The sequence below is a fragment of the Rosa chinensis genome, chromosome 5 (assembly GCF_002994745.2).
Source record: "Rosa chinensis cultivar Old Blush chromosome 5, RchiOBHm-V2, whole genome shotgun sequence".
Lineage (NCBI taxonomy): Eukaryota > Viridiplantae > Streptophyta > Magnoliopsida > Rosales > Rosaceae > Rosa > Rosa chinensis.
Genome location: NC_037092.1, coordinates 84,416,257 through 84,488,345, shown reverse-complemented (window position 1 = coordinate 84,488,345; position 72,089 = coordinate 84,416,257). Strand labels below are relative to the sequence as shown.

The window sequence follows — 72,089 nt, the reverse complement described above, 5'->3', positions numbered from 1 at the left end:
ATAAGTTGAAACTTTCTAGATACATTTTGAACATCCTAAGGAAATTTTTTTATGAAGAGAGTAAGAGCTACTTCAGAGTGTAAGGTCTTCAAAAGATCGGTCCAATTTTCTGACTAAAAGATGAAAAAAGTCAAAACCGGACCTATACAGATTCCTGCAGCATTTCAGGGCAAACCACTGTAAAATAAGCTCTGAAATTTTACCAAAATGATCTACACTTATCAAGGAACATTTGATATGCAGAACTCAAAGTCTAATTCTGAAGTTTCAGTGGAGATTCAATTAAAGGAAACCTCAGAGACGTATCCTAGTCAAAACATGGCAGTTTGGCCTAGAACTTTCTTTAGGCGGATATCTTGTGCATTTTTGGAAGGTCTATGATGCTGAAATTATTAAGGAAAGCCCTTGAAGAATCCTACAAGATTATGGTAAGATTAGTCAATCTTATTATCCTTTGGATAATAGGCATCCATATGCACCTTCTCTCCTTTGGTTGTCACATTGACTTTGGTGACCCAAAACCACTCCAACACTCTTTATTTTCATGTTTCCCATGCATAATAAAGAGAGCAGCTGCTCCTCTCTTCTTCTAAGTCATCTTTTCTACTCTACACTCTCATAGCTCATCACTACTTCCCTCTTTTCACTCCATCTCTTCCATACCCCTTTCCCTTGTTTTTAGGATCTATTACCACTCTCATACTCCACTTTCATGCTTCTTACAATGCTTGAGCTGCTTCCTTTTGCTTCCATTCATCATTTTACTCCTCTCTCTCTTCTCTATATAAGCATCTCTTCTCACAAGGAAGATGCATCACCCATTCCACCCCATTACATTTTCTTTTTCTCTTCATCTCCTTCATAAAACGTCCATATCCACATACTAAAATCCAAATCCATATCATCCATACCACTCTATCTCCTTCATCACCACCACTATTTCTTATCTTCTACCTCCATTAACACCACCACTACTACATCATTTCTCCACTCTATTTTCTATCATCATTTTCTTCATCTACTCCACTTATTCACACAATACATAATACAAGTTTCACTGTCTTTAATCATCAAATCTTCAAGAGCAAGAAGGAGAGGGAATCACCACCACCACCATCACCATCACCACCTAGACGTGAGCTTGGGGACCATCGATCCGACACACCACTAAGCCAACTCTATCCCTTTTACTCTAGATTATATTTTGGTGTTTAATTTGATTATGAAGTTAGTATATGTACGTAATTATGGGTAAGTAGTACTTTGTTGGGGGTTAGGGTTGAAAGCCCTAGCCAATCTTATATGAATTGATGTTTTAATTTATATTTGAAGTTATTTGTGATTTTCATCTTCATATGCTAATTCAAGAAGTGAATGCATTCATTCAAACCTTACTACTTTGGATGTGTTGTGCTTGTCATCTTATGAAAAAAATGTTTAGGGAGTAGTTAACCTTGAGCATTGATAGCATGATAGCATCCTCTATGTGCATATGAAGGTTGTGAGTTAAAATCACCTAGATCTAGCATTGGTTTGCTTGCATGATTATCTAAATTCAAAGTTTTATGCATCTAGACACAATGAATTGAGACTTAACCGGCACTACTAGAAAAACATGATTTAAGGACATTGAAACAGTGTCCTTAAATACACACAAGGACTCTTTAAACTATCCGGGGGTCATTGTAAGTCTTTTACAAGAACACTGAAACAGTGTCCTCTTTTCTTTTCTGGGACAAATAAACAATGTCCTCAAAAGTGAAAAATAAGTGTCCTAGAATCCATTAGAGGACACAAAAAATGTGTTCTCATATCAATAGAAATGTGTCCTCTTTTCCCTACTAGGACACTTAAACAATGTCCTCAAAGATGCAAAATAAGTGTCCTTGTATCCATTAGAGGATACATAAAATGTTTTCTCATATCTTAAAAATGTGTCCTCTTTTCCATATTAGGACACATTTCTTGTGTCCTCAAAACAAAATGGAAGTGTCATCCTCTGCTTATAAGGACACATAAACCGTGTCCTTAAAAGTTGAAAAGTATACAAAAAAAAAATATCAAAGCATCTTAAAACCGCCAAAAAGATTATATTACTCACCAAAATACATTAATATACATACAAAATAAGTTTGAAGTGACTACAAAATGAACTTGAAAAAATAACTAATGAATACTAATCTTTTGATTGGAAATCAACCATGAATAAATCCACCACTGCATTAACTCCACTGATTTGTCCTTGCCAAATAATATCCTAAATAAACAACCCAGAAAACATACAATTAGATGACTGCTAGAATGTGTTCATGTACCTAGCAACCGTATAATATTATCAAAGAACACAAGAATCCACAAGTTATTCCTTACAATTAAGAATTGGGAACACATAAGTAAACGACAGTTACTTCTTTAGATAAAGAATTGGGAAAGCAAAATTAATAACAATAGGTTATAATCAACTGTAGATTATAATGACAAAACTAGGGATAAATGGGTTTACCTTGAATGATAAGTAACGTAGTGTTACAGGGAGGAATCGGGTTATCTCTGAAACAACAATAGAGCAGAAAACAAAACAAAGAATCAAAAGAGCAAGCAATCAAGAAACCAGCATCAACGAAACAAACATAAAAACAAAGATATAGTCATATAGTTACATGAAGTGTGACTATTTCAAGAAGCTCAATGAATACTCCACTAATCTGATCTGATTGGATATCAACCATGAATAAATGCAGCACTGCTTTAATTCCACTGATTTCTCCTTGCCAAATAATATCCTAAATAACATACAATGAGATAACTGCTAGAATGTGTTATGTAACTAGCAGCCATATAATATTATCAAAGAGTAAAAAAGAGTCCTTAAGTTATTCTTTACGATTAAGAATTGAGAACACAGAAGTAAATGGTGGTACACTTTTACATAGAGAAATGGGAAAGCATAAATGATAACAATATGTTATAATGTTAAATTTCTAGTCAAGTGTAGATTGTGAGGAATGGGTTTACATTGAATAATGAGTAATGTAGTGTTATGTAGATACCTCTACTAGCATGACTAGTTTGCTATCTCACCAAGCATAAGTAACACCCTCTTTGGGACACCCACGAGCCATGGTGAGGTCCAACCGCTACTTGCATCTTGTAGCACTATGTTCAAGCTACGCTATGGTATCCGGAAATGGCTAATCCGTCGCCGGGAAGCCACCTTCCCGGCCTTGCCAAGTTGCCTCCATAATAGGCCTTTCTAAACTAGAATAGTGATTTTAGTCATCCCACATCTAAGAAAATGTAAAGGAGAAGCATTCCTTCACCTATAAAAGGAATGCTCCTCCCACTTAAACATCCATCCCATTACATCTTTTGTAATCCCCTTGGGCCGCAAGGCTCAACACATTAGTGTAACATTCAAGTGGACGTAGTTTCCCGCTAAGGTGGGAGACGAACCACTATACATCTCGTGTCACACTCTCTCTCTCTCTCTAAAACTAACTAGAGATCCCTCGGATCACTAACGTTAACATTGGCGCTGTCTGTGGGAAGCCAACACAGAGGCTTCGTCACTTACAACTGAGTTAAGTCATCTTAACATATCCTTCGTGGCAACTTGTGCCATTGGCCAAGTCAACGCCCAACAATGGTCAACGACCATCTCAAAAAAAAAAAAAAAAAATTGGTGCAAATCTTCTCTGGACACCTAGAAAATTGCTCTGGACACCTGGAGGCATTTCAGTCATCATCAGCGTCCCCGTTGAACTGTGTACCGCTGAGCTGTACACCGCTCCTCCACTAGCTGTTGTCATCAGCAACCTCCGCCAGGTTTACCGCCGCCAAACGGCAACCAACAGCAACAAAAACCAAGCTTTACCGATTGCGGCAACCGCTTCCTCCGTTAAACATAATCAGCGGCAGAAGCTCCGCCAGCCTTCCGCCGGCAAAAAGCTCCGCTAGCCAACCTCTGCTCCACTCTAGCAACCGGCAACAGCCTCCCTAGCACTACCGCTGACCCAAGCAAAATCCCCGCTGAACTGTACACCGCTGGCTAGGAGCTCCGTTCCGCTACCACTGCTGCTGGAAGTGCACCGCCGAGCTGCACCGCTGGAAGTTCTCTGCCGAACTTCACCGTCGAGCTCCGCTGAACTTCACCGCAGGGATACACCGCTGAAAGCCACCGAGCACCTCCGCTGGCCAATCACCGCTGAGCAGCACCTCCCTATGCACCATGTCGCTAGCTGCCATCAGCGGCACCGCTAGCTGCCATCAGCGGCACCGCTAGCTGCCACCAACGCCAAGTCTTGCACCGCCAAGCCCCTTGGCCACCACCGCCAGCCAAGGCTTCACCAAGGCTCCGCTCTGCCGAGCACCACCTCTGCTGGCCAAAGCTACCGCCGGAAAATTTCCTCCACTAAGCTTCATCAGAGGCAAATTTCTTCCACTAACCACCTCCGCAGGCAAAAGCTCCGCCAGCCACAACATCTTTCACCGCTCGACAGCCTCCGCTGACCACGGCTCCTTTGAGCTTGAGCCACCGCCGATCATAACCTCTTCTGTCCACCATGGCCACCACCCTCGGTCATCCATCTGCTCGATCATTCTGATGATCTGATCGCAGCTGTGCTTTCAGCTGGTGGCCGAGCAGATAAGCTTTCTCCAGCCTTGCCTCCCTGTCGTCTGCGCTCAGTTGGTACTTGGTAGCAAACATATAAGTCACCCTCCAACCTTTACTCTCATTCTGTAAAGTCAAAGCACGTTTCATGTCTATATCACTGGCTCCCAAGCACTTAAGCATGCCTCCAGGTGACACAGCCGCTAAACTTGTCAGGCTAGTACAAATATCACGTGCATCCCCGCCTCATATATATATTAATTATAGTTATGAAGGCCACTTGCATATGAAGTAGAGACGCAACACATGCTATCTACTGACCATTTCAGAATCAAGCACATGCTATGTCTTAATTAAGTGGTAGAATTACTACGCCACATATATCAATACTTTATGCATACCTTTTTATGCATTATTTGCACCACGTATCAATAAAACATGATACAACTTGCATGTACACACTTAATTGAAGTCTAGTTTTTGTTGGCTTTCCACTTACATGCCTTGATTTTCCACCAAGTCGTATAGTTTGTTTTACAAACAACTTGGGCCGCCTATTTGTTCATTTAGTTGCTGCCTTGCGGTGTATGTGACATGCCATGCTAGATATGCCATGCTTCCTATATCGATCTCAAACGATCTCTAAGCATGTTTACAACAAATACAAAATGTTATTAGCAACTTTACTACAAGTACATGCTATACACATATGCCATACTTCTATTTTAATTGCAACTCAATTAAATAAGTATGGGTCACTCAAACAAAATTTTATTACTTGCTCTATTTGTTTGTCATGTTTCATACAAGTACAAACTTTACGAGTCTGTGGTCATCGCCAGGCGGTAAGGCAATGACTCATAATGACAATGACCGCTACGCGACATTGCAGTCAAGTTTCTCCTCCGAGAAATAGTAAAGGGACTAGTTAACACAGCCCACGGCAGCCATTGATCCGGCAGTTAACCCCGACGCTTGGGTACCTAAGATTGGGCTCGCTACCTAACACCCTCTGCTCCGTGCAGCTCCCCCTCAACAAACAATTTACCGACCATCCGGAGGTCCGTCGTGGCTGGGGAGTGGGGGACTCCCTGGCGGGCCTAGCAGGGGCCCACCCGAAAGGGCAAAAGCGTTCGCTCCAACCAATTCTAAATGGACGACACACTCGCACTAATTATGCTTGATATACGGCACAAAGCTACGCTTTGGTATCAACCCGCAAGAACACCCTCCTTGATTGGGGACTTCGGGGACTTGTACATACAGCCCAACATAATTAGCAACGGTCACGCTCATGCCTCAAGGCATCACCTTCGAGCTACCCGTTAAAGCCTCAGCGGCATCCTCGAGCTCTCACGCTCTCGCCGCAGCGGTACCGCCGAGCTGTCGTACTCTCGGCTCAGCGGCATCCTCGAGCTCTCACTCTCTCGCTGTAGCGGTACCGCCGAGCTGTCGTACTCTCGGCTCAGCGGCATCCACGAGCTCTCACGCTCTCGCCGCAGCGGTACCGCCGAGCTGTTGTACTCTTGGCTCAGCGGCATCCATGAGCTTTCACGCTCTCGCAGCAGCGGTACCGCCGAGCTGTCATGCTCTCGCCCCTGAGGCATCCCCGAGCTTCTCGCTCACGCCTTCGCGGCACCCCCGAGCTTCCCGCTCACGATCTTCTGCTCATGCCTTTCTGGAACCCCGAGCTTCCGCTCACGAGCTTACCACTCATGAGCTTTCCGCTCACGCCTTCGCGGTACCATTGAGCTTCCGCTCACGCCTTCGCGGCACCCACGACCTTCCTGCTCACGAGCTTCTACTCATGCCTTCCCGGCACTACGAGCTTCCGCTCACGAGCTTACCACTCATGAGCTTTTCGCTCATGCCTTTGCGGCACCCTTGAGCTTCCGCTCACGAGCTTTCCACTCACGAGCTTACCGCTCACTCCTTCGCGGCACCCACGAGCTTCCGCTCACGAGCTACGCCCTCGCGGCACCCACGAGTTTCTGCTCACGAGCTTACCGCTCACGCCTTCGCGGCACCCACGAGCTTCCGCTCACGAGCTTACCACTCATGAGTTTTCCTCTCACGCCTTCGCGGCACCCCCGAGCTTCCTCTCATGCCTTCCCGGCAACCCCGAGCTTCCGTTCATGCCTTCCCAGCACCCTCGAGCTTACCGCTCATGCCTTCCCGGCACCCCCGAGCTTTCGCTCATGCCTTCCCGGCACCCCCGAGCTTCCAGCTCCTGCCTTCCCCGCAACCCACGAGCTTCCGCTCATGCCTTCCCCGCAACCCACGAGCTTCCGCTCATGCCTTCCCGGCAACCCCGAGCTTACCGCTCATGCCTTCCCGGCACCTCCGAGCTTACCGCTCATGCCTTCCTGGCACCCCCGAGCTTCCGCTCATGCCTTCCCGGCACCACCGAGCTTCCCGCTCATGCCTTCCCGACACCACCGAGCTTCCCGCTCATGCCTTCCTGGCACCCCCGAGCTTACCGCTCATGCCTTCCCGGCACCCCCGAGCTTCTGCTCATGCCTTCCCGACACCCCCGAGCTTCCCCCTCATGCCTTCCCGGCACCCCCGAGATTGCCGCTCATGCCTTCCCGGTAATCCTCGAGCTTTACACTCATGTCTACTCGACACACTACACGTTAATGGAACATTGAATTCTTCTACCATTTGTCGCTTGCGACAAATTGAATTCTTTTCGCGTTCCATTAATACGAGCGACAACCAAACAAGCACAACCGTACGCGTGGTCATCGTTCATGAGTTACAAATGCATACCTTCGCAGCGCTGATGCAACTTGCATCTCGCGACCATAACCCCGTCAAACTCGACCTCGTTCGTCTCCTTGCCCGCGTCACGCATTTATCATATGCAATTCATTTGCTCACACGACCATATGCGCACTATTACTTTCATATATGCCAACGCATATCAATGCAACTCATATTTGTTGCCCAATGCAACGAGCATTCTACATATGCCTGTTTTTTGTCTTTGTTCTGCAGGTTAACGAGTCCCTTCTTGCTTACGGAGTTCGGGGACTTGCAGGGGCTCCGTGCCGCCTGGTTACTTATGCTTGATGACTTCATGATTATAACTCCCCAACCAAGAAGCTCCTCTTACTTGGGGACTTCGGGGACTTGTAGATACCTCTACTAGCATGACTAGTTTGCTATCTCACCAAGCATAAGTAACACCCTCTTTGGGACACCCACAAGCTATGGTGAGGTCCAACCGCTACTTGCATCTTGTAGCACTATATTCAAGCTACGCTACGGTATCCGGAAATGGCTAATCCGTCGCCGGGAAGCCACCTTCCCGGCCTTGCCAAGTTGCCTCCATAATAGGCCTTTCTAAACTAGAATAGTGATTTTAGTCATCCCACATCTAAGAAAATGTAAAGGAGAAGCATTCCTTCACCTATAAAAGGAATGCTCCTCCCACTTAAACATCCATCCCATTACATCTTTTGTAATCCCCTTGGGCCGCAAGGCTCAACACACTAGTGTAACATTCAAGTGGACGTAGTTTCCCGCTAAGGCGGGAGACGAACCACTATACATTTCGTGTCACACTCTCTCTCTCTCTCGAAAACTAACTAGAGATCCCCCGGATCACTAATGTTAACATGTTACAAGAAGGAATAGGTTCACCTCTGAAACAACAATAGAGCAAGAACAATAACACAGAAAACTCAAAAGAGCAACAGAATCAAGAAACCAGCATTAATAAAACAAACATATTAAGGTTCTGTTATATACCTAGTAGCCAAAACTAAAACCATCTGCTATTCACTTAGATCTGTGAGGTAGTAAATCAAAGCCTGAAACTGTATATTAGGAGTCTGCAGAAAAAACAGAAAAGCAAAGCAGCCAATAAAAATAAAAAATAAAATAAAATAAAATAAAACTTTTAACGACGAGATGGCTAACCTGTTTCAGAAAAACATGCAACTGCGGGTGGGAATCTGGATTTATGGTAACCTCAAATAGCGGTATAAAGATATTGTCAAGAATGTTCTGAAATGATATGACTATCCCCATTTCCTTGTATATATTGTACAGCCGTGGCAACTAAAAGAAGACAAAAATTGCATAATAAGAATTCAAGATTTTTACAGAATCCTAAACCCTAAATCTAACATTGTTACTAGAACTCCCAAATTCATACGACCTATTTCTGAAAGGTATTCTTGCATTTGCATGTATCAACCATACAACATTCTCACTATACAATTCATTGTTCACTATCCAACTAGCCATTTGGTCCCACTCACTTTGCTTCCTACCATATATTGATATTCTGTACTCAGCCATCTGCAGTACAAAAACAGAGCATCAGGCAAGGAGCCAATCTGGATCGACATGCAGAGAAATAAGAAAGACAAAAAAACAAGAAGGAATGGAGAGGGAATAGTCATTTGTTCCATATCAATGAACAGTCAGAGAGGCAAGGAACTTCATCCAGATATCTAAATTATTATAAACACTAGCATTTACATCCAACAGATTGGGAAATTAAAGTATATATGAATTAATTAATATTTGGAGCGTTAATCCACACTAGTAGTCTAGCATTCTTCATAATTGATGATTAAAAAAAAAAAAATCCCTATATACAATGTTTCGAGCCCTGCTTGTCCCTTCCCCCTCTTCTAGTTCAATCAGAATCCCTAAAACAAATCTTTCAAATACTTCCCGCACGCATCGTGATAATAAAAATGCTCTATATATTCTATTAGTAAAGATTTAACGTCGGTCTCAAAATGAAAATTTTTTGCCTCTCTGCTTTTAAGATAGCGCAGAAGGTTTTTTAAAGCCACTATGTTAACATTTCTCTAAGCTTATCATGTAGCTTATACGTCGTGTTATCATAGATAACCATGATAATTTATTCTATCTTGGAATGAGATATATTAGGAAGAAAACCCAAAACTATGAATGAAATCAAAAGTTAACATCTCAAATGCAACATGTACTGAAGTGACTCAGAATTGATATGCTATTAGGTTCAAGTATATTGCATATTTCAAGTAACCATATACACGTAACAACTCAGATGTGTCTTTAGTATAAGTTATAAGAAAAATTGGAAAAGATAACAACATTATCTTCACATAGCAAAAGTAGATAGAAAGTTATTACTCTAGGTGACTTTGCCATATCACTGGAAGACAGTGCTAACTTTAGAGTGAATAGATTAGAAACATTGTATAATCATATCCTTGTTGTTGACAGAACTAAAATCAAGAACAAATCAAGCCCACTTCATCTAAGTGACTTAACCATACTTATCACTCGAAGAGTGTGCTAACTTTAGAGTGAATATATAAGGAACATATTGCATACCCTTGATCAATGATCACATCAAAGCATTGAACTATAGAAGTATGAGATCCATGTGCTCTAATTCCTCCCTTTTGTCAACATTTTTTCTGCAAATATGTATGAATATATAGCAAAAGGTCAAAAAATAAATAATTATCTAAAGTATAAAGAGCTAGAGGCAAGAGTTATGAACAACTCTACCTCAAGAGAAGGGCAATACATCAAAGAATCCCTGAAGTAGAGTTGCTAAAATGAGTTCATTTTCATCGTCACCTCTAGCCACAAAGAAGTGAAGTTCCTGCACAAACTTATATATAATGTTGCACTCGAACATGATTACCTCCACTGCATAAGATACAATATAGTAAATTATGAAGACTGCAAATCTGGTGTTATAACATGACTTTCTGTAGCATATCAAAAAGAAAAAGAAAAAATCACTGGAGTGGCACTGTATGTACTTTAATAATACCATTGTTACATATCTTCTATCCTTCCATTTGTCTTTAGAGTCTTAGTAAACACAGATTTTTGAAATGCTAGCTTTGCAACATTTGTTGGCCAGTCATCAGAGTAATAGTGGATGACCACACACATCCTTTCAGAGTCTCGAAGAAAAATGTTCTTCACAAATGGGCTTGAATCCAAAATGAAATAAAAATCTTATCAAAATAGTACGTGTATAGATCACTCCAAAGTAATCTTATACGCAGTTATCCTAATGGATCCATTCAATACAAAACATAAGTTCTGTTCAAATGGTATCAAGCTTCTATTCATCAATGCAGTCCAAATTCATACACGAATGCAAGGTCTAAAGATTCTTAGGCGATCCTTATCAGAATTGACAACATCACTGTATCCTTGGATCTTAAATTTTGATTGAACACTGCTCACCATTTGTAAGGTGCCAAATTGATTCAAAATCAGCATAATTTCTTATACACATTAGTTGGTGACTTCATGTATCAACTATCAAGCTTGTAAAATACTTAAAAGATATGAAACTGGGGAAGCACAAAAGAAATATAAAACTCAAACTGAATCGTTTTGCTCCTAATCAAAGATATAAAATACATTCTTGAACTTGGAGTCTGACATTTCAATGCTCAAACCAAGCGAACTCATAATCTCAATGAATAATTATCAATTACATCTTTCCTATGGTGGCGCGAGAGGTGCGACCCAGAAAAATAGGCGGCTCATCTTTTTGAGTCTTCCATCAAGAAACTAAGCAGGGAGAAATATGATGAATACAAAAATTTTAGGCTACGTTACTCATACAACTTCAATCTCAATCAATCCCCATCCTTAATTTGGCCTCAGCAAGCACCTTCCTTTTCATGTGAGGCTCCTCTTGATCTAAAATACCAAATCATCATAATTAATTAAAGCATGTAGATACAGAAAATTAGAAGGGGCTAAATGAGTGAAGAAAACCTGAGTATGTTTTAATGAAAAAAAGTAGCAAAGCAAGAAAGCACCTGATATTTATTGGCAGAAAGATCAGAAAACACTTGTTTTGTCAGCTCATCAAGGAAACGACCTATTCAATAGAAGATAATCATGAAAATGCCTCTAAGATGACAGAAATAACATCTCAAAAGCCATGGCTTGAGAATCCAATACTTCACTATGAAAAGAGCAAGTAAGCCAATAAACAATTATACCTTGGATAAGATTATCCTGCATAAGGAAAATCTCCCTGAGCCTACTTTGACCACAGGGGCTGTACTTCAGATTGAACTTACAGGTTCATTTACAGCGAATAAAACACAACTTGAAAGGTTGCATCTTTACACAATGCTAACAACAAAGCAAGCTCCAATCAACCAATTTACGCACAAAGCTTCATACTTCAAGTTGAAAAAAAAAAAAAAAACTTGCATAATTATACCCTGTTCTTTGCAAAATTATACCCCAACGACATCGAAATCTTCCACGCAAAAGGGGCACAAAACCTTAACCTTTATCTCATCATCTCTTTATGTTTCCTCTTGTCCGAATAGATCTGCAATCACCCACAAAAACTCATCAGCACCTATCAAACCCAAATTCAAAAACTCCAATTTAGTAAAAGAAAGAAGAAGAAAAAAAGCGAAACGGATCAAGATTGGTACTGCCTCGCGTTTGAGGACGAGAAGAGATTGCTCTACGAATCAGAGTCCATTCCAATGAAATTACAAAAAAAATTAGGTCAAATTGAAACCCTAGATATACAGAGATAGATTAAAGACGAGAGATATATAGAGAGAGATAAAGGCGAGTTTGAGTATTAGAAGAAGCGCCCAAGATATTACGTGAGAGAGAGAACACAACAGAGACTCTCCACCTGAGCTTTGCGGCGCCCAGAATCTGTCAACCCAGAGTATGTCTCATACCGAGTAACCTCACTACGAATTGAGCCCTTATTAAGAGTCGCCGCCTCCTCCGCCGAGTCAAATCAGATTGAATCTATTTTCAGCTCCAGTTTCTTTTTCTTTTTTTTCTTTTGACTACTAAGAACTGGAAGTAGAGTGAATGAAACATATTTCTCTATTTGGGGAGGGTTTCAATTGAAGAGGGAAATCGAAAATTGGGAGAGGAGGGAAGTGAAATTTGTGGAGGGAAGTGAAAACAGGGACTAAAGCTACAGCGTGCCGTGTTTTTGTTATTTCAATGGGATTTTAGTTTTTTAATTGGTCCAATACTAGGACACAGCATACCTTAAACCGGGTGTCATTGAAAGACTCTCCGCCCACTAAAAACTTTAAATTTAACACTGTGTGTCCTTAAAAACCTTCAAGAACTCCACATAAATTATGAGTCCTTATTTGGTGTCCTTATATCCGTTTTTTCTAGTAGTGCGGTAATAAGATTTGTTCTTAGATAGTTAATTCTAGACTTATCTGGTTGGAATTGATAACATTAAAGGAGTTTAAGCCTTTGTAATCTTATCCGGATGCAAAGAGGGTAATTAGAAAATTGGAATAGCATCACTTGTATTTAAACTTCAATACTTACAAGGTACGTTAGTGGTAGAAAATCTAACTCCTAACTTCATCAATTATATTATTAGTTTAGTTTAGAGTAGTCTAGTTTACATTTGAGCATTTATTTTAAGTTCACCACTCTATCCAACAAACAATTTCACTACCACCACAATGCACATACTCACCATGAGCCTAGATTTCCTTGAGAATTTAGGTTTGTAATTGTACATTTGCATATTCTAGCTCTCCTTACGTTAACACCCTAGTTAGTGAAAGGAAGTCAATCCTCGTGAGTTCGACAACCTTTCTTAAATCCCTATACTATTACTTGTACCTCTTATACTTGAGGGTGACTATTTGGCTAACAATCAACCATATTAATCAACATCATCAATTTTATACCCAATTTTTCAGAGCCATTACAACACATTATACACTAAATTGTTAAAGTTCATGTACCACAGAGCGAAGGACAAAAATATTGTACTACAGTTACGACTGTCACCAACCTAGCAATAAAAATCCTAAACCCGAAATTCATTTAAGTCCAAAAACCCCAAAACTGCTGGGATTTTAAATTCCTCACCAACTCAGCCCCAATGCTTAACCCCAATTCATTTTTCATCATCAACCACTTCAATCTCGACTGTAAATAGAAACAAAAATAGAAAATTGCAAATAATGACTAGAAAAAAAAAACATAAATCCCTAATTCTAGACGAAAACCCTTGAAAGTCATAAACAAGTGATATTTTCTTGGCCAAATTGCAATCTATTCTATTCCAAACTAGTCAAGGGAAAGGAGAAAGATAACCTTTTAGAAAGGGGTACCATTTTACCTGAATAAAAGGGTCGCTCCCCTGCCACACAAAAATATCTCCACATTTGGGCCATAGTTTGGAATCTTATGGAGAATCAAATCGCATTTCTCTGATATATTAGTAATTAAAGAATCTCTGAGTGAAGATTGAATTTAGTTTATATATATATATATATATATATATATATATATATAGAGAGAGAGAGAGAGAGAGAGAGAGAGAGAGAGAGAGAGAGAGAGAGAGAGAGAGAGAGAGAGAGAGAGAGGCAGTTTTGTGATTCCAAATTGGGGATAACGGGATAGGGTTAAGGGAGGGTTAAAGACAACAGATGAATGAACGATAGTACCCTTGTAAATTTGAATTTAGGAATCCTCCGTAACAGAGCTAATGGCTCTAGATATGAAAATTGTGTCAGGGGTCAGAATTTTAGGTATCGTTATGGTATTTCTGAAACTTGAGTTACAAAAATTTAGAATGGATAAAAAGTAGAAGTACTATACGGATAATTTTCCAAAAAAAAAAAAAAAATACAAAAGGGTCTCTGTTTAAGTTTTGGCCATTTTAAAGTCCTTTACTGATAACAAAAAGGGCTTTGATAGGAATTTCACTTGTTGGGGTTATTAAGCATAGGTTTGTTGAGAGAAAGTTGCCTTCTTGCCCGTTCTTCGTTGCTGAGAAAACGACTCTCGTTTCCATCACTCTCCGCCAGCATAGCAAAATCTACTCCGGTCAGGTATCCATTTTACTATTACTATTACTATTTTTAAATTAATCTTTACTGTTCTTTCGTTTTTACGTGTTCTTCATTCTATTTTTAAATTACTCTTGCTGTTTTTGTTTTTACCTGTTCCTCATTCTCAACTTCATATTCTTGAAAGACAACTACTTTTGAGCTTCTTGTTTATTGGGTGCTGATTTCTCTTGGTTAGGAATGGTTCTAGTTTTTGTATCACACTAAACTCTGCAGAAATTTAAATTAAATTAAATTTAAATTTTATATATTAACAGAATACAAGTCTGAGTGATTTGCTTCTGAAACGAGAGGAAATTTGTGGGTTTGATTTTGCGTTGGACTCTGTTTCAAATAGTGTACTTCAACAAAAGAAAGATAAGAACTAGGAATGGTTTATTACTGGGAATGGTTTTTATGTTGATATAAACAGAATATAGAAATTAAGTAATTTGCTTCTGAAATGAGAGGAATTGGTGGGTTCATTTGTGCCTTTTTTTGTTTCTGGAGCTGGGACCATAAACCAGTTATTGGGGTTTATGGACTAGAGACCATCACCCCACATGTGTGCTGTAAAGATGTGACACTCCCTATCGAGTTTCATAGAATTTGACATTCATGTGATCAGTTTTTCCAAAATTGACTCGAATGTTCCACGCATTTTGTCTGTAATGTAGACCTGCTCATTTGGTTGAAAAGTATGGTTCATGCATGTGTACTCTTGGACCAGAACTTATTTCTGTTTATAACATTGATAGGTTTGATCAGTTTTACTAGCATGCAAAATTCTTGAACTAAAAATGCAGACCCTTGGATGATTGGTTGATTTGGTTCAACATGTAAGCCTGCCCTGCCCTGTCAAAACTAGTATTTCCATTTTCAGGTTCTTTAGGGATTACTGGTTTGTTATGGTATTTGTTCAACATTCGATCATATCTTTGCCTATGAAAATTTGTTTGCCTAATTTCAGGCTCTTTAGGGATTGCTGCAACGTAAACTACACTTTTGAAATAATAAAATCGATCTGCAGATTAATTTTGGCTTGTGAAATACTGGAATATATGGCTCTGTTAGAACAAACTTACTTGTCTCCGTTGGAGTTATCTGGAGTTGGGACCGGCCTCTCCAACTGGTCTTGTTTGCGGGACTAAGGAATGAGACCAGTGTAGTTCTTAATCTTGAATTGTCCACAAACATTCACATTCACCTCTCATCTCGTCCTATGTTTGAATTTATTTTTGTGGATGACACAATTTCTTAAGGTAAGATTGTCCTCTTCTGTCTATTTGATCAGGACTTAGTCTGCTTCGCAACTTACTTTTAATAATGTTTCTTGTAATGAGTGACCAGAGTTTCACTTAAAACCATTCCCAAGTCAATAGTTGAACAACATTTTAAGCCCGATTAATGTGTAGTCCATATAATCTCATAACTTAGTCTGTTTGGACTCTGAGTTTTCCACCAGTCTGATACCGTTTCTTGTTCAGAATGTAATTGCTTAACCACATTGGTTCTATTCACACACCTTCTGGCTAGGAACTTACGTAGGTGCTTCTTCAGAGGAAAAATAAGAGAAAGGTCGACCTAACTAGAGTGGGAATCAGGTAAGTGAAAATGAACGATGGTCAAATAAAGTATCTACCTTCAATTTGTAGATTTACACATGTGATTAGTACTATCTTTTGTTTTTTTGTTCTTCTTCTTTTTTTTTTTTTTTGAGGTTAAACCCCGTAGTAATCATGAATTGACCCCAATAACTGTTTCTTCTATCACATTATTTTTTAGTGAAGATGCAACATTCACAGTGATGTTTTTCAAATTTTTTGTCAAGAGAAAGGGGCAAGGTGTTTGATGAAATTTCTCAAGGAGAGCGCATTTCATTATTTCTTGAATCTTCCTCAAGGGTGGAGGGGAGATGTGTTTGAAGTCCGAGAGGTATTTCATCAATTAAGAAAAGGTTGAGGAGAGCTAAGCACATACTTTTACTGATGTCCCCATAGTGTCGAACTCCTGGCAGTTCTGCCACTCGTCTTTGTTGAAGTAAATATGTGTCAAAGTCAAGAGTCAGCCTAGAAATCTTACTATCTGTATGTGACCCAAGTTTTCCATCATTCTAATTTTGTTTCTTGTTTAAACTGCAATTGCTGAACCACTTTGGTGCTAGCAAATGGCAATGGCTTTTACTGTATGGTTGCTTTTGCTTTCCTTATTGTTTCTCCTACCAGTTTCTGTGTTGTCCCAAACTAATGGTAGCATAGTAGTGGGTGCTTCTCTCTCTGCAGCAGGCAACTCCTCATGGATTTCTCCATCTGGTGAATTTGCTTTTGGATTTCAGCGACTTGAAAACAATGATCGTTTCTTGCTTTCTATATGGTTTGCCAAGATACCCGACAGAACCATAGTTTGGTATGCAAATGGAGATAGGCCTGCACCTAAGGGATCAATTGTGAACTTGACTGCAAACAGTGGATTACTGCTCACAAGTCCTCAGGGTGAAGAGCTATGGTGATCCGGAAGCATTGTTGGTGGTGTTGCCTACGGGTTGATGAATGATGCCAGGTAACTTTGTGCTGGAAAATGAGAAGTCAGAAAAGTTGTGGGAGACGTTCAAGAATCCTACTGATACCATGTTGCCTGGGCAAATAATGGAAATAGGAGGGAAGCTTTTCTCTCGACAATCCGAAACTAACTATGTGAGAGGACGCTTCCAGCTAACTTTGCAACAAGATGAGAATCCTGTGTTTAGCGCCAAAGAACCTTTTTATTCTACTGCAACTACCACAGGGACTATTCCAGGTAGTGAAGATAAACGATTGGTTTTCACTTTTCAATGACTCTGGCAACTTTTATATTTTGCGAGTGAATGGTGGAAAATTCACTTTCACAGAGGAGGAACGCCCAGCAAGGGACTACTATCTCCTATCTCCGGTCAACTCTCAACTTCGATGGGGTCACTCTCTGCCACTCATCAACTTTAGATTGTTGCAAGTCTCTGTCAATCTCTACTCCGGTCAGCTATCCATTTTACTATTTTTAAATTAATCTTTACTGTTCTTTTGTTTTTACCTGTTCTTCATTCTATTTTTAAATTACTCGTACTGTTTCTGTATTTACCTGTTCCTCATTCTCAACTTCATATTCTTGAAAGACAACTACGTTTGAGCTTCTTGTTTATAGGGTGCTGATTTCTTTTGGTTAGGAATGGTTCTAGTTTTTGTGTTACAATAAACTCTGCGGAACTTTATATTAAATTAAATTTAAATTTTCTGTATTAACAGAATACAAGTCTGAGTGATTTGCTTCTGAAACAAGAGGAAATTTGTGGGTTTGATTTTGCCTTGGACTCTGTTTCAAATAGTGTACTTAAACAAAAGAAAGCTAAGAACTTTAGAGCTTTTGTTTTTTATTGGGAACTGAATTTTCTTCCTAGGAATGGTTTTTATGTTGATATTAACAGAATGTAGAAATTAAGTAATTACTTACTTCTGAAATGAGAGGAACCGGTGGGTTTATTTGTGCCTTTTTTTGTTTCTGGAGCTGGGACCATAAGCCAGTTATTGGGGTTTATGGACTAGAGACCTCCACTCCACATGTGTGCTGTAAAGATGTGACGCTCCCTATCGAGTTTCATGGGATTCGACATTCATGTGATCAGTTTTTCCAAAATTGACTCGAAAGTTCCACGCATTTTCTGTAAATGTAGACCTTCTCAGTTAGTCGAAAAGTCTGGACCTTAACTTATTTCTGTTTACAACATTGAGAGGTTTTATCAGTTTTACTGGCATGTAAATTCTTAAACAATGCAGAGCTGATAAGAGCATATTTATGCGATGTTAATAGCGTTAATCTCCATACTTTCTTTGTTAGTTTAGTGTATTTTCTAGTTATTTACTTTGTTTATTTGTTTTATAGGTATCTTGAAGTAAAGAAGAAGAAAAGAAGTAAAAGAGGGATTGAAAAGCAAAATCGGGAAATCTGCCTGTGCAGATCAGTTAACTTCAACAGAGCACTGAGACCAGCTCAGAACGATCCAGAGAATGATCTTTATATTGATGGATAGCCTCGGATGTCTAGTTTCCGAATCTTTTTACGGCTCATCAATATCATTTTTCTAGAGAAAGTTATGGTAGATTTAGTACAAGAGGTCAGGCTGCACGTGAATCTGAGGTTGGACGGGAATTTATGTTTCGAGGCCCAAATCACACCAAGAAGCCCGAGGACGAGTTTGTGCTTCATATTCCGACTCATGATGGACAAATGGCACGATGTGAATGGTTAGAATAAGTCATCAAGTTCAAGAGCCAATAGGAAAACTCCACCTAAGCACGTGAACCCTAATTCTTTTAGGTTTTGGATTTCCTAACCTCTTAAGCATATAAAAGGAGATCAATCTGCAGCAGCTCTCGTTTTTCTCTTCCTCCCTTTTTCATTATTCTGTGTTTTTGATTCCAATTATGTGTAACTAAATTTTCAGTTGTTAGGGGGCAGTTGAAGCCCCTAGACATGATCCATAACATGCTTTGACAGTCAATTTGTTTTCCAATTAATAAAGTTGAGGTTTTGTTTACCGATTTCTCATTGATGAACTCTATGTTTGTATGCTTTGGAGGCCTACTTAGTATGCATGCTAGGGTTCTAATACTTTGATTGTTTGATGCCTGGATCAATAGCTGGATTCCTCAAATTGTCTAGAGAAGTAATTGGTAGTTTTCACTAGCAAGTAAACAAAACCCTAGGTTTAGCAAGGCTCTAAGTTAATTGCGATGCCTAGTGATTGCTCAAACTCTTTTCAAACTTAATGATCTCTGCATGTTTAATCTAATAAACGTACCTTTAGGTTGCATTGCTTGGGAATAGTCTAGGTGCAGAGCACTTCCTGCCTAGCGTACAAAGTAAGAAAGAGTAATAGGTTGTGTTCAAGCGTACCGAGCCAATCCGAGTGTCTTCAACTAAGTTAATTGGTAGTAAATTGGACAAAGTGTATTGTGTGTTATTGTTGGGGGTGGATACTTCCTTCCTAGCTAGTTTCATTATATTGATATCAACCAATCTCAAATCTGTTCCAGTTTCGTTTTTCTTTCTGTTCTCTGTTTTGACGTATTTTATTCTCATAGTAAACGAACTCCAAAAATTCCCAAATTTTGTGTGCTGGACGCTTTGTGTGTCTAGTATATCTCTGTAAATTTTCATATTTTTCTGGGTTGTTTTGGTTAGGTTTTTAGTTTGTTTTTCGACTTCTGTTCAGTAGGAACTGCAGTATCGTTTTGTGACTTTTGTTGAAGCATTTCGTTTAACTTAATCCTCTGCGGGAGACCCTTATTTCCCTATATAACAATTGATATATTTGCAGGAGAACAAGGAAAATCAATAGCTTTAAATTTAGCTATCAAGAGCCACTCAACTCTGAGATTTTGATCTGTTGCTTCATCCATGGCTCAGTTCCGAGGTCACAAGGCCTCCCATTCCAGATCTACTTCTTCTCCTTCTGGAGTTGATTATGACGTGTTCCTCAGCTTCAGAGGTAAAGACACCCGAAAGAACTTCACTGATCACCTCTACACGGCCCTTGTCAATGCCTGCTTTCGAACTTTCCGGGATGACCCTGAACTCGAGAGAGGGGAAAATATCAAGGAAAAGCTTGAGAATGCCATTGGACAGTCGTGGAGTTCTGTGATTGTGTTTTCAAAAGATTACACCTCTTCCAGATGGTGTCTGGACGAGCTTGTCATGATCCTTGAACGCAAGAGGACCTGCGAGCATGTCGTGTTACCTGTTTTCTACAACGTTAATCCATCTCAACTGAGGAAGCAGGCAAAAAGCCTTGTGAGGAGGCACAGTGGAGTTCTTACTTCTTGCAAAAGCAAAAGCTAGACTTAATAAAAATAAAAATAAGCTATCACTGGAGAAATTGAGTAGGTGGACGGAAGCACTTAAAGAAGTTGCAGATCTAGCAGGCATTGTGTTAGAAAATCAAGCTGACGGGTATGTAAATTCAGCTCATAACTAAAGCCTTGAGTAATTACGAACAACTATATACATGTCATGTACTTTGTTGATTATCCGTATATCTAATTGTTTGAAATTGATAGACTCATAGCTGGCTAGCTTGTATGATATACTTTTGTTTTGATTGCAATTTGTAGGCACGAGTCAAAGTTCATTCAAAACATTGTTAGAGAGATTCAAAGAATGCTAGATCGCTTGGGTGATTCTCTCTCTGCAACTGCAGATCACAACTCCTCATGGCTTTCTCCTTCTGGTGATTTTGCCTTTGGATTTCGCCAACTTGAAAACAGTTAGTATTTCTTGCTTTCTATACGGTTTGCCAAATTACCAGACAGAACCATTATTTGGTACGCAAATGGAGATAGGCCTGCACCTAAGGGGTCAATTGTGATATTGACTTCCAGTGGATCAGTGCTTACAACTCCTCAGGGTGAACAGCTATGGAAGTCTGATCTAACCATTCCTGGTGTTGTTGCTTATGGGGTTATGAATGATAAAGGTAACTTTATTCTGGAAGATGCGAAGTCAGAAAAGTTATGGGAGACATTCAAGAATCCTACTGATACCATGTTGCCTGGGCAGATAACGGAAAGAGGAGGGAGACTTTCTTCTCGACAATCAGAGACTAACTATGCAAGAGGACACTTCCAGATAGATTTTCAAGAAGATGGGAATCTTGTGTTTAGTGCCAGAAAACCTTTTTATTCTACTGCAAGTCTGCAACTACAACGGGGACTGTTCCAGGTAGTGAAGGTAAACAGTTGGTTTTCAATGATTCCGGCAACTTCTATATTCTGCGAGTGAATGGTGGAAGATTCACTTTCACAGCAGAGGCACGCCTAGCAAGGGACTACTATCTCCGGTCAACTCTCAACTTTGATGGGGTTTTGGCTCAATATTTTCTCCCAAAGTCTTTTGTTGACACTGTAAGCTGGAAACCTCTTTGGTCAGAACCAGATAACATTTGCCAGAAAGTTGATTCAGGTGCTGGTTTATGTGGGTAGAACAGCATCTGTACTCTTAAAACAGATCAGAGGCCAACCTGTAAATGCCCAAGAGGATACTCTTTGCTTGATCCAAATGAACCGTACGGGAGCTGCAATCCAAATTTCAGACATGGCTGTGAAGATGAGCCTAGTTTTTCAAAAGATCTAAATGATGTTCAGGTGCTACCAAATACTGATTGGCTTACCACCACCCCCCCCCCCCCCCCCCCCCCCCCCGGGTTATGAGCTGTTAAATGCTTCTACTGCAGACAAATGCAATCAATATTGCAAGCAAGATTGTTTGTGTGATGTCGCTATCTACCGCAATGAAACCTGTTGGAAAAAGAAACCTCGCTCGCTCATATGGGAGAGAAGACAGTAGTCTGAATGCAAAGACCTTCATCAAATTCAGGAAGGATAATAGATAATTCCAACTCTACCGGTTCCACCATGTCGACCCCCATAAAATGGAGCAGCCTGAAACCTCTTTGGTTTTTGTTGCAGGCAAAGATTGATAGACAGTGTTAGCATTTTGTGTTTCTTATTGTGGTTTTTTTTTTTTTTTTGGTGTAATTTTGTTCTGTAATCACTTGGATTTTGTTTGCCCTTGATCATAAGAGATCATTATGATTTCGTTAGAAATAATGAGGTGTGATTAGAAAACATAAAACTGTTGACCTCTTCAATCCTTTATGAGTGAAAAAATAATAAGTTCCTTTTCTTATTATCCCCAAGTGGGTTAGATACTTGCACTATAAAAATCGTCTGTACAATACTCCACTTTTTGTTATTCTAAATTTTTGTACCTCAAGTTTTAGAAATACCAGAATAGTACCTAAGTTTTTTACCTCAACACAATTTTCGTATCTGAATCCGTTAGTTCAGTTACAGAGCCTGTCACGTGGCATGTTCTAAAAGGTATTTTTGCCTCCCATGGTATGGGGTCTTTATGTAAACACCCTCCTTTCTGCTCCACAAACTATGTACAACTCCAGCATCTTGGTCCTTGGGGATACAAACCTACATATATCCAATGTCTCCCTATCATTGGTTACATGCAAATAGCCACTCCCAACTTCACTACCTAAACCAGAATTGCATTGGAAGTTGTTAATATCAGTGTCGTGGGCCTAATATACTAAACCTATCATAGAGACCTTGTCCAGGTCTACTCTATCAATAAACAGGACATCCCCTCCTTTATATTGCCTATTTAAGCCCCTCTCACTATGAAACATGCCTCTATGATAGATCTTCATAGTGAACACAGTTGGATCTGCAACAAGAAAATATTCAACCACATTAATCAACATCATCAATTTTAAACCCCAATTTTGCATAGCCATTACAACACATTATACACTAAATTGTCAAAGTCCATGTACCACAGAGGGAAGGACAAAAATATTGTACCACAGTTATGATTGTCACCAACCCATCAATAAAAAACCTAAACCCGAAACACCCAATTCATTTAAGTCCAAAAACCTCAAAACTGTTGGGATTTTAAATTCCACACAACCCAGCCCCAATGCTTAACCCCAATTCATTTATTCATCATCAACCACTTCAATCCCGACTATAAACAGACATAGAAATAGAAAATTGTAGATGATGACAAGAAAAAAAAAGCATACAACCCTAACTCTAGACAAAACCCTTGGAAGTCATAAACAAGTGATACTTTCTTGGCCCAATTTCAATCTATACTATTCCAAACTAGTAAAGGGAAAGAGGAAAGATAACGTTTTAGAAAGGGGTACCATTTTACCTGAATAAACCCGTCGCTCCCCTGCCACACGAACATATCTCCACAGTTGGGCCGTAGTTTGGAATCTTATGGAGAATCAAATCACCTTTCTCTGATATATCAGTAATCAGAGAATCTTTGAGTGAAGATTGAAATTAGTTTATATATATATATATGTGTGTGTGTGTGTGTGTGTGCCTGTGTTGGGCGGACGTCCGCACTGTCGCTAAAGTGCAGATGTTGATGCTTCTGTAGCAATTAGGAGGCGCAAATCATGTCGCACGAAGGCCAGAGGCATCCCAGACTACTTCTGGGCAGCGATCGAGGTCGAAGGTTCTGGGTAGCGACCTCACCTACAACTTCAAGGTTTCTGGGCAGCGAGTGCAAACTGGTAGCTGGCGACTCCACCTGACTGCAAACTGGTCCAGGATACCCTTGGCCTCCGTCTGACAGCACCGTCGATGCTTCAACGAGGAGAAATCCTGAACGTCTGCACTTTAGCGACAGCGCAGATGTCCTCTTCATATATAACGCCCTTGTGTGTGTGTGTGTGTAGAGGGCCCTTCCACTAAGGGATCTTTTTTTTTTGTTTTTTTTTTCTAGAGATAGGGCATTAGACCAACTTTTCGATCACATTTCAGCATCTCAACCGTTCATTTTTTAGGTCCTAATGTGTAGATCATTTGTGAAAATTTTCAGCCAAATCAGTAATCGTTAAGGTATCAAACTAGATTAAATCAATGGACAAATCAAATCTGTCAAATGTGAACCGTTCATACTTATAATCTTAAATCGTCATTTTGAATGCATTAACGACAATCAATTTGGCTGAAAATTTGCAGAGTAATATACATATTAGGACCTAAAAATTGAACGGTTGAGATGCCAAAATATGATCCAAAATTGGTCTAATGCCCTATCCCTATAACAGACCAAAAAAGAGATCCCTCACTAGAAATGCCCTACACACACACACACACATATTTTATACAGAGCGGAGCTTCGCTTTAAAATTAACGTGTGAAGTTCGAGTTTTTGGTCACTTTTCGGTCGCATATCCACATCTCGACCGTTCAGTTTTTAGGTACTATTGTATAAATCATTTATACAAATTTTCAGCCAAATTGATGATCGTTAAGGTATCTAACTCGCTTAAACTAATGGATGGACTGAATCTGTCAACCTGAACCATACTAGCTTTAAGGCAATTATCAATGTCTTAACGATCATCATTTTGATTGAAAATTTACAGAGATGATCTATACACTAGTACTTTAAAACTGAACGGTCGAGATGTGGATATGCGACCGAAAAGTAACAAAAAACTCAAACTTCACACGTTAATTTCAAAGCGGAGCTCCGCTCTGGATAGGATCTGTGTGTGTGTGTGTGTGTGTATAGAGAGAGAGAGAGAGAGAGAGAGAGAGAGAGAGATTTTGTGATTTCAAATTGGGGATAATGGGATAGGATTAAGGGAGGGTTAAAGAAAATAGATGAATGGACGAGTCGACGAGAGTACCCTTGCAACGTTTTGGCCATTTTAAAGTCCTTTTCTGATAAAAATGTAATAAATTGGAAAAAAAAGGGCTTTGATAGGAATTTCACTTGTTGGGGTTACTAAGCATAGGTTTGTTCAGAGAAAAGTTGGCTTCTTGGCCATTCTTCGTTGCTGAGAAGACGACTCTTTGTTTCCATCACTCTCTGGCTAGATTGCTTCGGTCAGCTATCAATTTTACTATTACTATTACTATTTTAAAATTAATCTTTACTGTTCTTTTGTTTTGATCTGTTCTTCATTCTATTTTTAAATTACTCGTACTGTTTTTGTATTTACCTGTTCCTCATTCTCAACTTCATATTCTTGAAAGACAACTACTTTTGAGCTTCTTGTTTATTGGGTGCTGAATTCTTTTGGTTAGAAAAGGTTCTAGATTTTGTATTACATTAAACTCTGCAGAACTTTATATTAAATTAAATTTAAATTTTCTGTATTAACGGAATGCAAGTCTGAGTGATTAATTTGCTTCTGAAACAAGAGGAAATTTGTGGGTTTGATTTTGCCTTTGACTCTGTTTCAAATAGTGTAGTTAAACAAAAGAAAGATAAGAACTTTAGACCTTTTTTTTATTGGGAATTGAATTTTCTTACTAGGAATGGTTTTTATGTTGATATAAAGAGAATATAGAAATTAAGTAATTTGCTTCTGAAATGAGAGGAAATGGTGGGTTCATTTGTGCCTTTTTTTGTTTCTGGAGCTGGGACCATAAACCAGTTATTGGGGTTTATGGACTAGAGACCTTCACTCCACATGTGTGCTGTAAACATGTGACACTCCCTATCGAGTTTCATAGAATTTGACATTCATGTAATCATTTTGACTCGAATGTTCCACGCATTTTGTCTGTAAATGTAGACCTGCTCAGTTGGTTGAAAAGTATGGTTCAAGCATGTGTATTCTTGGACCAGAACTTATTTCTGTTTATAACATTGATAGGTTTGATCAGTTTTACTAGCATGCAAAATTCTTGAACTAAAAATGCAGACCCTTGGACGATTGGTTCAACATGTAAGCCTGCCCTGCCCTGCCCTGTCAAAAGTAGTATTTCCCATTTTCAGGTTCTTTAGGGATTACTGGTTTGTTATGGTATTTGTTCAACATTCGATCATATCATTGCCTATGAAATTTGTGTATTTCAGGCTCTTTAGGGGTTGCTGCAACGTAAACTATACTTTTGAAATAATAAAATCAATCTGCAGATTAATTTTGGCTTGTGAAATACTGGAATATATGGCTCTGTTAGAACAAACTTACTTGTCTCCTTTGGAGTTATCTGGAGTTGGGATCGGCCTCTCCAACTGGTCTTGTTTGCGGGACTAAGGAATAAGACCGGTGTAGTTCTTAATCTTGAATTGTCCACAAACATTCACATTCACATCTCATCTCGTCCTATGTTTGAATTTATTTTTGTGGACGACACAATTTCTTAAGGTAAGATTGTCCCTCTTCTGTCTATTTGATCAGGACTTAGTCTGCTTTGCAACTTACTTTTAATAATGTTTCTTGTAATGAGTGACCAGAGTTTCACTTAAAACCATTCCCAAGTCAATAGTTGAACAACATTTTAAGGCCGATTAATGTCTAGTCCATATAATCTCATAACTTAGTCTGTTTGGACTCTGAGTTTTCCACCATTCTGATACCGTTTCTTGTTCAGAATGTAATTGCTTAACCACATTGGTTCTGTTCACACACCTTCTGGCTAGGAACTTACGTAGGTGCTTCTTTAGAGGAAAAATAAGAGAAAGGTCGACCTAACTAGAGTGGGAATCAGGTAAATGAAAATGAACAATGGTCAAATAAAGTATCTACCTTCAATTTGTAGAATTACACATGTGATTAGTACTATCTTTTTTTTTTTTTTTTTTTTTTTTGAGGTTATACCCCGTAGTAATCATGAATTGACCCCAATAACTTTGTCTTCTATCACATTATTATTTTGTGAAGATGCAACATTCACAGTGATGTTTTTCAAATTTTTTGTCAAGAGAAAGGGGCAAGATGTTTGATGAAATTTCTCAAGGAGAGCGCATTTCATTATTTCTTGAATCTTCCTCAAGGGTGGAGGGGAGATGTGTTTGAAGTCCGAGTGGTATTTCATCAATTAAGAAAAGGTTGAGGAGAGCTAAGCACATACTTTTACTGACGTCCCCATAGTGTCGAACTCCTGGCAGTTCTGCCACTCGTCTTTGTTGAAGTAAATATGTGTCAATGTCAAGAGTCAGCCTAGAAATCTTACTATCTGTATTTGATCCAAGTTTTCCATCGTTCTAATTTTGTTTCTTGATTAAACTGCAATTGCTGAACCTTTGGTGCTAGCAAATGGCAATGGCTTTTACTGTATGGTTGCTTTTGCTTTCCTTGTTGTTTCTCCTACCAGTTTCTGTGTTGTCCCAAACTAATGGTAGCATAGTAGTGGGTGCTTCTCTCTCTGCAGCAGGCAACTCCTCATGGATTTCTTCATCTGGTGAATTTGCTTTTGGATTTCAGCAACTTGAAAACAGTGATCGTTTCTTGCTTTCTATATGGTTTGCCAAGATACCCGACAGAACCATAGTTTGGTATGCAAATGGAGATAGGCCTGCACCTAAGGGATCAATTGTGAACTTGACTGCAAACAGTGGATTACTGCTAACAAGTCCACAGGGTGAAGAGCTATGGAGATCCGAAACCATTGTTGGTGTTGTTGCCTACGGGTTGATGAATGATGCCGGTAACTTTGTGCTGGAAAATGAGAAGTCAGAAAAGTTATGGGAGACGTTCAAGAATCCTACTGATACCATGTTGCCTGGGCAAATAATGGAAATAGGAGGGAAACTTTTTTCTCGACAATCCGAGACTAACTATGTGAGAGGACGCTTCCAGCTAACTTTGCAACAAGATGGGAATCTTGTGTTTAGCGCCAAAGAACCTTTTTATTCTACTGCAACCACTGCAGGGACTATTCCAGGTAGTGAAGGTAAACGATTGGTTTTCAATGACTCTGGCAACTTCTATATTTTGCGAGTGAATGGTGGAAAATTTACTTTCACAGAGGAGGAACGCCCAGCAAGGGACTACTATCTCCGGTCAACTCTCAACTTTGATGGGGTTTTGGCTCAATATTTCCTCCCAAAGCCTTATGTTGGCAATGTAAGCTGGAAACCTCTTTGGTCAGAGCCGCCTAATATTTGCCAAAAAGTTGATTCAGGACCTGGTGTCTGTGGGGAGAACAGTATCTGCACCTTGAAAGCAGATAAGAGGCCAACCTGTGAATGCCCAAGAGGATACTCTTTACGTGATCCAAATGACCCGTACGGGACCTGCAATCCAGATTTCAGACAAGACTGTGACAATGAGCTTAGTTATTCAAAAGATCTGTTTGATGTTCAGGTGCTAACAAATACTGATTGGCTTACCTCTGGGGGTAATGAGCAGTTGAATGCTTCTACTGCTGACACATGCAGTCAATCTTGCTTCCAAGATTGTTTGTGTGATGTTGCTAGTTATAGCAATGAAACCTGTTGGAAAAAGAAGTTACCTCTCACATATGGGAGAGAAGACAGTAGTCTTAATGCAAAGACCTTCATCAAATTCAGGAAGGATAATTCAACTCCACAAGTTCCTAAGATGCCCGGTTCAGATAATAAGAAGAAGATCTGGACCACTTCGGTGCCTGTGGAATCAATTCTTCTGTTTACCTCCATCTCTCTTAATTTTATGTTTGGTGCTGCAGTTTGTTTCAGATTTTTCTTCTGTTTCCGGAAGAAACCTGCAAAGTTTACACACAGTGATTTGGAAACAAATTTGCGTTCGTTTAGTCACAAAGAGCTTGAAGAAGCTACAAATGGATTCAATGAAGTATTAGGAGAGGGTTCTTTTGGAGTTGTTTACAAAGGGATAATACAAGTTGGATCAGGTGTCGAGGTGGCAGTCAAGAAGCTCAAACGTGTGATAGAAGATGGTGACAAGGAATTCAAGACGGAACTTAACATAATTGGCAAGACACATCACAAGAATCTGGTTCACCTGGTTGGATATTGTGATGAGGGACAGCAGCGATTACTAGTGTATGAATTCTTGAGCAATGGCACGTTAGCAAGCTTCATTTTTGGTGATGAGAAACCCAGTTGGAGGCAACGAATGGAAATTGCCATTGGTGTTGCTAGAGGGCTTCTGTACTTGCATGAAGAGTGCACCACCCAAATCATCCATTGTGATATAAAGCCTCAGAACATACTTCTGGATGATCATTACAATGCTCGGATCTCTGATTTCGGCTTGGCAAAACTTATGATGACGAATCAGAGCAAGACACACACTACCATTAAAGGGACAAAAGGGTATGTTGCACCTGAGTGGTTTAGGAACATGGCAATCACTACCAAAGTTGATGTGTATAGCTTTGGCGTTGTACTGCTGGAGATCATTTGCTGCAGGAGAAGTGTTGATATGGAAAATAACTGTGAAGAGAAAGCAATTTTAACTGATTGGGTTTATGATTGCTACCAAGGAGGAGTATTAGAGTTGGCTCTGGATTACGAAGTCAATCCCTTGGATGGTGAAATGAAGCTGGAGGAGACTGTCATGATTGCTCTTTGGTGTATTCAAGAAGACCCAGCTTTTCGACCCACAATGAGGAAGGTTGTGCAGATGCTTGAAGGAGTAGTGGAAATACATGTTCCACCTTGTCCATCCCCATATAACAGAGCAGCCTGAAACCTATTTGGTTTGCGTTGCTGTCAAAGACTTACAGCTAGTACGAGCTAGCTTATTGTGCTTACTCATCTTGTTTTTTCTGTGTATGTAACTTGGTACTTTTGTTCTGAGGCCAGTTAGATTTTGTTTGTCCTATTGATGATATTCATGAGAGATCATTATGATTTCATTAAGAATAATAATGTGTGTTCAGTGAAATGGAAATAACAATGCTGGTAATGCTTACCTATTTAATCCGCTAGTTCTGTGTTTCAATTGTTATATATCTGTTTGGTATATATATCTCGGTTTCAGTGAAAGAGTTTGGTAATGCTGTTGAACCATGGAATTCGAACTACCATTGTTCTTTTATGTTTTCTGGTTCTCCTTCTACAGCTACCCTTTTCCACCATTTCTCAAATGAAGAATATGTAACTGTCATATCCCAATGTCTTAGGCATGTAGTAATTCTGGCTCTACTCAACTCTTACAGGGAAAGACTACATGAGCACATAAATCATGCCTAGATGTTGGTTTATACATTTAGTTGACCTTGACAATGAATGAAGAGCGAAAGGAAATGGTTTCTACAGATACAAAAGCCTAAATGAAGTGGCCAACTTAATGACTGCATATAACCGTACTCAGAAATCACCACAACATTATGCTGAAGTCGCTCCTTATACAAGACATGGACTAGTTTTTGGTTTAGTGCCATCTGCCATGTAAATATGCAGTTAACAAACCTCCTATGCATCAAAACCAAATAGATGAGGGAGAAGGTATGCAGAAAGAGACAGAAAATACCAAAATTACATTCTTCTGAACAAAAGAAAAACAAATAAAAATGAAAATACATCCTACTGTTCTGAATTTCTCCATGGCCACCCCTGCATTGGTACCTCCGACACAAATATTCCGATTAACTTCATGATGAATCTTTTAACAACTGCAACAAACCCGGATCAACTATATCCTTGGACAATAAACGAACTATCAATTCCGTTGTTGATGCATCTGCAGAGAAACCCAACTCCACCATTTCTTCAATAAATCCCATAGCCCATGATGTCTCATTGTTACTTAACAACCCTCGAATAATGATGTTATAGGTCCAACCATCTGGAGAACAGCCCTTCTCTCGCATCTCTCTGTTGAAACCAAAAAAAAAAAATTTCACAAAATGAGGGGCTACATTCGAAAATCACATGGTGATGGTCTTTCAAAATAAATCAGAAAAGTGGGAGCCCATTGCAATATATATACTTGTATAGTTTGACCTGGCCACAAAACAAATTCATTCAAAAGCACAAGAATGATTAGTTAGTTGGCCTTTGTTCTTATCTCCAAAAGGAAGAGAAACAGTATGGCGACAAAGAAGCAATCCTATGCTGCACTTTGTACAGGCTTTCAAATTCAAATAACTTTCAATGGATAATTCCTACAGTTACAAATTTGAATGTGGAAGTGGTCATCGTCATCTGAAGATCATTTCAATTTCGAATCAAATTGAGCTCAACCAACATGATCTCTTATCCTTCTCCGTTGCTTATAAAATGGGGCTTTTAACAACAATCAAGGGGGTAGAAAAGGCAGCAGAGGAAGAAGAGAGAAGAAAAAAACATCAGTAATCAAGAGACCCAAGTTCTGCCAAAATCAAAGCAGGTCCTTCCATCAACAATTCAAAGGCGAAGCTCAGGTATACAATGCATCCTTGCTGTACCCGTCGTCTTTAACATGGAGATACATGGTCCAGAATGCTTGCTGTCAATAAAAGATAGGCTGTTCATGAACAACCTTCTTTCTTTTGTTGAGTCTCTCTTAAGCTACCAAGAAATACATGGTCGTTCATGAACGGCCAACCTTCATGTGATCTGCTCCTGCGTTGAGACGTACATGGTCGTTCATGAACGGCCGGAGTCTCAACGTGCTTGGCTGCTGCAGTTTCTAACTCTGGAACATAGGGTCATTCATGAATGGCCAAGTTCCAACGCTAAAAAAATCTGCATAAGACGCCACACTATCTTCCTTCAATCTCAGCAATACACATCACACAAGAAGCTCCCCGCTCTGCCTCGTTTTCCTTCTTCCACCATAGTAAAAGCCTTGCACCACCACTTCCCAAAAAACAAGCAATACAAAGCCACAAAGCCTAAACTACCAATTCAAAATGCCAAGCAGAATGACACAGAGCCTCACCCTCAATGATTCGTCTCCTGCAGACCAAAAGAAACAAAAGAGTCAGAGGGCAGAGCTGCAAACAGAAATACAAGGGCTTAGAACTTCCCTGCGATGTTTACCTCGGTGAGAGTTGGCAACAGGACTTGGCGGTCAACTAAGGCTGCACATATGGAAGCTTTGAATTGTTAATTGAAAAACAAAGCTATGCGGATTTAATTAACAAGAAATACAAGATGAGACAAGCTAAGTTGTAATGGTAAATGCTTCGTGAAGCGGTGATGGATTTAATTAATTTGGTCAGCCATTTTTGAAGCGGTGATGTGATGCAGCACTGCCAAACATGGTTTATAACAGAACAGGAAGAAAAGTTTAATTGTTCCATTTTGAACTTGCTGTTTCTCCCTAACAAGAAGACAACTGATGGCAAATTAATTAATCCTTTGAAGCTGTGAGTGTGATCAGTTGAAGTCAAGATTTGATTGCTTAATACATGGTCAGAGGCAAAGCTATATGGTTCCTTTGAGACCGTGGGTGTAAACTGGGAACAGATATGATTGTTTTTGGAATCATGCTAACAAGAAGACGAAAACATGGCTTTAATTATTCTTGAACTTGCTTTTATGTTATAAGCAAAAGACGCATGTTGGCAATCATAATGTTAAATATTAATTTGAGGTGATGGTACATGGTCAACAAAGGAGGAAAAGCATATTTGATGGGTCATAGCATTTACAGAAGATCGTACCAGAAGAGGAGTTGCACCCGTGCACACTGACTAATCGATCAAGATCCGTAATGGGGAATTGAACCCGCAGCGGCAATTTTAGTCGACATTCCGACTGATCGAAGCCCATTGAGAAGAAATAAGAAAGGTGGAGGCTTTACCCAGTTCGTAGTTGCAGCATCACGGACATGCAACCCTCTATTTATGCAGAGCCAGACTTCAGTTTTCCCTCTCCAAGATGAACTGCAAGAGTTAGCTCCCATCTCCAATACGATCTCCACCGGCTCGAGGCTACGATGAAAGATCCCACTTTTCTGATGGAGTCCATCAGTTTAGTCTTATGGATGGAGTGGACCGTTTCAATTGGGCCTAACGCATAATAAAGCTAAAGGCCTGGAAAATGGGTGTCCAAATCATTCGGGCCTGACCCAGCATGGAGCTAAAGGCTCAGAAATACCGAAGAAATACATACCACCTTTTAAACCCGTTTACCTCGATGTTTGGGTCTGGCCAAATTCGTTTGTCGACAAAACAAAAGTCCATTCACACGGCCCAATACAAAATTCATCATATCGGGTGCCCAAATTAAATTTGGGTGTCTGCAGAAAAAGTACATCCGACGGATTCGAAAATAAATATATATGTACATCTGTTGACACAAAAATTCTCTAAACACCAGAAATACAAATTCTTATGAACTACAAAGGTTTGATCCCTTTTCAAGGGTATGTAGGTAATCTAGCGACCCACTATATGCAACCGCAAGTCCAAACAAAATTTCTGACTCTTTGGTTCATCCATTCCGAATCCCTTACCTCATCAGTCAAATTCCGCCAAACACCAAGAAACATCACAGCCTCTCCAAACAAATCCAAAACAAATCGAATCCCTGGTTCACTTACACCAATTCGTCCAGACACTATTCCTATTCCAAAAAGCAATACCTTCCAATGAGTCATTCACCCATTGGAATTCTTGAACTGCGAGTGGCTTGATCCCTCTCCAAGGGTACGTAGGCAACCCACTAAATTATCCGGGTACAGCCGCAAAAACAAAACAAACACACATCCACAATTGGTTTCTTCATAAATGGAATCAAAAGGTGTTTCCCTGTAACGAGGGAATATAATTAAGAGACACATTCTGTCTTGAATGGATCGAACCCAAAATAATTAATACTCTATTTACTAAATGAATACGAGTGAAATTATGTTGAGTGACATTTACACTCACTATGTGCAATATTTTCTCTCAACACTCCCAGCAACTTTTCTGCTTCAATAAATAGGCCTCTGTTACAGAGTCCACGTATCATTACATTGTATGTCCTCATGTTTGGTTGAATTCCTTTTGATGATAAACCAGAGTAGACAGCTCTTGCAGATTCAATGTTTCCAGCTTTACACAAACCAGCGATAACAACAGTGTAAACTACAACATCTAGTTCCAATTTGTTGGCTTCCATCTCATTAAGCAATTCTAATGCCGTAGCAACTTGTTGGTTACTGAATAGAGCATCAAGTAAAATAGCAAAAGTTTGAACATCTGGAAGTTGGCCACAACCTTGCATCTAAGAGAATAGCTCTTTTGCTTCTCGTATTCTCCCCGCTTTACAAAAACCGTCAATAAGAGTGTTAAAAGTAACGGTATTAGGAACAAGTTCCCTACAACGCATTTCCTTAAAAATTTTATTGGCCTCACAAATCTTTTTCTTCTTGCAATATCCGTTTATCAATATGTTACAACTATAAACATTAACCATAGAGCCCTTCCTAACCATTAGATCAAAAACATGTCTCGCCTCGTCCATTTCTCCTCGCAAACAGTAACCGTCCATAAGTGAATTGTTTGTAGTCGAATTAGGCTCAACACCTCTTTGAATCATTATCTCAACCACACTTTGGGCTTCCACAACCATCCTTTCTTTACAAAGTGCATCAACCAAGACATTGAAGGTGGGTACATCGGGGAAGATACCTTTACTCAACTCAACATTTCGTTCAACAGCGATGTAGCTTCTTTCCACTGGCCTATATTGCAAAGTCCATGAATCAAAGAGTTGTAAGTAACAACGTCTGGAGTAATACCTCTACTAATCATTTCTGAGAAGAGGTTCATTGCATCAACAAAAAGTGCATCCTTCAAAAGACTCTGAATGATGGTGGTGTAGGTCACTACGTCTGGCTCAAGCTCATATCCTCTTTCTTCCATCTTCCTAAGTAATTGCATAGCCGCACTGTTGTTTCCCATGATGCAAAAGCCCTTGATTACTGTGTTGAAAGTAAACACATCATGCTTACAATAACCTCCCTCCACCATTTTGGTGAAAAGTGCAGTTGCCTTAGCCACTTGATTCTCAAGAATAAAGCCGTTGATTAGAGTGTTAAAGGTGAAGATGTCTGGTTGAAGACCAGATTTGAAGAATTGTGCCAAGACAGATAAGCTAAACCCCATTTGATTCAAATGGCAATAGCAATTGATGATAGTGTTTAGAGTATAGTCATTAGGAACAATCCCGATCAGATCCATCTGTCTATTCAAAGAGATGACTGCAAAATATTGTTTTAGTTTGACAAGTTGACCCAATATCTGAGTGAAAAGAAAAACAGAAGGCAGAGGATGCGAGTGAAGCATTTCATGGAACGCCTTCAAGGCATCCTCAACATTCCACACTTTGGGGTTTGAGCTAATTTGGAGAAGAAGGGCGTTGATTATGGTGGCGAAGGTGGTGATATCTAGTTGATGACCCAGTTTGAAGAACTTTTTTCAACCGACAGTAGCAATATGTGATAATACTGAGAGTACAAGCATCGTAAGCGATTCCGATGAGACCCATTTGCTTAAACAGAGGAATGACTACCCCATAGTGTTTCAGTTTGGTCATTCGAGTCAATATTTGATTGAAGTAGACAACAGAAGGCAGAGGATGCATGTGAAGCATTTCATGGAACACGTTTAAGGTATGCTTGACATTACTCGATCACAAGCTGGGTTTCAGTAGGTTTGGTCGGGTTTGAGGGTTGAGAATGAAACAAGGCTATGTAATTGTTGAGGAGAAGAACAAGAGAAGTAGCTGTTCTGGCTTCTCTTTGAATCTTCATTGACCTCCAAAAGTACAATCTGAGGTTTGTCCTAGCATCGATCAACGTTTATTTCTCTCTCTCTCTCGTCCTGTTCCAAACTTGATTTGCAGGTCAAATATTGAATAGGGAATTGAATTTGGTGTGAAAATTCAAGATCAGTGTGATCAAGTCGGTCAAATTCCGGCTAAATTCTGCAGTTGATGGTGAAACGGCGCGTGTGAGTCACGCACTGTTATCCTCCAGTTGGATATCCACCTCGGGTAGTCAGTAGACGCTCTCGAAGACCAGTTGTCTTTCTCAATTCATAACTCAAAATTGGAAGTACATCAAGGAAATATTATTTTTGAGGAAAAGGGATAACTTCATTCATTTAACCATGGCCAGAAGGCAAGTACATCAAATGCTGTCTTACACCAAAATCATAAATGGTATAAGCTACTGAGCAAAGGACAGGTGACCCTCACTGCTAACACATTCACTCATTTATAAGCCTAATCATATGAACACAAGTCCAAACTATCTAAATCCTTGTAATAGCAACCCTAGCCACCTAGAGATCTCAATTGGTGTACAGCTAGTGAAGCAAACTTAAACAGTAAGAGACCATATTCAGATGCTAGACCGAGAGACACTAAATAGTGTAATCGAACCAAACATCCTGCATAAGTTCTCCCGGGTCCCAAATCCAAGCCCAAAGAAAAATCTGACCCAACAGAAACTTGAGTTAGACCCCACAACAGCCCAACATTCTGGAAGCCAGAATTGATATGGGCATCCAGCGTCGGGCACCCAGAGATGGCCGTCGTCCGTCAGTCACCCAAAGCTTTGTCTGCACCCAACAAAGCCGCCAGCCTCCCTGGATGAAGGATCCGATCAGCCAAGCCATCGACTCTGGGCCCCAAATCCAGATCTTCCATAGAATTTGTGGGTACCGCATTGGTATGAAATCCCAAGAACAAGGTGCCCAGATTCAGTGCTTGAGTACGAACATCGCCGCCATACGTCTGCAGCCACAGCAGCCACAATACCTTCCACCACAGCAAGATTCTGATTCCTGTGCCTCCATCGAAAATCTTCCAATCCCTAAAAGAAGGAAGACACCGCTCCAGCCCAATCTCGGGTCTCCTCACCCAGCCTAGGAGTTGTCCCCGCCATGGTCGCCGATGGAAACTGAGCCATTCCAAACAGCCTGTAATCCGCCTCTCCCCGACACGAGGAAAGAGCTGATCAAAAGTCAGCCTCAAACGTAGAGTAAGTGGAGGCGGCAAAGTCCTCCCTGGAAGCCGCACCAAGGGAGCGGCGCTAGGGTTCGCCGAGGAAAGGCTCTCGACCCTCTCGACTCTCATTCTTTTGGTCAATTATTGTATATATGGAAGATTTGTGAAGCGCGATCATATTATTTGATTGATGAATGTTAGGAGTTGACTTAGGGGTGATTATGACTTATTACCTAATCAAGCTGTATATATTACCTATTCAATTGTTTTACCACTATTGACTTATTCTGACCCATCATTTCAGGGAATAGTAGATTTCATGAACGTACTGGCCCATCCATTATTATCACAACTCTGAGATTTTGATCTGTTGCTTCATCCATGGCTCAGTTCCGAGGTCACAAGGCCTCCCATTCCAGATCTTCTCCTTCTGGACTTGGTTTTGACGTGTTCCTCAGCTTCAGAGGTGAAGACACCCGAAAGAACTTCACTGATCACCTCCACACGGCCCTTCTCAACTCCCAATTTCGAACTTTTCGGGATGACCCTGAACTCAAAAGAGGGGAGAATATCAAGGAAGAGCTTGAGAAAGCCATTCGAGAGTCGCGAAGTTCTGTGATTGTGTTTTCGAGAAATTACACCTCTTCCCCATGGTGTCTGCACGAGCTTGTCATGATCCTTGAACGCAAGAGGACCTCCGATCATGTCGTGTTACCGGTGTTCTACGACGTTAATCCATCTCAACTGAGGATGCAGGCAGAAACTCTTTCAAAGGTTCCTAAATACCAAGAAAATCAATGGTCGGGGAAGTTGAATGGATGGCGGGCAGCACTTCGAGAAGTTGCAGACCTAGCAGGAATGGTTTTAGAAAATGAAGCCGACGGGTACGTAAATTCATAACTAAAGCCTTGTTTAATAACTAACAACTGTAGTACATGTCTTGTACTTTGTTGATTTTATTGGCATATCTAATTCTTTGAAATTGATAGACTCATAGCTGGCTGGCTTGTATGATGTACTTTTGTTTTGATTGCAATTTGTAGGCACGAGTCAAAGTTCATCCAAAACATTGTTAGAGTGATTCAAGAAAAGCTAGATCGAGTTCTTGATTCTCTCTCTGCAACTGCAGGTCACAACTCCTCATGGCTTTCTCCATCTGGTGATTTTGCCTTTGGATTTCGCCAACTTGAAAACAGAGAGTATTTCTTGCTTTCTATATGGTTTGCCAAGATACCAGATAGAACCATTGTTTGGTACGCAAATGGAGATAGGCCTGCACCTAAGGGATCAATTGTGAACTTGAATTCCAACAGTGGATTAGTGCTTACAACTCCTCAGGGTGAACAGCTATGGAAAGTCTGATCTAACCAATGCTGGTGTTGTTGCTTATGGGGTTATGAATGATAAAGGTAACTTTGTTCTGGAAGATGAGAAGTCAGAAAAGTTATGGGAGACATTCAAGAATCCTACTGATACCATGTTGCCTGGGCAAATAATAGAAAGAGGAGGGAGACTTTCTTCTCGACAATCAGAGACTAACTATGCAAGAGGACGCTTCCAGATAGATTTTCAAGAAGATGGGAATCTTGTGTTTAGTGCCAAAAAAACCTTTTTATTCTACCGCAACTACAACGGGGACTGAACCAGGTAGTGAAGGTAAACAGTTGGTTTTCAATGACTCTGGCAAATTCTATATTCTGCGAGTGAATGGTGGAAGATTCAATTTCACAGCAGAGGAACGCCTAGCAAGGGACTACTATCTCTGGTCAACTCTCAACTTTGATGGGGTTTTGGCTCAATATTTTCTCCCAAATTAAGTCTTTTGTTGACACTGTAAGCTGGAAACATCTTTGGTCAGAACCAGACAAGGTTCTAAAAAACGCTAGACGCTAGTCGGACAGTAATTCGAGGCCTAACGCCTAGGGGCCTATGTGGGAGCCTAGCGGGGACTAGGCGGTTTTTTTTCTTTAATTTTATTTTTATTTTTATGACATATATAATTATATATATAATGGTTTTTGTAATTTTATTTTTATAACATATATATTAAATATAAATATATAAATGTAAATGGGATTATAATGATAACGTTCCAGTAGTTATTGCTTTGTCAGCTTGTGCCTATCTTCAAGGGTAATATATTATTATAATGACAAAGGCAACTTTCTCTATCTTCTCCAGTCTCCAGATTAAAGGCAAACTTAAAAAAACCTTCGTAGATAGATCTCAGTCAAACCAAATTCCATGCAACCAAATTTCCAACGACCCCGTCTTCTCTCTCTCGCTCTAGATTAGTGAGAGAATTAGCTCAGTTGTGGATTCTTAGAGAGTTCCCACCGACAGCAGTCGGCTCATCAAGAGGTGCCCCAAGCCCGATCGCAAAGGTAAATTTGGTTCACATAGATCTCTGATCTCTACTTTCTCAATTGGACTATTTTCTAGTTATTGAAATTCAAACCGGAATTGTGTCTGAGGTTCAAACCAGAAACGAAGTCGAAGTCTGAGAACTGGGTTTTGTTGGTTTCAGTTTTTGGCCTAGCGCCTAGCGCCTAGAAGCCGACTAACACCACATAGGCGGTAGCTAGCCGAGGGGCAGAACGCCCAGAAGCATCGCCTAGCCTAAAATCAAATCGGAGAAGCCACACCCAGGGCCTAAGCACCGCCTAATCGGTCGCCTAGGCCAATTTTTAGAACCTTGGAACAAGATAACATTTACCAGAAAGTTGATTCAAGTGCTGGTGTATGTGGGTAGAACAGCATCTGTACTCTTAAAACAAATCAGAGACCAACCTGTAAATGCCCAAGAGGATACTCTTTGCTTGTATTAAAGATTTGGTGATATGGTCAAGATATGGTTAACTTGCAATTTACATTTGTGCATGTGGTGAATCCTATATTATTGCAAAGCAAGCATGGTGGTGCTGCTGCAGCATGGCACAAATAGTCCTTTCTCATTCAATAGAGTTTAAAGCATGGTGAAGCAAGTCTAAGCAGCAAGGTGTCCTTTCTAATTGACTTTCTTCTATTGTAATCAATTTACGTAGGATTCAAGTAGAATCCTTTAAGCCTTCCTTCTTTTTTCCTTTGTAGTGCGAATCCACTCAGTCTTCTTTCTCTTTTCTTTGTCTATATATTTATTCATTCATGTAAAGATTTCAATACAATTCAATACAAAGAAAATTTGCTCCATCCATTTGTGTTTTTCTACAGCTTGATCCAAATGACCCATACGGGAGCTGCAATCCAAATTTAAGACATGGCTGTGAAGATGAGCCTAGTTTTTCAAAAGATCTATTTGATGTTCAGGTGCTACTAAATACTGACTGGCTTACCCCCGGTTATGAGCTGTTAAATGCTTCTACTGCAAACAAATGCAATCAATATTGCAAGTCAGATTGTTTGTGTGATGTTGCTATCTACGGCAATGAAGCATGTTGGAAAAAGAAATTACCTCTCTCATATAGGAGAGAAGACAGTAGTCTAAATGAAAAGACCTTCATCAAATTCAGGAAGGATAATTCAACTCTACCGGTTCCGCCATGTCGACCTCCATAAAATGGCGCAGCTTGAAACCTGTTTGGTTTTTGTTGCAGGTAAAGATTGGCAAACAGTGTTAGCTCTTTCAGTTTCTTATTGTGTTTTTTCTTTTTTGTAATTTTGTTCTGTGATCACTTGGATTTTATTTGCCCTTGATCATAAGAGATCAATATGATTTCGTTAGAAATAATGAGGCGCGATTAGAAAACATAAATTGTTGACCTCATCAATACTTTATGAGTGAAAAACTAATAAGTTCCTTTTCTTCTTATCCCCAAGCAGACAAGATACCTCGCTATAATTTTAATGTCTCATGTAGACACAATAGCAATGCCCTATCATTACAAGAGGCCAATAGAGGTCAAAAGCTTCAATGCTCACTTACCTCATCTAATGCATTTTGAGGAGCATTGAATAAATTTCTCATGATACAACCTCCCCAAATGAGTTCTACTAGTCTTTTGACGTGATACTTGTTAGCCAAAAAGCCACCCTCAACTATAAGGGGTACAAATAATAGTATAGGGATTTAAGAAAGGTTGTCGAACCCACGAGGATTGGATTCGTTTTACTAGCTAGGGTGTGAACCTAAAGAGAGCTAGAATATGCAAATGTACAATCACAAACCTAAATTTGCAAGGAAATCTAGGTTCATGGTGAGTATGTGCAAGATGAAGTAGTGATTTGATTTTGGTTTTTGAAAGTAGTTTTGAATTGAAAATAACTAGAAGCTCAAATGTAAATTAAATTATTCTAAACTAAACTAGTGATCAAATGGATGAAAGTTAGGATTTAGATTGTCTAACACTAACCTCCCTTGCAAGTATTGATGCATTTCAATATGAGTGATGCTAAATTAATTAATTAACCAATTTCTCTCCTTGCATCCCTCTCGGGTATGACAAGGGACATGCATGCTCCTTTTGTGATATTAAGCAACCCCTCTCGGGTGTAGTACTTCACTACTTAAGTCATGCATTTCAATCCGGTTAGGTATCTAGTGCATTACCCTAAGTGCATAAAGTTTGGAGATGAAGAAATCATGCAAACCAACCAAGCTTATCTCTAAGTGATTATAATTCACAACCCCTACATGCACACCTAGTGTGGTTTCATGCTTTAACATTTAAAGGTTAGCAATCTCTAATCATTATATCATGACATAGCAAACACACATACTCAAAGTGGTAAAGTCTAAGCATATGCATTCAACTCTTGAACTAGCATGTAGGCATATTAAAGAAAATTGCATCACATCATATTATAACATCAATTCATACAAAATTGGCTAGGGCTTTCAACCCTAGACCCAACAAAGTACAACTCACTCATAATTACATATACTAACTTCATAATCAAATTAAACACCAAAATATAATCTAGAATAAAAGGGATAGAGGTGGCTTAGTGGTGTGTCGGATGGTCTCTAAGCTCACGTCTTGGTGGTGATGGTGATTCCCTCTCATTCTTGCTCTTGAAGATTTGATGATAAAAGATAGTGAAACTTGTATTATGTATTGTGTGAATAGGTGGAGTAGATGGAGAAAATGATGATAGAAAAGAGAGTGGAGAAATGATGTAGTAGTGGTGGTGTTAATGGAGGTAGATGATAAGAAATGGTGGTGGTGATGGAGGAGAGGGGGTAGTATGGATAATATGAGTATTATGGGCCTTAAGAGTGTAATTAATGGATATTTTGTGGAGGAAATGGAGAGCAAGAAGATGTAATGGTGTGGTATGAGTGATGTCTTAAGAGTGTGATGAATGGATGTTTATATAGAGAAGAGAGAGAGAAGAAAATGATAAATGGAAGCAAAAGGGAGCAGCTCAAGCATTGAAGAAGCATGGAGGTGGAGTATGAGAGTGGTAATAGATCCTAAAATTAAGGGAAAGGTTTATGGAAGAGATGGAGTAAAAAGAGGGAAATAATTAATGATGAGCTATGAGAGTCTAGAGTAGAAAAAGATGCCTTAGGAGAAGAGAGGAGTAGTTGCTTTCTTTATTGTGCATGGAAAACATGAAAATGAAGAGTGTTGGAGTCGTTTTGGGTAACCGAAGTCAAGATGACAAGCATGAGAACTTTCTTCTACTTTCTTCCTTCAATTAAATCTCCACCAAGATTTCATATTTGGTATTTGACTTCTTCATTTCAAATGTAGATCATTCTGGTAAAATTTCAAAACTTATTTTACCATGGTTTTGCCTGAATTGCTGCAGGAATCCGTACAGGTCCTCCTTTGCAGTTTTTTTTGTCTTTTAGGCAGAAATTTGGACTGATCTTTTGAAGGCCTTCCACTCCGAAATAGCTCTTGAACTATTCATAAGAAATGATCCTGAGGATGTCTAGAATGGATCTGAAAAGTTTCAACTCATTTGGAGTTCGTTTGATTAGGCTGCTGCCCCTCCTTCATTATTTAGCTCGCTTTCCCCTAGCCGAAGTAGGAAAATGTGTTGAAGTTGACTTTTCATTGCCATGCTTCTCCATCATTTCCTAGCATGATAAAGAAAACATAGTAAATATTTATATAAATAAATACAAAGGTTAAACAAAAGTACAAGATTATGAAAATAATGGAATTGAATTAATCAACATTAAATTGGACTTTAAAACAAGTAATTTCCATGTTTTAGGGCAACAAATATGTAAATGAATTATGATCCAACACTACTCTTTTTCCTATGTTAGAACTTTAGAAAATTGAAATATACATAATCTCTTTTTCCCCACCATTATCTGTTAAACTCCCGCTAACTTTGTTTTGTTAAACTACAGAACTTGTATCCTTGATTACATGATTTACATCATTTTTGTAGCTAAACATATCTATAAACTGTGACTTTGTTTTGTTAAAATACAAAACTTGTACACTTGATTACATGATTTACATCTATGTTGTAGCTAAACATATCCATAAATGATTAAAAAAAAAATCTAAAAAAAAGGTCATTTCTAAAGTTTTCTTTGAAAAATAAAAAAAATAAATCGTCTGTACAATACCCCATCTTTTGGGCATTCTAAATTTTTGTACCTCAAGTTTCAGAAATATTAGAACGATACATGAGTTTCTAACCCTGACATAATTTTCATACATGGAGCCGTTATCTCCGTTACGGAGGCTGCCACGTGGCATGTTCTAAAGGGTATTTTCACCTCTCAAGGTATTGGTTTTTATGTAGACACCCTCCTTTCTACTCCACAAACCATGTACAAGTATACAACTCCAACATCTTGGTCATTGGGAATACATATCTACATATATCCAATGTCTCCTTATCATTGGTTATAGGCAGATAACCACTCCCAGCTTCACTACCACTACCTAGAATCCTAAACCAAAATTGCATTGGAGGTAGTTGATATCCAGTGTCATAGGCCCAATATTAGGGTTGGCCGTGGTACGGTTGCCAGAGTTTTTGAAGTCAGCCGAATACCTACCGAAACTCTTCGGTTTCGCCAAATGTGTTGCCGTAGCCGTGCCGGAGCTTTTGGTTACCGGAGCTTGCTGTTACCGCTTTCAACGGTCGGTTTTGGCCGGTATTTGAAAATTTCGATCGTCGGAATTTAGAGGACTGCAGAGATAAAATCCGGCGAAGGATATGAGGATTGCAGTATGAGGAGGAAGAAGAAACAGAAAGAAGGAAGAGTACAGAGGTGGAAGAATAGAGAAAAGAAGAAAAATGATGAGAAAATGGAGGAAGAAGAACACGAATATGAGAAGAACAAAAGTCAGAAATGAAGAGAGAGAGAGAGAATGCAGAAAGAAAGAAAACAGAGGAGGAAGAGACTGAGAAAGAACGAAGAAAGAGAGATGTCTCGAAGTAGAAGACAAGAAAGAGTTTTTAATTTTCGTGATTTCTTATTCAAGTATATTTGTTTAGTTATGCGCAACTAATAACAAGCAAGCTTGTGGCCTAATGGTAAGTGGCTCGAGTTTGTAGCGAGAATGGCAAGGGTTTGATCCTTGGCAGACGCAAGAGGGGAGTATTTTTTGGAATTAAATCCAGAAACATCTATATCGGCTGGTTCTGTATCACCGAACTTCTGCGATTGGCTGTACCACTATCGAGCAGAAAAAGTTGCTCCGGTACGGTAGTACCGTGCCGACTCTTCAGTTACCAACTTTATCAGCGCCGACACCGCCGGTTTTCGCTCGGTTCCGGTAGGGATGGTAATTAGAGCCAGCCCTACCCAATATACTAAACTTGTCATAAAGACCTTGTCTGGTTCTACTCCATCAACAAACAGGACATCCCCCCTCTATACTGCCTATTTAAGCCCCTTTCACTATGAAACCTACCTCCATGATAGATCTTCATAGTGAAATCAATTGGATATGCAACAACAACAAAATCATCAATGTTGGATCATAATTCATATACATATTTGTACCCTAAAACATGAAAATTACTTGTTCTAAAGTCCAATTTAATGTTTACTAATCCAATTCTATTATTCCCCTAATCTTATACTTTTGCTTAACATTTTTCTTTATTTATATATATTTATTATGTTTTCCTTATCATGCTAGGAAATGATGGAGAAGTATGGAAATGCACTAAAAAGTCAACCTTAATTAGTACATTTTCATACTCTGGCTAGGAGAAAGCGAGCTAGATAAGGAAGGAGGGGAGGCAGCCTGACCAAATGAACTCCAAATGAGTTTAAACTTTCCAGATACATTTTGAACATCCTAAGGAAATTTTTTTATGAAGAGTGCAAGGGCTAGTTCGGAGTGTAAGGCCTTCAAAAGATTGGTCCAATTTTCTGACTAAAAGATGAAAAAAGTCAAAACCGGACCTGTACAGTTTCCGGCAGCATTTCCGGGCAAACCACTATAAAATAATCTTTGAAATTTTACCAGGATGATTTACACTTATCGAGGAACATTTGATATGAGAACTCAAAGGCTAATTCTGAAGTTTCGGTGGAGATTCAATTAAAGGAAACCTCAGAGACGTATCCTAGTCAAAACATGGCAGTTTGGCCTAGAACTTTCCTTGGGCGGATTTCTTGTGCATTTTTGGAAGGTCTATGATGCTGAAATTATCAAGGAAAGCCCTTGAAGAATCCTACAAGATTATGGTAAGATTAGTCAATCTTATTATCCTTTGGATAATAGGCATCTCTATGCACCTTCTCTCACTTGGTTGTCACATTGACTTTAGTGACCCAAAACCACACCAACACTCTTCATTTTCATGTTTCCCATGCACAATAAAGAGAGCAGCTGCTCCTCTCTTCTTCTAAGTCATTTTTTCTACTCTACACTCTCATAGCTCATCACTACTTCCCTCTTTTCACTCCATCTCTTCCATACTCCTTTCCCTTGTTTTTAGGATCTATTACTACTCTCATACTCCACTTTCATGCTTCTTACAATACTTGAGCAGCTTCCTTTTGCTTCCATTCATCATTTTACTCCTTTCTCTCTTCTCTATATAAGCATCTCTTCTCACAAGGAAGATGCATCTCCCATTCCACCCCATTACATCTTCTTTCTCTCTTCATCTCCTTCATAAAACCTCCATATCCACATACCAAAATCCAAATCCATATCATCCATACCACTCTATCTCCTTCATCACCACCACCATTTCTTATCTTCTACCTCCATTAACACCACCACTACTACATCATTTCTCCACTCTATTTTCTATCATCATTTTCTCCATCTACTCCACTTATTCACACAATACATAATACAAGCTTCACTATCTTTTATCATCAAATCTTCAAGAGCAAGGAGAGGGAATCACCACCACCACCACCATCACCATCTAGGTGTGAGCTTGGGGACCATCCGACACACCACTAAGCCAACTCTATCCCTTTTACTCTAGATTATATTTTGGTGTTTAATTTGATTATGATGTTAGTATATGTACGTAATTATGGGTGAGTAGTACTTTGTTGGGGGTTAGGGTTGAAAGCCCTAGCCAATCTTATATGAATGGATGTTTTAATTTATATTTGAAGTTATTTGTGATTTTCATCTTCATATGCTAATTCAAGAAGTGAATGCATTCATTCAAACTTAGATACTTTGAATGTGTTGTGCTTGTCATTTCATGAAAAAAAATGTTTAGGGAGTAGTTAACATTGAACATTGATAGCATGATAGCATCTTCTATGTGCATATGAAGGTTGTGAGTTAAAATCACCTAGATCTAGCATTGGTTTGCTTGCATGATTATCTAAATTCAAAGCTTTATGCATCTAGGAACAATGAATTGAGACTTAACCAGTAATAGGATTTGTTCTTAGATAGTTAATTCTAGACTTATCTGGTTGGAATTGATAACATTAAAGCAGTTTAAGCCTTTGTAATCTTATCTAGATGCAAAGAGGGTAATTGGAAAATTAGAATAACATCACTTGTATTTAAACTTCAATACTTACAAGGTAGGTTAGTGGTAGAAAATCCAACTCCTAACTTCATCAATTATATTACTAGTTTAGTTTAGAGTAGTCTAGTTTACATTTGAGCATTTATTTTAAGTTCACCACTCTATCCAACAAACAATTTCACTACCATCACATTGCACATACTCACCATGAGCCTAGATTTCCTTGCGAATTTAGGTTTGTAATTGTACATTTGCATATTCTAGCTCTCCTTAGGTTAACACCCTAGCTAGTGAAAGGAAGCCAATCCTCGTGAGTTCGACAACCTTTCTTAAATTCCTATACTATTACTTGTACCCCTTATACTTGAGGGTGACTTTTTGGCTAACAATCAACCACATTAATCAACATCATCAATTTTATACCCAAGTTTTCAGAGCCATTACAACACATTATACACTAAATTGTTAAAGTTCATGTACCACAGAGGGAAGGACAAAAATATTGTACCACAGTTACGACTGTCACCAACCTAGTAATAAAAATCCTAGACCCGAAATTCATTTAAGTCCAAAAACCCCAAAACTGCTGGGATTTTAAATTTCTCACCAACTCAGCCCCAATGCTTAACCCCAATTCATTTTTCATCATCAACCACTTCAATCTCGACTGTAAATAGACACAAAAATAGAAAATTGCAAATGATGACTAGAAAAAAAAAAAAACATAAATCCCTAATTCTAGACAAAAACCCTTGAAAGTCATAAACAAGTGATATTTTCTTGGCCAAATTGCAATCTATATATTCTATTCCAAACTAGTCAAGGGAAAGGGGAAAGATAACATTTTAGAAAGGGGTACCATTTTACCTGAATAAACTGGTCGCTCCCCTGCCACACGAAAATATCTCCACATTTGGGCCATAATTTGGAATCTTATGGAGAATCAAATCGCCTTTCTCTGATATATTAGTAATCAAAGAATCTCTGAGTGAAGATTGAATTTTGTTTATATATATATATATATATCTAGAGAGAGAGAGAGAGAGAGAGAGAGGCAGTTTTGTGATTCCAAATTGGGGATAACGGGCTGTTAAAGACAACAGATGAATGGACAAGAGTACCCTTGCAAATTTGAATTTAGGAATCCTCCGTAACGGAGCTAATGGCTCCAGATATGAAAATTGTGTCGGGGTTAGAATTTTAGGTATCGTTATGATATTTATGAAATTTGAGGTACAAAAATTTAGAATAGGCAAAAAATAAGAGTACTATACGGACAATTTTCTAAAAAAAAAAAACAAAAACAAAAGGTCTCTGTTTAAGTTTTGGCCATTTTAAAGTCCTTTTCTGATAAAAATGTAATAAATTGGAAAAAAAGGGCTTTGATAGGAATTTCACTTGTTGGGGTTATTAAGCATAGGCTTCAAAGAGATTTGGCTTCTTGCCCATTCTTCGTTGCTGATAAAACGACTCTTGTTTCCATCACTCTCCGCCAGCATAGCAATGTACTCCGGTCAGCTATCAATTTTACTATTACTATTACTATTTTTAAATTAATCTTTACTGTTCTTTTGTTTTTACCTGTTCTTCATTCTATTTTTAAATTACTCGTACTGTTTTTGTTTTTACCTGTTCCTCATTCTCAACTTCATGTTCTTGAAAGACAATTACTTTTGAGCTTCTTGTTTATTGGGTGCTGATTTCTTTTGGTTAGGAATGGTTCTAGTTTTTGTATCATACTAAACTCTGCAGAAATTTAAATTTAAATTTTATGTATTAACAGAATACAAATCTGACTGATTTGCTTCTGAAACAAGAGGAAATTTGTGGGTTTGATTTTGCTGTGGACTCTGTTTCAAATAGTGTACTTAAACAAAAGAAAGATAAGAACTTTAGAGCCTTTTTTTTTTTATTGGGAACTGAATTTTTCTTACTAGGAATGGTTTTTATGTTGATATTAACAGAATGTAGAAACTAAGTAATTTGCTTCTGAAATGAGAGGAACTGGTGGGTTTATTTGTGCCTTTTTTTGTTTCTGGAGCTGGGACCATAAGCCAGTTATTGGGTTTATGGACTAGAGACCTTCACTCCACATGTGTGCTGTAAAGATGTGACGCTCCCTGTCGAGTTTCATAGGATTTGACATTCATGTGGTCAGTTTTTCCAAAATTGAGTTGAAAGTTCCACGCATTTTTTGTCTGTAAATGTAGACCTGCTCAGTTAGTTGAAAAGTATGGTTCAAGCATGTGTATTCTTGGACCAGAACTTAATTCTGTTTATAACATTGATAGTTGTCTCCTTTGGAGTTATCTGGAGTTGGGACCTGCCCTCTCCAACTGGTCTTGTTTGCTGGACTAGGGAATTGTCCACAAACTTTCACATTCACATCCTATGTTTGAATTTATTTTTGTGGATGACACAATTTCTTAAGGTAAGATTGTCCTCTTCGGTCTATTTGATCAGGACTTAGTCTGCTTTGCATCTTACTTTTAAATTTTAATAATGTTTCTTGTAATGAGTGACCAGAGTTTCACTTAAAACCATTCCCAAGTCAATAGTTGAACAACATTTTAAGGCCGATTAACACTCTAGTCCATATAATCTCATAACCTAGTCTGTTTGGATTCGGAGTTTTCCACCATTCTGATACTGTTTCTTGTTCAGAATGTAATTGCTTAACCACATTGGTTCTATTCACACACCTTCTGGCTAGGAACTTATGTAGGTGCTTCTTCAGAGGAAAAATAAGAGAAAGGTCGACCTAACTAGAGTGGGAATCAGGTAAATGAAAATGAACGATGGTCAAATAAAGTATCCACCTTCAATTTGTAGAATTACATATGTGATTAGTACTATCTTTTGTTTTTGTTTTTGTTTTTTTTTTTTTTGTTTTTTTGAGGCAAAACCCCGTAGTAATCATGAATTGACCCCAGTAACTCTTTCTTCTATCACATTATTTTTTAGTGAAGATGCAACATTCACAGTGATGTTTTTCAAATTTTTTGTCAAGAGAAAGGGGCAAGATGTTTGATGAAATCTCTCAAGGAGAGCACATTTCATTATTTCTTGAATCTTCCTCAAGGGTGGAGGGGAGTTGTGTTTGAAGTCCGAGAGGTATTTCATCAATTAAGAAAAGGTTGAGGACAGCTAAGCACTTGCTTATACTGACGTCCCCATGGTGTCGAACTCCTGGCGGTTCTGCCACTCGTCTTTGTTGAGGTAAATATGTGTCAAAGTCAAGAGTCAGCCTAGAAATCTTACTATCTGTATGTGACCCAAGTTTTCCATCATTCTAATTTTTTTTCTTGTTTAAACTGCAATTGCTGAACCACTTTGGTGCTAGCAAATGGCAATGGCTTTTACTGTATGGTTGTTTTTGCTTTCCTTATTGTTTCTCCTAGCAGTTTCTGTGTTGTCCCAAACTAATGGTAGCATAGTAGTGGGTGCTTCTCTCTCTGCAGCAGGCAACTCCTCATGGATTTCTTCATCTGGTGAATTTGCTTTTGGATTTCAGCAACTTGAAAACAGTGATAGTTTCTTGCTTTCTGTATGGTTTGCCAAGATACCAGACAGAACCATAGTTTGGTACGCAAATGGAGATAGGCCTGCACCTAAGGGATCAATTGTGAACTTGACTTCCAGCAGTGGATTAGTGCTTACAACTCCTCAGAGTGAACAGCTATGGAAATCTGATCTAACCATTGCTGGCTTTGTTGCTCATGGGGTTATGAATGATGCCGGTAACTTTGTGCTGGAAAATGAGAAGTCAGAAAGGTTATGGGAGACGTTCACGAATCCTACTGATACCATGTTGCCTGGGCAAATAATGGAAATAGGAGGGAAACTTTTTTCTCGAAAATCCGAGACTAACTATGCGAGAGGACGCTTCCAGCTAACTTTGCAACAAGATGGGAATCTTGTGTTTAGCGCCAAAGAACCTTTTTATTCTACTGCAACTACCAAGGGGACTATTCCAGATAGTGAAGGTAAACGATTGGTTTTCAATGACTCTGGCAACTTCTATATTTTGCGAGTGAATGGTGGAAAATTCAATTTCACAGAGGAGGAACGCCCAGCAAGGGACTACTATCTCCGGTCAACTCTCAACTTTGATGGGGTTTTGGCTCAATATTTCCTCCCAAAGCCTTATGTTGGCAATGTAAGTTGGAAACCTCTTTGGTCAGAGCCGCCTAATATTTGTCAAAAAGTTCGTTCAGGACCTGGTGTCTGTGGGGACAACAGTATCTGCACTTTGAAAGCAGATAAGAGGCCAACCTGTGAATGCCCAAGAGGATACTCTTTACTTGATCCAAACGACCCGTACGGGACCTGCAATCCAGATTTCAGACAAGACTGTGACAATGAGCTTAGTTATTCAAAAGATCTGTTTGATGTTCAGGTGCTAACAAATACTGATTGGAATACCTCTGGTTATGAGCAGTTGAATGCTTCGACTGCTGACACATGCAGTCAATCTTGCTTCCAAGATTGTTTGTGTGATGTTGCTAGTTATAGCAATGAAACCTGTTGGAAAAAGAAGTTACCTCTCACATATGGGAGAGAAGACAGTAGTCTTAATGCAAAGACCTTCATCAAATTCAGGAAGGATAATTCAACTCCACAAGTTCCTAAGATGCCAGGTTCAGATAATAAGAAGAAGATCCGGACCACTTCGGTGCCTGTGGAATCAATTCTTCTGTTTACCTCCATCTCTCTTAATTTTATGTTTGGTGCTGCAGTTTGTTTCAGATTTTTCTTCCGTTTCCAGAAGAAACCTGCAAAGTTTACACACAGTGATTTGGAAACAAATTTGCGTTCGTTTAGTCACAAAGAGCTTGAAGAAGCTACAAATGGATTCAATGAAGAATTAGGAAAGGGTTCTTTTGGAGTTGTTTACAAAGGGATAATACAAGTTGGATCAGGTGTCGAGGTGGCAGTCAAGAAGCTCAAACGTGTGATAGAAGATGGTGACAAGGAATTCAAGACGGAACTTAACATAATTGGCAAGACACATCACAAGAATCTGGTTCACCTGGTTGGATATTGTGATGAGGGACAGCAGCGATTACTAGTGTATGAATTCTTGAGCAATGGCACGTTAGCAAGCTTCATTTTTGGTGATGAGAAACCCAGTTGGAGGCAACGAATGGAAATTGCCTATGGTGTTGCTAGAGGGCTTCTGTACTTGCATGAAGAGTGCACCACCCAAATCATCCATTGTGATATAAAGCCTCAGAACATACTTCTGGATGATCATTGCAATGCCCGGATCTCTGATTTTGGCTTGGCAAAACTTATGATGACGAATCAGAGCAAGACGCACACTACCATTAAAGGGACAAAAGGGTATGTTGCACCTGAGTGGTTTAGGAACATGGCAATCACTACCAAAGTTGATGTGTATAGCTTTGGCGTTGTACTGCTAGAGATCATTTGCTGCAGGAAAAGTGTTGATATGGAAAACAACTGTGAAGAGAAAGCAATTTTAACTGATTGGGTTTATGATTGCTACCAAGGAGGAGTATTAGAGTTGGTTCTAGATCACGAAGTCGATGCCTTGGATGGTAAAATAAAGCTGGAAGAGACTGTCAAGATTGCTCTTTGGTGTATTCAAGAAGATCCATCTCTTCGACCCACAATGGGGAAGGTTGTGCAGATGCTTGAAGGAGTAGTGGAAATACATGTTCCACCATGTCCATCCCCATATAACAGAGCAGCCTGAAACCTATTTAGTTTGCGTCGCTATCAAAAATTTACAGCAAGTACGAGCTAGAGCTTATTGTGCTTATTTATCTTGTTTTTGATTATGTAAGTTGTACTTTTCTTTGTCCTTAATTGATGATAATCATGAGACATCACTATGATTCATTAAGAATAATGTGTGTTTAGAAAACAGAGAAATGGAAATAACAATGATGGTAATGCTTACCTATATAATCTGCTAGTTCTCTGTTTCAATTGTAATATTTTTGTTTGGTGTATAATATCTCGCTTCCAATGAAAGACTTAAATAATGCTGTTGAACCCTGGAATTCGAACTACCATTGTTCTGTATGTTTTCTGCTTCTCCTTCTACAGCTGCCCTTTCCCACCATTGCTCAAATGAAGAATATATAACTGTCATATCCCAATGTCTTAGAAATATAGTCACTCTGGCACTACTCAACTCTTAGATGAAAAGATTCAGGTACATGAGAACATACAAATACAAACATGCCTAAATGAAGTAAGAGTGAAAGGAATGGTTTCTACAGATACAAAAGCCTAAATTAAGAGATCAGCTTAATGACTGCATATAACTGTACTCAGAAATCGGCACAACTTTATGCTCAAGTCGCTCCTTATAGAAGAAGACATAGACCAGTTTTTGGTTTAGTGCCATGCTATGTAAATATGCAGTTGCCAAAACTCCTATGCATCTCAAAACCAAATAGTAGGTATGCAGAAAGAGACAGAAAATACCAAAATTACATTCTTTTGAACAAAAGAAAAACAAATGAAAATACATCCTAATGTTCTAAATTTTTCCATGGCCACCCCCTGCACTGGTACCTCAGACACAAATATTCTGATTAACTTCATGATGAATCTTTTAACAACGGCAACAAACCCGGATCTACTATATCCTTGGACAATAAGCGAACTATCAGTTCCGTAGTTAATGTATCTGCAGAGAAACCCAACTCCACCATTTCTTCAATAAATTTCATAGCCCATGATGTCTCATTGTTATTTAACAACCCTCGGATAATGATGTTATAGGTCCAACCATCTGGAGAACAGCCCTTCTCTCGCATCTCTCCCAGCAACTTTTCTGCTTCAATAAATAGGCCTCTGTTACAGAGTCCACATATCATTACATTAAATGTCCTCACATTTGGCTGAACTCCTTTTGATGATAAACCAGAGAAGACAGCTCTTGCAGATTCAATGTTTCCAGCTTTACACAAACCAGCAATAACAACAGTGTAAACTACAACGTCTAATTCCAATTTGTTGGCTTCCATCTCATTAAGCAATTCTAATGCCGTAGAAACTTGTTGGCTACTGCATAGGGCATCAAGTAAAACAGAAAAAGTTTGAACATCTGGAAGTTGGCCACAACCTTGCATCTCAGAGAACGGCTCTTCTGCTTCTCGTATTCTCCCCGCTTTACAAAAACCGTCAATAAGAGTGTTAAAAGTAACGGTATTAGGAACAAGTTCCCTACAACGCATTTCCTTAAAAACTTTATTGGCCTCACCAATCTTTTTCTTCTTGCAATATCCGTTTATCAATATGTTACAACTATAAACATTAACCATAGGGCCCTTCCTAACCATTAATTAGATCAAAAACGTGTCTCGCCTCGTCCATTTCTCCTCGCAAACAGTAACCGTCCATAACCAAATTATATGTAATCGAATTAGGCTCAGCACCTCTTTGAATCATTATCTCAACCACACTTTCGGCTTCCACAACCATCCCTTCTTTACAAAGTGTATCAACTATCAACCAAGACATTGAAGGTGGGTACATCGGGGAAGATACCTTCACTCAGCATTTCGTTCAACAGCATTGTAGCTTCTTTAATTTCCACTGGCCTACATTGCAAACTCCATGAATCAACGAGTTGTAAGTAACAACGTCTGCAACAATACCTCTACTAATCATTTCTGAGAAGAGTTTCATTGCATCAACATAAAGTGTATCCTTCAAAAGACTGTGAATGATGGTGCTGTAGGCCACTACGTTAGGCTCAGGCTGGCATCCTCTTTCTTCCATCTTTCTAAGTAATTGCATAGCCGCAGTGTTGTTACCCATCATGCAAAAGCCTTTTATTAGTGTGGAGAAAGCTAAGAAGCACCGAAACGGGTACGAGTATCCGGATACGATACGATCGGAAACGTGGAAACGGCAAATCTTAAATGTAATAGGAAACGGAAACGTGAAGGAAACGGAAACGTGAAGGAAACGCCAATTAAATATATATATATATATATATATAAATATAAAATTAGAAGAAAACAAATTGGGCATATATATATATATATATATATATATTCAAAATATAGTTCGAATCAAATATAATCTGTGGAGAAATTAATAATAGTTAATTTAGACCCAGAGGCTAGTCGGCTACTTACTTTTCCATCAGTGGTTCTAGATTGATGCTTATGGTTACTATATTTTGAAGAGGGTGATGGGTTCAATATATCCAAGCCGTCACTGGCGGACGCACGTTGGGACGAGTGGGGGCTGCTGCCCCCAGTGAATTTTTTCATTTGCTCAACAGCTTCATATATATATACTATGTTCATCGGTTTTGCCCCCAAAAGAAGAGGAATATATATGCTGCCCCATGACTTGACTATTGTGTAATCTGCTGCCTCACAAAGTCACAGCAATGCAATTAAACTAAGAAAACTTACACGTGTAAATTTATGCAACCATTTGACTTGTTTACAAGTCGCAAGTCTTTCTCTTCTTAATTTTATATTTCTACTTTATAAGAGTTTCACATGTGCATGATTTCATAATTAATCAGTTTTAACTTCTTTTTTATGAACTACATGATGATCACTAACATTAAATTGAAATAAGGTGGGGTGGTAAGGCTTTGGTCTCTCATTTGAGAGGTCAGGAGTCTGAGCTCTATCAAAGGTAACAGTGGGTTTCTTTTTAATGCATGATGAGTTTGTATTTTCATTTTTTTGTTTTCCTAGGAAATATAGTAAGTGTACTTTATGGTAAATAGATAGAAATAAAATATGTGTCAAGAAATATATTGATTTAAAGTTAGTTTATGTGTTAGGAAGTTAGAATATGTATTCATTGAAAATATTATCCATGTCGAAAGATTGAAAAATTATGTTTCATTCATTGTAGTATTTTATATTTGTTTGTTCAATCTTTTTTTTTGCCCCCACTCACAAAAATTTCTGCGTCCGCCACTGCAAGCCGTGGCTTCCAGCATAACAGAGATTGTCTCTTCTAAATCTCAAACGCCTCCTAAACTCCCTCGTTGAAACCTCACCACCACAGTCAATCTCCACATCCTCCACCACCATTTCACCAACCAAACACCCAACGCATTCCTCCAAAACCAAACCAGAAATCAAATTATCTTGGTCTGCGATTACGTCCGACTTGCAAAGAAGACTAGACGAGCAGCAGAGGAACTCCGAGCAGCAACCGAAGCGGCTGAGATTAGGTCCGACTTGCGAAAAAGACCAGACGAGAATCAAAGGAACTCCGATCTGGGCTGCAGTTTCTTTCTCTCTCTCTCGATCTGGGCTGCGATTTTTCTTCCCTCTCTCTGGTCTGCGACTTGTCTTTCCTTTCTCTCGATCTGGTTTAGGATTCTTTTTTTTCTTTTTTTTTGGGGGTAAAAAGTCAGGATTACCCCCACGTATCCGATTTATTTACATTCTCACGTATCCGGATACGTACGTATCCAATCCGTATCCAAATCAGGATACGCGTTTCCGAACGTTTCCGAGCGTTTCGTACCCGTTTCCCATTTCGATACGGGATACGCGGGCATTTTCGCGTTTCCGTGCATCATAGGGAGAAAGTAACCACATTGGGCTTACAATGACCTGCCTCCACCATTTTTGTGAAAAGTAGTAATGCCTCAGCCACTCTATTTTCAAGAACAAAGCCGTTGATTAGAGTGTTGAAGGTGCAGACGTCCGGTTGAAGCCCCCATTTGAAGAATTGTCCCAAGACAGATGAGCTAAATCCAATTCGATTCAAATGGCAAAAGCAATTAATGATAATGTTTAGAGTACAAACATCAGGAGCAATTCCGGTCAGAACCATCTGTCTATTCAAATAGACGACTGTGGAGTAGTATTTCAGTCTGACAAGTTGAGTCAAGATTTGATTGAAAGGGCAACAGAAGGCAGAGGACGGGAGTGAAGCATTTCATGGAACAACTTCAAGACATTACTCACATTCGGGTTTGAGCTAGTTTGGAGAAGAAGGGCGTTGATTACAGTGGCGAAGGTGGTGATATCTGGTTGATGACCCAGTTTGAAGAACTGTGCCATTCGGGTTTGAGCTAGTTTGGAGAAGGACAGATAAACTCAACCCGGCTTGTTTCAAATGACAGTAGCAATATGTGATAATACTGAGAGTACAAGCATCGTAAGTGATTCCTGTTGTGCAGAAGAGGCAAATGAGTCCCACACACATAGATCCAATAATGCCGATACTCCCTGTTTTTACTAGATGGAACAAATATTATAGAGTTTGAATACTGACACTATTCAAGTACACAATTAGAATAACACGAACACAGGAATTGCTGACGCAGTGTAAACCTCTCCACTGAGGAAACTTCACTGGGTGGCTTTTTACGTAGCCAACACGAAGAATCAATCCAATATGAAATAATCAAGTTTACAGTATACAAGTAATGTTTGTTCACAACAAACACTTTCACTTAGCAACAAATGCTAACTTGTTTTACTACTGTTCTAACTTCTAACTAGATCAACACCGACCGCTAGCCAATCTGTATTCAATCATCCTCGTACTCAATCTTCTCACTGATCTTGAGAATGAATTATGCAAGTGATTGATTAACCAATGGAATACATGAAACAAAATACTGAGAGTTTTCAAAGACCGATTTGAACAACAACACAAGTTGTTCACGCAAAACCAATTTTATGTAAAACAAAAACTCTACCACACAAATCAGTTTGAGAACCCTTTTATAGGAGTAAGACTCCCCCTCAAACAAATCGTATCTTAATCACCGAATAAGATAAACATGGAAAGTTTTTTAAAACTATTTTGAACATGTAATCGGATATGCATATATAAAGAGATTTTGAGATCAATTAAAATCAATGCATATCAATTTAGAATCATGCAAATAAGATAAGTATTAAAGAGACCTTTATCTCAAGATCAGTGAGATAGCTTCCTTGAAATTGTCTTCATGCGATCTTCTTTTATTTCCTTTGATTCTCCGAGCAATTAGGAGAGATACCCTCCTAATTCTTTGCATGTCTGTTGTCCTTGAGATCTTGGGAAAGTCATGTGTTGAAGGGAGTAGTCCAAGTACTTACAATCTCCCCCTTTGGGCAATCCCATTCAACACATGACAATCTTTCATCTTGGTATTCCTGCATGTTAGATTTTAACAGACAAACACATATTGTGGTCAAAAAGTGCTACTTGGATAAAGGAATCAGTTTCCATCCTTTTCCAGATCCAAGGTGCCAAAATAAAATTACCGAATAATAATAATAGAAAGCATCCCAAAAGTATCTGTGCTTATGCACTTACAACTTCAAAAGAAAATAACTTTTGTCCATCAAAAATAAAAAATGCAAAAACAAAAATAAAGAAAAATGTTTACTTCTCCCCCTTTGAATGGGATGGCCCGTCGAACTCCTCAATAAGCTTGGTAACATTGTCCAGAAACTCCTCTTCATCAATGGAATCTGAGCTCTCCTCTGGTGCGATAGGCTCCTGCATGGCGTTGGATGGACTGGGAGCGTCAAACCCGGGAGGGTGGCGCTGCATGTTTCGGATCTCCTGTGTGAGGGTGGTCAGAGCATGACGAGTACGAACCAGAAGGGAATGCATGTCGTCCATGTCCGTAGTGAGGCAGGCAATTCGCCAGTCAGCCACCATGATCTGGTCACGGAGACTATCCAGAGAAACAAGAGGAGGGGCAGCAGAAGGGGTACCAGAAGAGAAGGAGCGGAAATGAGGGCTCCGACTGCGTGCACGCTGCATGCCAGGATGGAGAATCCCGACTCTGGTAGCGGCCTGACGACCTTCCTCTGGAGGAGGCAGGCGGCGATGTCCACCAAGTCAAGTAGTTTGCTTTGTGCGAACCATGGTGAGAGAAACAGGTTTGTGGACGAACTGGCACACTGAGACAAACAAGAGTAAAATCCGAGAGAGACAGGAGAGGCTATAAATATTGAACCAGTAGGGTTAGAAAACCAAAGGACACACCGGTTGGGATAGCGTCTCAAAGGGGAGAGGAATTATGACAATTTATTTCTCCAAGAAACACGCATGCAATGTACTTCTCCCCCTCAACTTAGGCTTAATCAATAAGGAAGTTAAGTGCAACCAGATAGCAATCAAAGAAGGTAAACGAAGAGGCAAAAATATTCTCAGAATCTGCAATAATAGCACATGATCGTTTCCTTGGCTAAGTGTCAATGCAATGAATGCATTTGTCATATCGAAGAGAGGACATATAGCATAGTTCAAGCACAGTGAGCATAAATCACATAGGGAAGGAACTATATTGCAGAGTATCAATCATGATGTATTCTATCAACAAATAGGATTAGTACTCATGTGTAGACCTAAAAGAGCAAACCTGTGATGAAGTGCGTATAAGCAAGATGTGGGGCTTAGAAACACGTTTAGTGAAAGAGAAAAGTATTGACATTGCTCAGGAGATCTCCTAAGAGATATAGGAAACATTGTTCCTAAAATATAGAGTTCTTTGAGTCATAGACTTCTTTATTTTATAATGACACATACTCATGTAACAAGACTAGTCTCAGTAGCTCCCAGACCAGATGATCTTAGGGTACTAAGCATAACAAAGATGCTCCAGGGAGAAAGTCTCGAGTTAGTGTTCGTATTCTCACAAATTTCATACATAGAGCATTCACCAACTCGTTTCTTGCAAACCCTAGAAAGTTCACCACAACTAGGGTCTGGTTACTTTGAGAGGAGAGATATTTTGTATCCATTCTCGTTTCTTACAAATCCTAGAAAGTTCACCACAACTAGGACCTGATTACTTTGAGAAGAGGGAATGAGATAGCTGAGCATTTGAAACAGTTCTTCTTCGTTACTTATACTCTCTTTACAATAAACAGGAAACATGCCACCACATAAGGCTATAAGTGAAATGGAGAACGAGGTTGCATGGATAAGTGGTTTCTCATGAGTACAAAATTATTTGTCCAGAATAAGGCATGATAATAATAGATACTGTAACTAATGATAGTTCAAGTCACTAAGGACAATGGTCACGGTGCACTAAGATCACAATATTCTCTAGTGACATAGGACAGACATTCGTGTGTATCAATACTTGGAACATATCCCCAATGCATTTCTTAACATCTCAAACCTAGCAGTGTCAAGAGGCTTAGTAAACAAATCAGCAAGTTGATTCTCAGTGGGCACAAAGCTTAGCTCAAGTATGTTTTGTTCAACCAAATCCCTAATAAAATGATATCGGAGATCAATGTGCTTTGTTTGAGAGTGTTGAACAGGATTCTTAGTGATGTTGATGGCACTAGTGTTGTCACAAAAGATAGACAACTTACCTTGAGGGATGCCATAATCATGAAGCATTTGCTTCATCCAAAGCATTTGTGTGCAGCAACTCCCAGCTGCAACATACTCGGCTTCTGCAGTAGATAGAGAGATGCTATTTTGTTTCTTGCTATGCCAGGCAACCAGATTGTTGCCAATGAAGAAACATCCCCCTGAAGTGCTTTTTCTATCCTTTAAGTTTCCTCCCCAGTCAGCATCAGAATATCCTGCAATTTCCACATTAGTGTCGAAGGTATAGAAAATTCCACAGTTAACTGTACCAGCAATATATCGGATGATCCTTTTGACAGCTTCTAAATGTGACTCTTTAGGGTTAGCTTGAAAACGAGCACACACTCCCACACTGTAGGATATATCAGGTCGACTTGCAGTGAGATATAACAAGCTACCAATCATGCTTTTATAGATTGTGGAATCAACTGGTTTCCCATCCTGATCTTCACTCAACTTTGTAGTGGTACTCATGGGATTATTGACCACTTTCTTGGATTCAAGGCCAAATTTCTTGATGAGATTCTCAGCATATTTGGTTTGAGAGAGAAAAATACCTGCATCAAGTTGCTTTACTTGCAGCCCAAAGAAAAAGGTTAGCTCACCACACATGCTCATTTCAAATTCACTCTCCATGACAGATTGAAATTCATTTACAAGATATTTAGATGTTGAACCAAAAACAATGTCATCAACATACACTTGAGCAATAATAACATCATTGTTTTTATGTTTGACAAATAAGGTCTTATCAATGGAACCCCTGGAATATCCTTTGTCCACAAGATAATTTGAAAGCCTTTCATACCAAGCACGAGGAGCCTGTTTCAGTCCATATAGAGCTTTCTCAAGCCTGTACACATGGTCTGAATGATGTGGATCTGTAAAACCTTGAGGTTGTTCCACATATACTTCCTCTTGTAAGATACCATTTAGAAACGCAATTTTGACATCCATTTGAAACAATTGAAACTTAAGATGACATGCCACAGACAAGAGTAATCTTACAGATTCTAATCTTGCAACAGGAGCAAAAGTTTCATCAAAATCAAGGCCCTCTACCTGTGAATACCCCTGAGCCACAAGTCTAGCTTTATTTCTTATCACATTACCTTTTTCATCACTTTTGTTTCTAAAGATCCACTTGGTTCCTATGATATTGCAATTTCTAGGTCAAGGTATTAAGTACCACACATCATTTCTAGTAAATTGATTTAGCTCTTCCTGCATAGCATTAATCCAGTGATCATCTAACAAGGCTTCCTTTACATTTTTAGGTTCAATCAAAGACACGAAACCAAAATGGGATATGATATTCATACTGAGCAGATGTTCAGTAATAAAACATAATAAAGCATTTCCTTGACTCACCTCATCTTGACTTACCTGTGTTGCAGTTTGCCTTCTGGTTGTCAATCCATCAGTTACATTACCAATAATGTCATGACTGGAATGATCTTTCTGAACTTGCTTGAAACCTCTTTTCATTTTTGGAGCTGGTTCAAAAATTCTATCAGTGAGTTCCTCTTCATCATTCTGAACTTCATTGCTTGATATTTGAGGAATTGATGAAGATGTAGATGATGTATCTGCAAACGATTCTTCCTGTTTCATACATTGATCATCAATAGAGACATTAATGGATTCCATAACAACTCGAGTTCTTTTGTTATATACCCTATAAGCTCTACTATTTATGGAATAACCCAGGAAAATGCCATCATCACTCCGAGCATCAAACTTACCAAGATGCTCTCTATCTTGTAAGATATAGCAAGGACTTCCAAACACATGTAAGTATCCAACATTTGGCTTCTTACCTTTCCACAGCTCATAAGCTGTTTGTTCAGTACCTGGTCTGAAGAAGACTCTGTTTATTGTATAGTATGCAGTGCTGATAGCTTCAGCCCAAAAATTTGTGCTTAAGCCTGCAGCATGTAACATAACTCGAGCCATGTCCAGCAATACCCTATTTTTTCTTTCTACAATGCCATTTTGTTGTGGAGTGATTGGAGCTGAGAACTCATGTGACACACTAAGCTCATGAAAATAGTTAGAAAAGGCAACATTTTTGAATTCAGTACCATTATCTGACCTTACTCTAACTATGTGAGTATTTGATGATTGCTTTTCAATGATCAATTTTTGACTCAAGTTTTTAAATGATTCAAATGTTTCAGTCTTATGTTTTAAGAAGTTTACCCATGTATACCTTGAGAAATCATCCACAATAACAAGCATATATTTCTTACCTCCAATACTATCGGATTGAGCTGGTCCCATGAGATCCATGTGTAACAGTTCCAATACCTTTGAGGTTGTTGCAGAATTTACCACCTTGTGAGGTGCCTTGGTTTGTTTTCCAATCTTGCAATCCCCACATATCTTGTCAGTTTTGCCTTTTAGATTGGGTAGACCTCTGACACGTTGTTTGGAAGACAGCTTAAGCAAGTCCTGATAGTTTACATGTCCCATCCTTCTATGCCAAAGTTCAAAGGTTTCCTCTGTGGATCTTACAGACATGCAGGACTGCAAGCTAAAGGATTCATTAGCTTGAATATGGTAACAGTTATCAAATGATCTCTTACCTCCCATGATACCTTCTCCTTTCTGATTTAAAACTAAACATCTCTGTTTGTTAAACCAAACATCTTCATAGTCATCAGCCAAATGACTGACGCTGATAAGATTTGCAGTTAATCCTTCGACAAATAATACATTTTTGAGATTAGGTATACCTGGAGTGTTAACAGTACCTCGAGCTAGTATATTTGCTTTCCTCCCATCTCCAAAGGTGACAGATCCAGTTGTGTGTTCATCTTCAAAGGAAGTGAACCAGGTTTTGTCTCCAGTCATGTGTCTAGAGCAGCCACTGTCAACATACCAAAAATCTCGTCGCTTTTCTGCTAAGGCAGTCAGAGCTACCAAACAATTTGCCTCAATATGAGCTGTATTGGCACAAGCAAAAAGACATGTAGCATCAAATTCATTCGTATTGGTCAGAAGACATTTACTTTCATTTTTCTTGGTCCAGACATTTTTTCTTCTTTCAATTTGAAGATCTTTCTTAGAGAACAGTTCAGCTAGTTTATTAATGAGTTCCTTTTGTTCTTTAAGCTCACACTTTAGAGATTCAACATTACACTTTTCTTGAGAAAACAGTGAGTTTGAAAATCTTTCATTACATCTAGGTCTTAAGTGGCCTATCTTACCACAGTGATGACAAGTAGGAATAAAAGTTCTAGAGTTCGTGTACCTGTGTCGACTAGTGGAGGACTTTTGGTCAAGTATTACCTGATAATTTGATGGTGGTTGATCTTCCCTCCGTTTCTTCATAACTGTGACATGATCATCCATGGAGGCTTCTTTCTTTTCTACAGATGATCTCGATGCTCTTACGAACTTAGTACTCTTGGAACTTTCTCCAGTGTACCCTAATCCATAAGTGTCATGAGGAGCTTTTCCTGATCCAAGCAATTTAGACATGGAACTAGAGATAACATCGAACTTGGCGAATCTTTCTTTAGTTGATTGTAACTCATCTTGCAAGGACTCAGTTTTAGCCAATAATTCCAAGTTCAATACTTGTTGTCCTTTAACATCCAGTTCTAGCATTTTGATCCTGTTGAGATACTCAGTCTTTTCAGTCTTCCAAGTTGAAGATTTCTGGTCATCTTGCAGATCTGCTAATTCATCCACATGTTTGCTTCTTTCCAGTTCCCATGCAGATTGTGATGTTTCCAAAATTTGCTCTAATTTTTCTTTTTCTGTTCTTAGGAATTCAACTTCTTTTTCCAAGCTCAAGTTTCTAAGCAGAGTTGCCTTTGAAGCTTTGTAGAGTTGTCTGCAGCGGATATTTGTTTCATCATCAGAGAAGGCTTCGTCACTGTCGGAGTCAGGTAGAAGTGATGATACAAAGGCAACATTTTCCACTTCCTGAGACTCATCATCACTCCAGGTTGAGAGAAGTGATTTATTATTGCTATTTCCATGCTTCCAATTTCCACAATCAGTAGAAATATGACCGTAGCCACCGCACTCATAACACTTAGTTTTACCTGAATGAGTTCCCTTGAAGCTTGCTTTCCCACTCTTGCTATTGTAATCACTGCTGCTACTGCCATTGTAGGAGTTTTTCCTAGGTGTGTTGGAATTTCTAGAAGAGTTTTTGTTTTTGAGAAATTTTTTAAATTCCTTTGTCAATAACGCAAGATCCAGTGTCTCCTCTTCCTCTTCTGCTCCTTTGACTGCCTTGAAGGCCACACCTTTATTTTTCTTCTCAGGCTTCAATCTCATTTCATAAGTTTTAAGATTTCCGATGAGCTCATCGAGTGGATACTCATCAATATCAAATGAGTCCTCCATACTTGTGACTTTTGAATGAAATTTTTCTGGCAAAGCTCTGAGTATCTTTTTGACAATCTTGTCTTCATCAAAGGGTGCCCCCAGACTACGACATTGACCGGAGATTTTAAGAATTCTACCATGAAAGTCATCTACGGTTTCATCATCTCCCATGGTCATAGTTTCGAATTCAAAGATCAAGGCTTGTAATTTCTGTGCACGTACCTTTTTATTTCCTTCGTATGTAGTCTGTAGAAGATCCCATGCATGCTTAGCAGTATCACAATGACTGATTCTCAGTTTTTCTCGTTCAGATAGAGCTGTGAAGATGATGTTCTTAGCTTTGAAGTCTGCTTGCAGATCACGAACTTCTTCTTCAGTCCAGTCCTTCCTTGGTTTGGGAGTGACAGTGGAAGAGCTTTCTTCTTTTGCTTTTATCACAGGTACAGTCCAACCATTTTCTACAATATTCCACACATGTTCATCTTGAGCGTAGAGATATGATTTCATGTATATCTTCCACTGAGTATATTTTTCACATCCACCATCGAACCATGGAGGACTATTGACAGATCCACCAGCAGCTCTATCACGTGAATGTTCCATCTTTCCCTGGATCACTAGAAGAATCTAGAACCCGCTCTGATACCAATTGTTTTTACAAGATGGAACAAATATTATAGAGTTTGAATACTGACACTATTCAAGTACACAATTAGAATAACACGAACACAGGAATTGCTGACGCAGTGTAAACCTCTCCACTGAGGAAACTTCACTGCGTGGCTTTTTACGTAGCCAACACGAAGAATCAATCCAATATGAAATAATCAAGTTTACAGTATACAAGTAATGTTTGTTCACAACAAACACTTTCACTTAGCAACAAATGCTAACTTGTTTTACTACTGTTCTAACTTCTAACTAGATCAACACCGACCGCTAGCCAATCTGTATTCAATCATCCTCGTACTCAATCTTCTCACTGATCTTGAGAATGAATTATGCAAGTGATTGATTAACCAATGGAATACATGAAACAAAATACTGAGAGTTTTCAAAGACCGATTTGAACAACAACACAAGTTGTTCACGCAAAACCAATTTTATGTAAAACAAAAACTCTACCACACAAATCAGTTTGAGAACCCTTTTATAGGAGTAAGACTCCCCCTCAAACAAATCGTATCTTAATCACCGAATAAGATAAACATGGAAAGTTTTTTAAAACTATTTTGAACATGTAATCGGATATGCATATATAAAGAGATTTTGAGATCAATTAAAATCAATGCATATCAATTTAGAATCATGCAAATAAGATAAGTATTAAAGAGACCTTTATCTCAAGATCAGTGAGATAGCTTCCTTGAAATTGTCTTCATGCGATCTTCTTTTATTTCCTTTGATTCTCCGAGCAATTAGGAGAGATACCCTCCTAATTCTTTGCATGTCTGTTGTCCTTGAGATCTTGGGAAAGTCATGTGTTGAAGGGAGTAGTCCAAGTACTTACACTCCCCCCACTTTAGCCACCTGGTGCAGAATGGGTATGGGGTTTTAATACAAAAGGCCTCAGCATTAGTGTGTGTGGTACCATTCCTTATAACCCAAGGATGACTCTTCACCTTTCTGATGTGGGATTCCAAATGGCTCTAATATAAGCCACACTTTTCCAACAATCTCCACCTTTGCATGATTCGAGCCATCTTCAATTGTCTCATGATCCGAATTCCAATCGCTCCACCTTGACCGCAAGCATCCAATTCCAAATCTTGTGATCCCAATCCAAACGGGAGCTCCTAAAAATTGCAACTCAACCGTATGAGACACCAAGTCCCAAGCGTAACCTGGGCTCTGATACCAATTTGTTGTGCAGAAGGGTAACAAACGCAATATTGATATGGAACTAGATGAGCGACCAACCAACAAAAAAAAAGCAAACACAAGAACACAAGAATTTATAGTGGTTCACTCAATCAATGTGATTGAGTTACGTCCACTTCGGAGCCGGCGAGAAATTCCACTATAATCAATTGGAGATAATACAATTAGAGTTTGATAATAAACTCTCTACCCAAAATCCCAATACACCAATAACCTAGTTAACTCTCTCTGTTTTTAATACTGGCGGCAGCAGCATATATATATATATATATATATATATATATATATATATATACCCTAGTTAACCTAGGCATGCATATATATATATATATATATATATATCCTAATTAACATAGGTTTCTTGCTAACGTCATCTTCACAATGGGCTTATCAACTTTTTGTCCACCTATTCAATTAAAGTCAAATTCAATAATCTCCACCTTGGCTTTACTTGATGTAAATTCTCCAAAATAGAACTTCAAAACCAATCGCCGCTCCGACATCCCCGTAGGGAATTTCAAATTCTACAAACACCAATCAAGTTCAAGCAATGCTTGAACTTGCTCAATGGAACCGACTTTGTCAACATATCAGCAGGATTATCTACAGTTCCAATTTTGAGGAGTTGAACATCACCATCCTCCACATCACCATCACAATATTGATATGGAACTAGATGAGAGACCAACCAACGAAAAAAAAGCAAACACAAGAACACAAGAATTTATAGTGGTTCACTCAATCAATGTGATTGAGTTACGTCCACTTCGGAGCAGGCGAGAAATTCCACTATAATCAATTGGAGAGAATACAATTAGAGTTTGATAATAAACTCTCTACCCAAAATCCCAATACACCAATAACCTAGTTAACTCTCTCTGTTTTTAATACTGGCGGCAGCATATATATATATATATATATATACCCTAGTTAACCTAGGCATGCATATATATATATATATATATATATATATCCTAATTAACATAGGTTTCTTGCTAACGTCATATTCACAATGGGCTTATCAACTTTTTGTCCACCTATTCAATTAAAGCCAAATTCAATAATCTCCACCTTGGCTTTACTTGATGTAAATTCTCCAAAATAGAACTTCAAGACCAATCGCCGCTCCGACATCCCCGTAGGAAATTTCAAATTCTACAAACACCAATCAAGTTCAAGCAATGCTTGAACTTGCTCAATGGAACCGACTTTGTCAACATATCAGCAGGATTATCTGCAGTTCCAATTTTGAGGAGTTGAACATCACCATCCTCCACCGTCTGACGAATCTTGTGAAATTTGACATTGATATGTTTAGTACGAGCATGAGTAACTTGGTTCTCTGCTAAATGAATAGCACTTTGACTGTCACAAAAAATATCCACATATTCTTGAATAATTCCCAAGTCCTCAAGCAAACCACGAAGCCAAACTGCTTCTTTTGCACCCTCTGTTACCGCCATGTATTCAGCTTCTGTAGTCGACAAAGCAATTGTAGATTGCAAATTTGACTTCTAACTCACCGGTCCACTAGCAAGAGTAAACACATAAGCTGTAGTAGATCGGCACTTATCCAAATCACCTGCGAAATCAGAGTCCACATATCCAACAACACACTGACTCGTCTTATCCTGCTGAAAAACCAATCCAACATCCATAGTACCAAGAACATACCGTAGAATCCACTTTACTGCTTGCCAATGACCTTTACCTGGGTTATGCATATATCTGCTCACCACACTTAAGGCCTGTGAAATATCTAGTCTAGTACACACCATACAATACATCAAGCTACCAACAGCACTAGCATAAGGAACTTTGGCCATATATTTCATATCATCATCTGTGCTAGGAGACATAGTAGATTTAAGCTTAAAGTGAGAGGCAAGAGGTGTACTTACAGGTTTAGATTTATCATTCATGCAAAACCGATGCAGTACCTTCTTCAAATATTGCTTCTGTAACAAACAAACTTTGCCTCTTGATTTATCTCTTTCAATTTCCATGCCCAAAATCTTTTTAGCTTCTCCCAAGTCCTTCATCTCAAATTCACCACTCAATTGTGATTTCAATTTATTTATCTCCACCTTACTCTTAGATGCAATTAACATATCATCAACATATAAGAGCAAATGGGGCCGTGACCACTTACCCAATTTCAGCCTAAAAATTGCCCACTTACTCCACCAATGAGTTTTTAACCCCATTTACCCAATTTAAATGACAATGACAATTTTACCATCATTTTAATTAACAAACTACTCTCCCAACATATTCTCTCTCTCGACTCCTCTCAGACGCTCCCTCTCTCTCTCTTTCTCTCTCTCCATCTCTCTCTCTCTCTCTCACACACACCTAAAACAATGACAGAGAGCAAGAATCTCCGGCACGGCATCATATTTCCAGAAAGAGGCGGCATATGGAAGAGGCGCCGACCGAGTGGATCTGCATCGCCGGAGGAGGCGCCCATGAAGACTGAGACGCCGCTGTATGCCGAAACAGCCCAGATGTTTTCAGGGTCGGCGGTGAGGGCCTCGACAGTGATTGCCGCCTTCTCTTTCAATTTGGTAGCCTCGGATTCGAACACCGCCTTGAGCGACTCAATGTTTCGAGCGGCGAGGGGCGAGACGACGGAGCACGCCAGATCTGAGCAGCAGATCGAGGTCGCGGAGCTGTTGGTGAGGGACGCGGGGACCATATCGAGGTCGTTCTGCATGTAGAGCATCCCGCAGGTGAACGATCGGGGCTGAAGCGCGAATTGACCTTCGCATTGGCTCAGGCGGAGGTCTCCTATTCGTTGGGCCGGACCCAGGCCAGGAAGGCCTAGAATGAGCTTCCGGTGAATGTGAACCGTAAGAGATTGAAGAAGGAGGCGATAAGCGAAGGTCACTGAAGACGAATTGAAGAACGGTGTTGTGGAGATGGCTATGGAGTTTTAAGGAATAGCATTTTTTTTTTTTTTGAATGTCTATTGGATTGGAGGCCAATGATCTACTATCTGTTCAACAATGTGAGTAATCTGACATTGCAATGTAACTGTGGGGTTTGTTTGATGGTCTACTGGGGGGCAGTAGACACATTATTGGCCCCCAGTAGACTTTGATATGAAGGACAGGGATCACTATAGTGTGGTGTTTTGATAAGTTACCTGTTGTTTTCTGTTTATTAAAGTCAAATTATCTGTGAATCCTACAAAATGGTGCATTTTTGGTGGTCTATTGGGAGGCAGTAGAGACATTGGACTTTGTATTGGGGGGGGGGGCAATAATATGATTATTGAGAGGCAATAATATGATTATTGGGAGCCAATAATATGATTATAAATTGATCAATTGTGCCTGTAGTGTATTCATTTTGGTTTTGGGAGTTCATACAATTCACTGGACGGCAATAATATGATTTTTGGGAGGCAATAATATGATTACTGGAGGGCAATAATATGGTTGCTGGGTATTATTAGGGGGCAATAAATTCAAACGCCGGAATCCGGTCAACAGTTCGGTAGTCGGATTCCGGATTCCGGTCACCGGTCGCCAAGTCTGTGGCCGGCCACTGGTCACCGGAGAACAACAAGGTGGAGGATGACTTTTCTCTCTAAGTGAGAAAGAAGGAGAGGGCAAAAAAGTCCCAAAAATAAATAAAAAGAATAAAAAAAGAATTAATTGGGTAAATGGGAAATAATCCCTTAGAGTGTTTTGGGTAAATGGGGTTATTAGTGGAGCAAGTGGGCAAATTTTAAGCTAAAAGTGGGTAAATGAGCATTTCCCCTAAATGAAGGTCCCATCCTGCAGCTTGCGAAAATAAACACATGGATCATAAAGACTCCGTGTGTACTTCTGACCGAACATAAATTTATCAAACCGCTTGTACCACTGCCTTGGAGATTGTTTCAAACCATACAATGATTTATGCAGTTTGCAGACCCAATTTTCTTTACCAGCAATTTTAAATCCTTCTGGCTGAGTCATATATATCTCTTCTTTTAATTCACCATGTAAGAAAGCAGTTTTTACATCAAGCTGTGCTAACTCAAGATCAAACTGTGCAACCAAGGCCAATAAAATACGAATAGAAGAATGCTTAACAACATGAGAAAATACCTCATTGTAGTCAATTCCTTCTTTTTGTGCGTAGCCTTTAGCTACCAATCTAGCCTTATACCGTGATCCTTCCTTTTTAGCAAACACCCACTTGCAACCAATTACTCTCTTCCCGTGCAGTAACTGAACCAACTCCCATGTTTTATTCTTGTGAAGAGACTTCATCTCCTTACCCATAGTTTTTTCCCATTCTACACAATCTGCATGTATGACAGCTTCTTCATAAGTAGTAGGAATTTCTTCTTCAGTAACTGGAAGTGCATAAGTCACCATATCATTAAGCCAAGCTGGCTTTTGAGCATTCCTTTTTCCCTTTGTAGTTGCAATTGGTCCATCTTGCTGTGTAGGCTCTTGGGTTGGAGCCTCTACTTCAACACTCATGTCCTCAATATTTAAATCATCTTAATCAACAATAGGACTCACTGGATCAATTGGAGTTTCAACAATTTTTTTCTTTAACTCCACTTGCTGCAAACTCTCTACGGTCATTCTCTGCTCTTCAGAATTTTTCTGCTTGTTCTGATCAACCATAATAGCCTCATCAAAAGTCACATCTCTGCTTACAACAACTTTCTTCACATCTGGACACCAAAGCCTAAATCCCTTAACACCCTCATTAAATCCCAAGAATATAGCTTTCTTGGCCCTTGGATCAAGCTTACTTTCCCTGACATGAAAATATGTAGGACAACCAAAAATATGTAAATAATGATAATCAGTAGCAGGTTTACCAGACCATACCTCCATGGGAGTTTTTCCCTCAAGTGCAGCAGTAGGTAACCTATTAATGAGATGGCTTGCATACGCAACTGCCTCAGCCCAAAATTCTTTGCCTAATCCAGCATTAGACAACATACACCGAATTTTCTCCAATAAAGTCTGATTCATGCACTCTGCCACCCCATTCTGTTGTGGTGTCTCTCTAACTATGAAGTGTCTCACAATACCCTCATCTTGACATAGTTTCAAGAACGGATCAGATTTGTATTCACCACCATTATCTGACCTGAGCCTCTTAATTTTTCGACCTGTTTGACTCTCAATCATCTTCTTCCACTTCACAAAAATATCTAAGACCTCATCTTTATGCTTCATGGTGTACACCCATACTCTTCTAGAGAAGTCATAAACAAAAGAGACATAATAATGCTTACCTCCCAAAGATGCAGTTTTGGTAGGTCCCCATACATCAGTGTGAACATAATCTAGAGTACCTTTAGTCTGATGAACTGCGGTGCCAAATTTAACTCTAGTATGTTTACCCAAGACACAACGTTCACAAAATTCTAATTTTCCTATCTTTGCACCTTTCAATAGACCTTGCTTCACTAATCCCTGCATTGCTTTCTCACCAGCATGTCCAAGACGCATATGCCATAATTTTGTATTGTCTGCATCATCATCATCATCTGTAGTCTCAGATATTGCTATTTCACCTGTCACTGTGCTCCCTTATAGAAAATATAAATTTCTGAACCTTTCACCTCTCATCATCACAAGTGAACCAGAGACAACTTTAGCAACTCCACTTTTCAATGTAATTATGTGCCCTTTTGATTCTAAAGTTCCCAAAGAGATAAGATTTTTCTTCAAATTTGGAACATACCTGACATTAGTTAACTCTCTGACTACTCCATCATGCATCTTGAGACGAATTGTACCAATCCCTCTTGTTCTGCAAGGACTGTTGTCTCCCATCAAAACTACTCCACCATTCAACTCCTTGAAAGTAGAGAACCATTCCCTATTAGGACACATATGATGTGAACAACCTGAATCCATAATCCACTTGTCAGAATAACCAACTGCAGATGAATTAGCCAAAGCAAACTCAATCTCATCTTCTTCAAAATCTTCAAAAGCTGATGAACAACTCAAAGCAAATCAAAGTCGTAATCTTCATCATCTCTTACAACATTCACTTCAGAA

At 39.2% G+C, this 72,089-nt stretch overlaps 3 protein-coding genes and 2 long non-coding RNA genes across 8 annotated transcripts; 1 reads left to right on the top strand and 4 right to left on the bottom strand.

Annotated features, from left to right (window-relative positions):
- Positions 1–8,394: 8,394 nt before the first annotated feature.
- LOC112164317 (AMP deaminase) lies at positions 8,395–10,834 on the bottom strand. Its single transcript, XM_024300532.1, has 4 exons — positions 10,736–10,834; positions 8,825–8,923; positions 8,540–8,680; positions 8,395–8,451 (listed from the first exon to the last, which is right to left on the bottom strand). Exons 1-4 carry the CDS (start codon positions 10,832–10,834, stop codon positions 8,395–8,397), a joined length of 396 nt encoding a protein of 131 aa, XP_024156300.1.
- Positions 10,835–11,177: 343 nt separating this feature from the next.
- Positions 11,178–11,937, bottom strand: LOC121049127. The gene is made up of 4 exons (XR_005799432.1): positions 11,832–11,937; positions 11,605–11,740; positions 11,419–11,480; positions 11,178–11,296 (listed from the first exon to the last, which is right to left on the bottom strand). It is a non-coding gene; the product is annotated as an uncharacterized LOC121049127 (long non-coding RNA).
- A 2,438-nt stretch (positions 11,938–14,375) lies between these two features.
- On the top strand, positions 14,376–52,538 carry LOC112164682 (G-type lectin S-receptor-like serine/threonine-protein kinase LECRK3). Of its 4 annotated transcripts, none has more exons than XM_040506159.1 (3): positions 14,376–15,719; positions 15,945–17,253; positions 50,586–52,538. In XM_040506159.1, the coding sequence occupies exons 2-3, from the start codon at positions 17,007–17,009 to the stop codon at positions 52,244–52,246; spliced, it is 1,908 nt and encodes a 635-aa protein (XP_040362093.1). In that variant the 5' UTR covers positions 14,376–15,719; positions 15,945–17,006; the 3' UTR covers positions 52,247–52,538. The 4 variants fall into 4 exon arrangements, with proteins under 4 accessions (XP_040362093.1, XP_040362092.1, XP_040362094.1 ...); XM_040506158.1 differs by having other exon boundaries at positions 14,376–16,061; positions 16,289–17,253; XM_040506160.1 differs by having other exon boundaries at positions 14,377–17,016; positions 17,113–17,253.
- Positions 30,665–32,655, bottom strand: LOC112164685. Its single transcript, XR_002922423.2, has 3 exons — positions 32,361–32,655; positions 31,735–31,775; positions 30,665–31,650 (listed from the first exon to the last, which is right to left on the bottom strand). It is a non-coding gene; the product is annotated as an uncharacterized LOC112164685 (long non-coding RNA).
- Positions 52,539–53,102: 564 nt separating the features above from the next.
- Positions 53,103–53,846, bottom strand: LOC112164316 (pentatricopeptide repeat-containing protein At3g22470, mitochondrial). Its single transcript, XM_024300531.1, has one exon. It carries the CDS (start codon positions 53,844–53,846, stop codon positions 53,103–53,105), a length of 744 nt encoding a protein of 247 aa, XP_024156299.1.
- Positions 53,847–72,089: the final 18,243 nt, after the last annotated feature.

Bases quoted from the DNA above. Each gene is read 5' to 3' on its own strand.
- LOC112164317 (XM_024300532.1), bottom strand. From the start codon at position 10,834: ATGGTGAGCAGTGTTCAATCAAAATTTAAGATCCAAGGATACAGTGAT. The intron at 8,924-10,735 runs GTATGAATTTGG...TTTGTACTGCAG, and splicing joins TCTTTAGACCTTGCATTCGT to ATGGCTGAGTACAGAATATC. The intron at 8,681-8,824 runs GTATGGTTGATA...GTCTTCTTTTAG, and splicing joins AATTGTATAGTGAGAATGTT to TTGCCACGGCTGTACAATAT.
- LOC112164682 (XM_040506157.1), top strand. From the start codon at position 27,080: ATGGCAATGGCTTTTACTGTATGGTTGCTTTTGCTTTCCTTGTTGTTT. The intron at 27,708-50,585 runs GTAGTGAAGGTA...TCAATTTCACAG, and splicing joins CACTGCAGGGACTATTCCAG to AGGAGGAACGCCCAGCAAGG.
- LOC112164316 (XM_024300531.1), bottom strand. From the start codon at position 53,846: ATGGTTAGGAAGGGCCCTATGGTTAATGTTTATAGTTGTAACATATTG.